Source organism: Pseudophryne corroboree, chromosome 2 (genome assembly GCF_028390025.1).
Source record: "Pseudophryne corroboree isolate aPseCor3 chromosome 2, aPseCor3.hap2, whole genome shotgun sequence".
NCBI lineage: Eukaryota > Metazoa > Chordata > Amphibia > Anura > Myobatrachidae > Pseudophryne > Pseudophryne corroboree.
In genome coordinates, this window is record NC_086445.1 from 691,885,543 (window position 1) to 691,957,631 (window position 72,089).

The 72,089-nt window shown below is 47.7% G+C and overlaps 1 protein-coding gene across 1 annotated transcript; it reads left to right on the forward strand.

The window, feature by feature from the left end:
- The first annotated feature begins 22,413 nt into the window (after window positions 1-22,413).
- Window positions 22,414-56,929, forward strand: LOC135051094 (protein IWS1 homolog). The gene is made up of 9 exons (XM_063957267.1): window positions 22,414-22,512; window positions 40,135-40,285; window positions 40,618-40,700; window positions 40,971-41,100; window positions 43,479-43,596; window positions 44,924-45,035; window positions 45,533-45,601; window positions 54,924-55,035; window positions 56,603-56,929. Coding segments are annotated over exons 1-9 (864 nt in total). The 5' UTR covers window positions 22,414-22,510; the 3' UTR covers window positions 56,690-56,929.
- The last annotated feature ends 15,160 nt before the right edge of the window (window positions 56,930-72,089 follow it).

Genomic DNA, 72,089 nt, shown 5'->3' on the forward strand with positions numbered 1-72,089 from the left:
TTCAGGGAACATTTAAAGGTTTGGAGACTAGAGGCGAGTCTTACTGTGCATGGGAGGGCATTCCACAGAGTGGGTGAAGCCCGGATGAAGTCCTGTAATTTTGAGTGTGAACAAGTAATGCGTGTGGATGAGAGACGTAGATCTTGTGCAGAGCGGAGAGGTCAGGTAGGGAGATATTTTGAGATGAGTGAAGAGATGTATGTTGGTGCAGTTTGGTTAATAGCCTTGTATGTGAGTAAAAGTATTTTATATTTAATACGGTAGAATACCGGTAACCAATGGAGGGACTGACAGAGCGGGTGGTTGTCCAGGATTGTCTTTGCCATTTCACCGGAGTGATGGCAGTATGATGGTTTTCTTTCAATAGTAAGAGCCATTGTTATTCTGTACTGAGACGCTCTCCTGATTAAGGCGAGGTCGAGAAACAAGTGGGGAAAATCGTTGTTCTCTCTGACTGTTCTTCAACACAGGGCAGGGCTGTTCCCAACGACGCAGATGTCGGAGGTGGGTATCAGAGTAGATACTCACCAGTTGAGGTTCTGTGTTTTTCCTGTGGAAGGAGGCCTGAGGATCCAGAGTTGGATCAGATTAGCTGTGACAATCCATCAATATGTTCCGTTAATGAAGCAAATGGGTGCGGCCTAAGTGGCTTTTTCAATGAGCAGGTCATATGCCAGAGTGGTTTTCGAGGGACCAGTTGGAAACATGGTCCGGGTCTCGCATGCACATGCACCGGAATATAATCCCAATGGCCAGGACATCGCTCCTGTGGTGTCTGCTCGGTTCTCACCTTCTAGATGAACGAAGGTTCGGGATCCAGGATTAGATCCTGGTGTCCATGCATGCAGATCTCCGAGACAAGGGACGTATTTCCAGAGGAAAAGGTCAAGCTGGGAAGCTTGTCTGCAATAAGCTTTCTTGAATTAAGAGCTGTTTTCGACGAACATATTCTACCTGATCTGCCCGTGTTAGTTCTGTCGGACGACTTGACAGCAGTGGCGTAAGTAAGCCGCTAGGGCGGAACAAGGCGCAAAGTGGCAATGGCAGAAGATGCAAAAGCTTGCCGCTAGGTGGAAAGGCTGGTAAACGCTATATTAGCAGTCTTCGTTCCGGAGGTAAACGACGGAGAAATAGATTTCCTCTGCAGACGCAATCTCCATCCGGGAGAAATACAGTCGTCATCGAGAAGTTTTCACAGAAGTGAAAAGTTTTGGAGGAGTGCCTCAATTGGACATATTGGCGTCTTGCCTCAACAAGAGTCCTCCAGGATATTGTTCAGGTCAAGGGACACTTAAGCTATAGAAGTGGCCGCCCTCGTGACACCGTGGGTGTTTTCAGTCGGTCTATGTGTTCCCTACGCTTTCACTCTTTCTGAGGGTGATAAACGTAAGAAGAACAAAGGTTCAGGCGATTCTCATTGCTCCGGTCTAGCCAAGGAGGGCTTGGTATCCAGTTTTGCATGATTTACTCAAAGAAAATCCCTGGCCTCTTCCTCTATGTGAGGAACTGTTGCACCAAGATCCGGGCGTGTATCAGGACTTACCGCGGCTGCGTTGGTCGGCGTGGCGGTTGAATGCCATATCCTAGTCCGAAAGGGTATTCCCAGTGAAGTCATTTCCACGCTTCTTCAGACTAGAAAAGAAGTAACGGCAAAGCTTTATCAACGTAGTTGGCATAAATATGGGGCTTGGTGGGAATCCAAGAAGGCTCCTACAGAAGACTTTCAGCTGGGTCGTTCTTCTCCATTCTTTGCAAGCAGGTGTGGATGCAGGCCTAAGGTTAGGCTCCATTTCAGTGCGGTTTTGGCGTTATAAGTTTTCTTTCAAAAAAAGAAAACAGAATTGGCCACCTTTCCGGAAGTTCAGACTTTCGTGAAAGGCGTACTGCACATCCAACCTCCGTTTGTGCCCCCATTGGCACCGTGGGACCTTGATGTGGTGTTGCGTTTTCTTGCATCACACTGATTGGAACCTTTATGAAAGGTTGTGTTAAAATTTCTCTCTTGAAGAGTGGTCATGTTATTGGCTTTGGCGTCTGCAAGGCGGGTGTCGGAAGTTACGGCTTTGTCTCACAAAAGCCCCTGTTGGATCTTCCATGTGGATAGAGCGGAATTGAGAACTCGGATAATAGTTCTGCCAAAAGTGGTTTCTGGGTTTCGCAGAAACCAGCCTATTTTGATGCCTGTGGTTACTTAAGCATTGGCTGATTCAAAGTCTCTCGATGTCGTCGGGGCTTTGAATTTTTATGTCGCCAATTTGGCTCAGATTGGGGAAACAGAGGCTCTGTTTGTCCGGTATGCTCCCAACATGATTGGGGCGCCTGCGTCTATGCAGTCAGTTACTCGCTGGATCTGTGATACGATTCGGTGTGCTAGTTCTACGGCTGGATGGCCGTTACCGAAGTTGGTGGAGACCCATTCTACTAACTAGAGGGGCTCTTCTTGGGCGGATGCCCGAGGAGTCTCGGCGGTTCAACTTTGCCGAGCGGCTACTTGGTCGGGTTCAAACACTTTTGCTAAGCTCTACAAGTTTGATACCCTGGCTGATGGGAACCTCCTGTTTGCTCAATCGGTGCTGCAGAGTCGTCCGCACTCTCCCGCCCGGTCTGGAGCTTTGGTATAAACCCCATGGTCCTTACAGAGTCTCCAGCATCCTCTAGGACGTATGAGAAAATAGGATTTTAATACCTACCGGTAAATCCTTTTCTCTTAGTCCGTAGAGGATGCTGGGCGCCCGTCCCAGTGCGAACTGTGTCTGCAGTAATTGGTTATGGTTACACTCTGGTGGTGTTTTCTTTCTGTCAGGCTGTTGCTGACGTTATTCATGACATGGCATGCGGTGTCTTCTTATTGGTTGTGTTGACACACAGGTTGTGTTACATATTCTCTCAGCATGTGGCTGTGTATTTTTTCATGCCGTTGGCTGGTAGTCTATTGATTGCCACGTTTTGCGGTATGTTCGTGGTGTGAGCTGGTATGACACTCACCGTGTTTAAACAATAAATTCTTTCCACGAAATGTCCGTCTCTCCTGGGCACAGCTTCTATAACTGAGGTCTGGGGGAGGGGCATAGTGGGAGGAGCCATTTCACACCCAGTCAAAGTCTTTTAGTGTGCCCAAGTTCCTGCGGATCCCGTCTATACCCCATGGTCCTTACGGAGTCCCCAGCATCCTCTACGGACTAAGAGAAAAGGATTTACCGGTAGGTATTAAAATCCTATTTTATTTTTCCGTCATATGGGAGAATGCGATAAGCCTTTGTTGGACATGCTCAATCATTCTGTATCTCATGCAGTAAAAAGAGCCAGATCCTGTCAGATGGGGATGACTCTGACAGTGATGTGACCTCCATGAAAACTCCAAAGAGGAAGACTGTGTCTTCTGACAGTGAAGGAGAAGATGGGGCGAAAACGAAGGAAGAACCAAAGAGACAGTGAATCTGGAAATGAGGAGGAGTAAGTTGCTATAGGCCATCTGCGTTGTTGCTTCACTAATCTTTTGCGGGATAGATGGAGGGTTCTAATGGATTACTGGCTACTGATTCGCTAGTTGTAATATCTCTGCTTGTTTTTTACCTGCTCATCATAAAATATTTTGCTAATGCAAATACATAATTCAATTTTTTAGGGAAACTTGTGATTTTTGCCACTGCACATGCTGTACCAATCTGAGCATGCGCATCCACAGCAATTCTGTTCCATACGCACCTCAGCCGCATCTTCACTTGTAACTTGGTGGCACACGGCACGTAGAATAAGTGCTCTAACGGTGTGCCGGTGGAATTGCTGGCTATGATCTCTTGCACCAGTTCTAGAGCTGGTGCAAATATTAGCTGAAAGTGGTGACTGTTACTTCACAAGTGGATGTGCAGGTCTGGCACAGCCGCATAGATGCTGTCAAATCTGAACAGAGGAGAAGATCTACACTTATTTCCTAATAAAGTATAAGGGTGCATGCAGTCTGCATCAGGCCCAGTATGAATGCAAATTAGAAAAAGATCTATTTGAAACTCATATGGTTTAGTTTTTACAGATCATTTTCTAAAGACACATTATTTTTACTTGACATTAATATAAAATAAAAACTTAACATTAGTAAGCTGAATAATATACATGTAATGACCAGAGGCGTAACTAAAGGGAATCGAGCAGGCCACGTGCCCTGGGCATCATGGCAGGCCCAGCAAAAGGGAGCGCCACCAGCCAGGGCATCGTAACTGCCGAGCTAGACCCGTGGAGGTGGTGCATGGTGACGTTTGAGCACATGTGCGCACCCACCGTGGGGGGTGCAGTTCCTCTCAGGCTGCTGCTGCGGTCACTACTAGCTGCGGGGAGTGAGAGCCCTGTGTCATGTGCTGCTCAGCTCATGTGCCGGGGCTCAGCTCCTGCTGCGGCTATATTGTGCAGTAGTGCTGCTTCTGCCCGGGGGCTCTGTCCCTGTGCTGTGTATGCTACTGCTGCTGCTTTTGGATAGACTCCTTGGGCCAGACTCTCCTCCTCCAGTGTCCCCTGTAGCGTATGATGGAGGCCACACCCTGGCTGAGACCTGGGCTCGGTGCTGGGGAGATTCCTGCACTCTGTACTCTTAATAAGTTTGACCCGGAGGAATGATGGTGCCCATGTGCTGTCCGTCTATGCAGGGGGAGGGGGGAAGGCTGGGGTTTAATGGTGCTGTCTGTCTATGGGGAGGAGTAGAATGTTGGTACTGTGTCTGCCTATAGAGGAGAGGGGGTTGCTAGGGGGAAAAGATGGTGCTACTCTGTCTAAGGAGGGGGGGGGTGATGGTGTTGACCTGTCTGTCTATGAAGGGGGAGGGGTTTACTGGGGGAATATTGGTGCTGTGTCTGTCTTTCTATGGGGGGGGGGGGGGGTAGCTGAGGGGAATGTCTACGCTGTGTCTGTCTATGGAGGGAAGGGGAGATTGCTGGGGTGCATGATGTGCCCATGCTGTCTGTCAGTGCGGGACCTCGCACGCAGTGCCCAACTGCTCACTGTTCCTTGCTCCTGTCTCCCAGATGGTAAGGGGATGAGGAATGGGAATTGTGCCACAGTAATAGGATTACAAGGAGGGAGGTGACACAAAAGAAGGGGTTAGAAGTGTGTGTGGGACACACACACACACAGAGGCACAGAGTGCGATGGCGTGCTGAATGACGACGCAGGCGGAGGTGATGGTGTGCTGAGTAATCACTCTGGGGCAGGTGATCGTGTGCTCAGTGACGATGCAGGGTGGGAGATGATGTGCTGAGAGACAATGCGTGGGGGAAGGTGATGGTGTGCTGAATAACGACGCAGGCTGAGGTGATGGTGCACTGAGTGACATCAAAGGGGGAGATGATGACGTCAATCACCTGCAGGAGGAATCGACTACGCTGGACAAAGGTGACGTTGATTTATTTTTACGTAATATTCAGGATTCTGCAGGGTTCCTGGTGGATTCCACGAAGGACCTGGGTTCCATGACTGCGGGGATCTCCTCCATGTCCGTCTCGGCTCGCAGAGGTCTCTGGCTGCGCAACTGGTCTGCGGATGCGGAATCCAGGAAGTGTGTGGAAGGCCTACCATACAAGGGTCAGGCTCTTTTTGGGGAGGCGCTGGATGCGTGGATTGCCGCGGGTAAGTCTCCTTTTCTCCCCTCAGCTGCACCGGCTACGAAGAAGCCCTTTTCGTCTACCACGTCACAGTCCTTTCGGCCCGCGAGGCCTAGAAAGAATAAGCCTTCGAACACCTTTTTCAGAGGTGGTCGTGCCAAAGAAAAGAAACCTGCTCCCGCAGGTTCCCAGACCCAGAATCTCGCTTCTGATACCCCTAAGTCCTCCACATGACGGTCAGGTGGGGGCAAGAGGACGGTCAGGTGGGGGCAAGACTCTGGCAGTTCAGCCACGTCTGGATGTCGTCGGGTCTGGACTCCTGGGTTCTGGATATAGTGTCCAGAGGGTACAGACTGGAGTTTCAAGATCCCCCGCCTCACCGTTTCTTCAAGTTAGGCTTGCCAGCACAGCTGGCAGACAGGACAATTCTTCTGGAGGCCATCAGAAAATTGGTGGTTTCAGAGGTCATTGTTCCGGTCCCACTTCAGCAGTGGAACAAGGGTTATTATTCGAACCTTTTTGTGGTACCGAAACCGGATGGTTCGGTACGGCCTATTCTAAACTTAAAATCTTTGAACCCTTATCTCAGGGAGTTCAAATTCAAGATGGAATCTCTGAGAGCTGTCATCGCAGGACTGTCGGAAGGGGAGTTCCTACTGTCCCTGGACATCAAGGATGCTTACCTCCACATTCCCATTTGGCCGCCGCATCAGGCATATCTCAGGTTTGCGCTGATGGACGATCACTATCAGTTCCAGCCGCTGCCGTTTGGCCTCTCCACAGCACCAAGGATCTTCACCAAGGTGATGGCGGAGATGATGGTTCTCCTCCGCAAACAGGGTGTAAACAGAGTTCCATATCTGGACGATCTCCTGATCAAGAAGTTGTCCAGGGAGAGGTTGTTGCGTTCCATCGCACTCACGACACGGCTGCTCAGGAGGCACGGTTGGCTCCTGAACCTTCCAAAGTCTCATCTGGAACCGACAAGGCGGATGTCTTTCCTGGGAATGATCCTCGACACGGAAAGTGCAGAGGGTATTTCTCCCGGTGGAGAAAGCGTTGGTGATTCAAGCAATGGTCCGGGAGGTCCTAAAGCCTGCCCGGGTATCGGTTTATCAATGCATACGCCTTCTGGGGAAGATGGTTGCTGCCTACGAGGCTCTGCAGTGCGGCAGGTTACATGCTCGACCCTTTCAACTGTACCTATTGGACCACTGGTCGGGCTCTCACCTACACATGCACAAGAGGATATGCCTGTCTCCGAAAGCCAGGATTTCACTCCTCTGGTGGCTGCAACTTCCACACCTTCTGGAAGGGAGAAGGTTCGGAATTCAAGACTGGATCCTTCTAACCACAGATGCAAGTCTAAGAAGTTGGGGGGCAGTCGCTCTGCGGGAAACCTTTCAGTGACGATGGTTGGATCAAGAGTCACTTCTCCCAATAAACATCCTGGAACGCCCTTCTGCAAGCAGCACAACTTCTACAGGATCGGGCTGTTCAGGTGCAGTCGGAAAATGTGACCACAGTGGCCTACGTAAACCGACAAAGCGGAACGAAGAGCAGGGATGCCATGTCAGAGGTGTCAAAAATCCTCATCTGGGCAATCTTCATTCCGGGCGTAGACAACTGGGAAGCAGACTTCCTCAGCAGACACGATCTCCATCCAGGGGAGTGGGGCCTCCATCCGTAGGTGGTCGAGGAGGTAACCGGTTGGTGGGGGGTTCCCCACATAGACATGATGGCCTCACGCCTCAACAAGAAGCTATGGAGGTACTGTTCCAGGTCAAGAGACCCACAGGCAGTGGCGGTGGACGCACTGGTAACACCGTGGGTGTTCAAGTCAGTGTATGTGTTCCCTCCACTTCCTCTGATACCAAAGGTTTTTCAGCTCGTAAGAAGAACAAAGGTTCTGGCAATCCTCATTGCTCCGGACTGGCCAAGGAGGGCTTGGTACGCGGATCTGCTGGATCTTCTGCTGGAAGATCCACGGCCTTTACCTCTTCAGGAGGATCTGCTTCTGCAGGGGCCGTTCGCTTATCAAGACTTACCGCGTCTACGTTTGACGGCATGGCAGTTGAACGCCAGACCTTAGCTCGGAAAGGTATCCCGAGTGAGGTCATTCCTACCCTGATACAGGCCAGGAAGGGGGTAACGTCTAAACACTACCATCGCATTTGGAAGAAATATGTTTCTTGGTGTGAGGCCAAGAAGTTTCAGACAGTGGAGTTTCAACTTGGACGTTTTCTCCTTTTCCTGCAAGCAGGGGTGGATATGGGACTGAGACTGGGCTCCATCAAGGTCCAGATCTCTGCTTTGTCCATCTTCTTCCAAAAACAATTGGCTGTTCTTCCTGAGGTTCAGACCTTTTTGAAAGGGGTTCTGCACATCCAGCCTCCCTTTGTGGCGCCTACGGCTCCATGGGATCTTGATGTGGTGTTGCAGTTCCTGCAATCTGCTTGGTTTGAGCCTCTACAGGAGGCTGACCTCAAGTTTCTCATGTGGAAGGCGGTCACCTTGTTGGCCTTGGCTTCTGCACGACGCGTGTCGGAATTGGGGGCTTTATCTTTTAAAAGCCCCTATCTGATCTTCCATGAAGACAGGGCGGAACTTAGGACTCGTCCACAGTTCCTACCTAAGGTTGTGTCGGCTTTCCACATCAACCAACCTATTGTGGTGTCAGTGGCTACTGACTCCTCAATTACTTCAAAGGCCTTGGATGTAGTGAGGACTTTGAAGATTTACGTGAACAGGACGGCTCGTCATAGGAAAAGTGACTCTCTGTTTGTCCTCTATGATCCAAAGAAAATTGGATGTCCTGCTTCTGAGCAGTCGATTTCCCGCTGGATCAGGTTCACTATCCAGCATGCTTATTCCACGGCAGGATTGGCGTGTCTGAAATCTGTAAAGGCCCACTCTACTCGTACAGTGGGCTCTTCCTGGGCGGCTGCCCGGGGTGTCTCGGCGGTACAACTCTGCCGAGCAGCTACTTGGTCTGGGTCAAACACGTTTGCCAAGTTTTACAAGTTCGATACTTTGGCCTCTGATGACCTCAAGTTTGGTCAAGCAGTGTTGCAGGAGCCTCCGCGCTCTCCCTCCCATACTGGGAGCTTTGGTACATCCCCATGGTACTAATATGGACCCCAGCATCCTCTAGGACGTAAGAGAAAATAGGATTTTGGTTACCTACTGGTAAATCCTTTTCTCGTAGTCCGTAGAGGATTCTGGGTGCCCGCCCAGCGCTTCTTTTTCCTGCATTGGTTTTATGGTTCAGTGTTACCTGGTTCCTAGGTAAGTTCTGCGTTATTTACTGTTTCAGCTGTTGCTGCAGTTGTTCCGGCATGTTGGCCGGATTCTCATGTTTGTGTGAGCTGGTATGAATCTCGCCACTATCTGTATAATTCCTTCTCTCAAAGTATGTTGTCTCCTTGGGCACAGTTTCTAGACTGAGTCTGGTAGGAGGGGCATAGAGGGAGGAGCCAGCCCACACTATTAAACTCTTAAAGTGCCAATGGCTCCTGGTGGACCCGTCTATACCCCATGGTACTAATATGGACCCCAGCATCCTCTACGGATTACGAGAAAAGGATTTACCGGTAGGTAACCAAAATCCTATTTTTTCTTCTCTGCTGCAGGTTGCTGCATTAAGATGCGTATTCTTCTTTAACTGAGGAGAGACTGCCTGCTTGACACTTCTTCTCATGACTATTTATTCTGTAATACCCTTTTTACATCGCAATTGCCGGGTTGCACCCAGGAACTAGCAAGAGAACAAAACACCAGTTCTGCTAAAACTTGTTACATTATACTAACAGCTCAGTATTATCCCTTTCACATCGCAATGCCAGGTCGCACCTAGGAATTGGAAACGGGTCCTTCCCGGGTGCAACCCGACATTAGACCCTGACACACTGGCTTCGGGGGCGGGGACCACAGCGGCATCGGGGATGGGTGTAGAGGTGGCGCTGGAAGATGAGATCATCTTCACGCTGCCTCTACCTATACTGTGAACGGGTCCCGGGTCACATCGACTCAGCAACCTGTTCACACCTGACGCTGTATTAAACCCGGGAATAACCCTTCTTTATACCCAGGTTGAAATACCGGGTCAGACGACCTGGGGATTTTGGGGGTGACCCATTTCACACTGCACAGCCACCTGTGTCAACCCGGCAATATGCCTGGTCAATACCGGGATATACAGTATGTGTGTGTATATATATATATATATATATATATATATATATATATATATTTCCAAATTAAGGGAGCACTCACCAGTCTTCAAATAGATCAAGGCAATTTATTCAGACCATCAGCATATAGTTTATGTCGACGTTTCGGTCACAATTCTGACCTTTGTCAAGATACCAGTGCAATGAACTAGTGTTACCTATATACCCATATAGGTCCCTCCCTCCAATTAATCAAAGCAACTCCCCCACACCCCACATAACAAACACTTACATACAATAGACACATATTAAAACCAAGAGGTCACTATATTTTATTCTACCCCTTTCTTAGCAATCATTCACTTACCCATGTCAGTATATGCACCACCAATGAGGGTTATGGTTTCAGATTGTATAGAAAGCCGACTGACAGGAACACTATACTGTCATTTGACAGTCATCACCCTGGCCCATTAAAGCAAAATCTACCCATATCACAATTTCTGAGGGTTCTTAGAAATAATTCAGATGAAGAAGTGGCTGGTATACAATTGGAGGAGATGAAAGAGAGATTTGAGGTAAGGGGATATGACAAACAGACCATCAGTAGATGCCTGAGTAAGGCTAAGAACATTCATGAGGGAGCCTCACATAGAAAATGTAAGGAGGACAATCCTTTTGTTATCTCCACCACCTTCAATACGGCTGGTCCGGTTATTCGGAAAGCAGTCAAAAGACTATGGCCAGTAGTGAGAACGGATCCGGTTCTTATAAAAAAAACTACCTGATAAACCACTATTAAGCTTCAGACGTGCTCACAATCTGAAGGATATCCTAATGCAGCCTGACAGACCAGTACCACAGGCTACTGATATGTGGCTGATGCCTAAGAAACTAGGATGCTTCAGGTGTATAAATTGCACCACCTGCCGAAGTATGACTACTGGTCAATTTTTCCACCATCCGCATACAGGAGCGAAGATATCTATACGTCATAGATTGAGTTGCACCTCTGATTATGTGGTGTATACCCTGACATGCCCATGCTCCTTGGTATATGTTGGAAAGACTATTCGTCTATTCCGTGAGAGAATGGACAATCACCGACTCTCTATCAGGAATGCCATAACAAGTGGCAACTCAGACAAACCGGTGGCCAGGCACTTCTGTGAAGCACGACACTCCCTGGCGTCCCTGAGGAGTATGTTGATAGATAGAGTGGAGATGCCTAGGAGAGGTGGGGATCGGGCAAAACTACTACTGAAACGCGAAGCAGCGTGGATCCATAGACTGGATACAATACGACCTCGTGGCCTCAATGATGCAATACATTACAGTATTTTCCTGGAATGACAGCCCTGCCATGGCTCCATGGCTGTTTTTGTATAATATTTTTTCTATTTTTCTATCTTTTTTCTTCTTTTTTCTTTTTGAGGTTCCTGTCGTCGGTTCTCATTTTTTCTATACGATGCTCTGAAACTGAAATCTTGTAATGTGTAATAGGATCCTACTGTACATACGGGGGTTCCCTGGCGAATCATGTTTTTTAGTGATTTGCATTGGACCCATTATGTATGCAGGTGGGATCGAATATGGTTAAAAGCTGCTACATGATGGAATTTATAATGATACCCACTATAGGTTATTCCCCCCTTTAATACACTTACTCCCTTTGCAGCCCTAGTTGGAGATGTACATATACTCGTGTTTCTTCCAAATACTTATAACTTGATCAGGCTGATCTATATTGTGTTGCCAATAATATATTAGTAATATAATATGAATATATGCACCTTTAAGATGCATCTTTTGTATGGCTAGTGGCTATATGCGTCCCATGGACCAGTCACTTGGTCTATGGTTGAACGCATTTAGACTTGATGTACTTGTTGCTAGGCAGCACTATGTGGTGCCGATCACGTGACCCGCGGCTGGAGTGGTGATGTCCTGTGTGTTAATGCGGAAGTTGCGTTCCACGGTACCGAAAGTGCGGCCGGTGGTGGAGCGCACGCCATATATACTGATCTTCACTGCATAATATGTGGCCGGCCCCCCCTTGTGTGTAGCGCCGATCACGTGACCCGCGGCTAGAATGGTAATATCCTGTATGTTAATGCGGAGGTTGCGTTCCACGGACCGGAAGTACGGCCGGCGATGGAACGCACGCCGCATATACTGATCTTTACTGCATAAATGTTTGTTGGCTGCAAGGGTGGGTAAGTGAATGATTGCTAAGAAAGGGGTAGAATAAAATATAGTGACCTCTTGGTTTTAATATGTGTCTATTGTATGTAAGTGTTTGTTATGTGGGGTGTGGGGGAGTTGCTTTGATTAATTGGAGGGAGGGACCTATATGGGTATATAGGTAACACTAGTTCATTGCACTGGTATCTTGACAAAGGTCAGAATTGTGACCGAAACGTCGACATAAACTATATGCTGATGGTCTGAATAAATTGCCTTGATCTATTTGAAGACTGGTGAGTGCTCCCTTAATTTGGAAATATATTGGAGTGAGATTTCTCCCTCATTGGAAGTCACCCCAGCACTTTCTTCATAAACTATATATATATATATATATATATATTTTTTTTTTTTTTTACAGGTTGAGTATCCCATATCCAAATATTTAGAAATACGGAATATTCCGAAATACTGAATTTTTTGAGTGAGATAGTGAAACCTTTGATTTCTGATGGCTCAATGTACACAAATGTTGTTTAATGCAGAAAGTTATTAAAAATATTGTATTAAATGACCTTCAGGTTGTGTGTATAAGGTGTATATGAAACATAAATGATTTGTGTGAATGTACACAAACTTATTAAAAATATTGGCTAAAATGACCTTCAGGCTGTGTGTATAAGGTGTGTATGAAACATAAATGCATTCTGTGCATATACTTAGGTCGCATCACCATGATATCTCATTATGGTATGCAATTATTCCAAAATACGGAAAAATCCGATATCCAAAATACTTCTGGTCCCAAGAATTTTGGATATGGGATACTCAACCTGTATGTGTATATGTGTGTGTGTGTGTGTGTGTGTGTGTGTATGTGTGTGTGTGTGTGTGTATATATTACTAGATGCAGTCTCGTGTGCTATATATACCCCGTCCTCAGGGCCATTTGTCTGGCCCTGATGACGGAGTATGTCCCGAAACATGTCGGCCCAATGGCTTAATAAACGGACACAGTTTTAAGGAACTTTGTACAAGTCTGGTGAGTGCCGCCGTTACTGCTGCTACATTGTGACCCACAGTCACCTGGAGAGTACCCCAGTGTCTCGTCTATTGGCCCCAGGAGTGCCGGGACTCTGCTTGGTATATATATATATATATATATATATATATTAATGTGGCAATTCCCATGTTCTTAGAAATTGAAGCTACAACACTACATACTATAGCCATTAACAACTTCTGGATCCGTCATTGATGGGAGTAGCTTATTTGACACACAGAAAAGTGTCCCTGTCTCAAAAATAAATCCATTAGTTAAAGTCAGATGGATTCTATGGAGCCCAAGATGTCTCCATTATAATTAAATTTAGGAAGAGTCGTCTGATGATAGAGATCCTGACAAGACAGAATCATAACCTCTTTTACCACTTTCAGTGTATGTTTGATAAAGTAATTTCCAATTTGTTCTTCAGAAATCTAATTGCGGATATTTTATGAGAATCTGGTGATGAAGAGCAGGAAGAATTTACAGTAGGAAACGTTTGATTCCTGTACCTAAGTGAGGGTTCTATCTGAAATTCAGTGTAAACTGGTGTGAATAAATTTTAATATAATTTAATTTTAACAAATTAACGTTGACCATATGCTAAATTCTTTCTGTGATACTCAGCTGGCTTGGAAAGTCCACAGCCTACATGTATATACTGTATATAGTATAGCAAGTCAGCCACACTTTCCTTAACACATTGAAACTGATCTTCAACTTTACATTATTATCGTCTCAGGGCCTGATTCATTATAGATCGCTATAGAGGCTGAGATAGCGATGTTCACAAATCAGCTATTGCTAAAATTTGCATGTGAAGAGCCGCCCAGAAAGGATAAAAGACGCCCATCGATGCATTTGCAAATCTGCATAAGCATTAGCAGATTCACAATGCATATGCAAAAAAAGGACACTATTGTCATTTGTGGCTGACCCCAGTATACTCAAATCAATGAGAATTCAGTCGCACTGGGCGCCATGTTTTTGAACCCAGCATTTGCAGTTGATGTCGGATACATGCCCCGAAAACGCCCATGACACGCCTTCGTTTTCCCAACCACTCCTCACAAACGCCATGTTACCACACACAAATGGTCACTCCCTGTCAATCAAAATGCGTTCACTTTACAATTAGGCTGCATACGCAAGGTGATTGTATTTTTCCCTTCACATGCAATGCAATCGTAGCACATGCGCAGTCTGACGATAATCGCTCACTGCGTGCACTCTCACATTTGCAATTGGCAATGAATCAAGCCCTCAGACAACAGTACTGTTACATTACATTCAGTGCACTGTTCACGAGGAACTTCTTTTGACATCATTAACTTGTTCAGTTATTTGTAGGAATGATCTAAATTGTGCATTGAGGCATTTGGTTGTAAATTGCTCATTGTGTTTCTATAATGGGTGCAATGTGTGCAGTACACACGGGACTCCGGGTCCAGGGTGGGCACCGTACACATTGCACCCATATTTTAATACTTACAGGTAGACTACTACTTGCAGCTAGAATCTATTTAGCTGTTACCATATAGTATATGTTCAATGTGTCATTACAGTGTCACATATATAGAGCACAATTGCCGTTGTTAGAAATCCCTCTGCCAGGTTATTATTAATTAGCAGTAGCTTTCAGCAGCCTTACCCTCTTTCATATGCTCAGCCTGTATAGAAGTGGAATTACAGATGTAGCCATGCTCATCTTGCTGCAATGCGGTATGCTGCATCACGGCAAGGTGCGCCGGGCTGTGACTATTCGCAGCCCGCAATCGCTCCATTAATCCCATTATTAATTAGTGGTGTGATTGCCAGCTGCAAATAGTCTCAGACCAGCATGCCACCATGCAGCATTCCGCATCGCAACAAAGTTGAGTATGGCTACATCTGTATCTTAAGTTTCCTAGCTGGGTTATTTTGAGCCCCTTTGGGTTATATTGGGTAAGTCCCCATCCGATAACCGGACCAGTAATACTTTGTGGACAAAGATGTATCTATTGTCCAGCGTTGTTTGGACATCTCCTGCGAGGACTTCTTGCTAATTAAGGCCCTACAAATCGCCTTTACTATCAACAGGGTAATGTTTATCCACCGACTTGTAGATATACAGGTACAGTTTACCTTGTTGCACCTCGTCATATTTACTGGTGCTCACTAACTGTGCTTTACACTAACTACCAACATTATTTATATCCTGGATAATTATTCGGACATGTTAAGCAACTGCTTACCTCAGAGTCCATGTGCATTACTGAGGAATGAGATTGGTTTTATTACACCCTAAGTGCATGACTGGTCTAACTTGCTTATTTCTATTTCTACAAATAAATAGTATTACTAAAATATTGCATTATATCTACTAATCCACATTGCAAATTTGTTTTTTTTGTTGTTGTTTTTTTTTAAATTAGAGATTATTTATGCATTGATACTCATACCCGCCAGTGCTGTTCTCCTTTTGTTTGTATTTCACTAGTTGGGTTAGGCAGCTTTACTCCCTACAGCAAGGCATTGCATGAATAATAAGATTACTGGCAGGTTTCAGTTAGCTAGTGGTACGTGGCAGAGGTGCCCGCTTTCACCTGCTTATTGCTTTGGCTATACAACCATTAGGGATAAGAAAATAAATTAGATGGGAAAAGGAAAAAAAATATGGATATAAAAGATAGGATAAGAAGAAAAATATGAAAAAAGGAAGATGATAGCAGGACAAAGTGAAGAGATGAGAAAAAGAAGAAGGGGGAGAAGAATGTATAATTAGGAGAGAAATCCCTTTCATTAATCCATATCACCATAACACACTCACTGCAGTGTCACTTATTCACCAATACAACAATGGGATATCGTTCTTTATCTACGGCAATACTTTTTCACCATTATCACTTTCTTTTATACATATTAAATGTAATTCTTTTTTCTTTCTATCTTATCATTTATTGACACTATTCCTCTCTCACGTATTTGACCATTGACTCATTCAATATTTTCTTTTTAGCAACATTTATTTAATTGACCAATGTCCCTAAGTGTCACTTACTGCAATTTCTGTCGGCCCCTAACACTTTGTGATGTCATAATGCAGCTATGGTGTCACCCCATTCTTGTCACTACTGACAGATCATTTAGTACTCAGACTTGTCTGATACAGGACCTTGTCCATTGATTGTTCTTAGTTATCATTATTTTGTGATAATATACCTTATTTTTGGTATATCCTCACCATATATCCTTTGGGATACTGCATTCTCCTTACAGAGACTTGGATAAAAATAAGGCAGAGAAGAGAGGTAAGATGAAATTAGTTTTCGGTGTCTTGTTTGTCCTTTTCTAGGTGTCTTAGGTCTTTGTATTTATGTCACAGCAGCCTAGATATGCTCCTTGTGGTGCTATATGTATAGCATATTATTTATCCTGATTTACCATACTGTTTTATATGCTAGGAGGCAATTTTAAATATGTTCATTTGAAAGGGAAGAGGTTAGCTAGATTATTATTATTATTATTATCCTTTATTTCTCTAACGTCCTAAGTGGATGCTGGGGACTCCGTAAGGACCATGGGGAATAGCGGCTCCGCAGGAGACTGGGCACATCTAAAGAAAGCTTTAGGACTAACTGGTGTGCACTGGCTCCTCCCCCTATGACCCTCCTCCAAGCCTCAGTTAGATTTCTGTGCCCGACGAGAAGGGTGCACACTAGGGGCTCTCCTGAGCTTCTTAGTGAAAGTTTTAGTTTAGGTTTGTTATTTTCAGTGAGACCTGCTGGCAACAGGCTCACTGCATCGAGGGACTAAGGGGAGAAGAAGCGAACTCACCTGCGTGCAGAGTGGATTGGGCTTCTTGGCTACTGGACATTAGCTCCAGAGGGACGATCACAGGCCCAGCCTGGATGGGTCCCGGAGCCGCGCCGCCGGCCCCCTTACAGAGCCAGAAGAGCGAAGAGGTCCGGAAAAATCGGCGGCAGAAGACGTTCCTGTCTTCAATAAGGTAGCGCACAGCACTGCAGCTGTGCGCCATTGCTCTCAGCACACTTCATACTCCGGTCACTGAGGGTGCAGGGTGCTGGGGGGGGCGCCCTGAGACGCAATAAAACATGATAAAAATACCTTACATGGCAAAAAATACATCACATATAGCTCCTGGGCTATATGGATGCATTTAACCCCTGCCAGAATATACAGAAAAACGGGAGATAAGGCCGCCGAAAAGGGGGCGGAGCCTATCTCCTCAGCACACTGGCGCCATTTTCCCTCACAGCTCAGTTGGAGGGAAGCTCCCTGGCTCTTCCCTGCAGTCAAGAAAGGGTTAAAAAAAAGAGAGGGGGGCACTAATTAGGCGCAGTATTAAAACATACAGCAGCTATAAGGGGAAAAACACTTATATAAGGTTATCCCTGTATATATATATATATAGCGCTCTGGTGTGTGCTGACATACTCTCCCTCTGTCTCCCCAAAGGGCTAGTGGGGTCCTGTCCTCTATCAGAGCATTCCCTGTGTGTGTGCTGTGTGTCGGTACGTTTGTGTCGACATGTATGAGGAGAAAAATGATGTGGAGACGGAGCAGAGTGTCTGTAACAGTGATGTCACCACCTAGGGGGTCGACACCTGAGTGGATGTACTGTTGAAAATTACGTGACAGTGTCAGCTCTGTATAAAAAAACAGTGGTTGACATGAGACAGCCGGCTACTCAGCTTGTGCCTGTCCAGACGTCTCATAGGCCGTCAGGGGCTCTAAAGCGCCCGTTACCTCAGATGGCAGATACAGACGCCGACACGGATACTGACTCCTGTGTCGACGGTGAAGAGACAACCGTGATTTCCAGTAGGGCCACACGTTACATGATTGAGACAATGGAAAATGTTTTATACATTTCTGATAATACGAGTACCACCAAAAAGGGGTATTATGTTCGGTGAGGGAAAAACTACCTGTAGTTTTCCTGAATCTGAGAAATAAAATGAGGTGTGTGATGATGCGTGGGTTTCCCCCCGATAACAATTGATAATTTCTTAAAAAGTATTGGCTGTATACCCTTTCCCGCCAGAGGTTAGGGTGCGTTGGGAAACACCCCCTAGGGGGGCTAAGGCGCTCACACGCTTGTAAGAACAAGGGCTCTACCCTCTCATGAGATGGCCGCCCTTAAGGATCCTGCTGATAGAAAGCAGGAGGGTATCCAAAAATGTATTCACACACATACTGGTGTTATACTGCGACCAGCAATCGCCTCAGCCTGGAGGTGCAGTGCTGGGTTGGCATGGTCGGATTCCCTGACTGGAAATATTGATATCCTAGATAAGGATAGTATATTATTGCCTATAGAGCATTTAAAAGATGCATTTCTATATATGCATGATGCACAGCGGAATATTTGCCGACTGGCATCAAGTATAAGTGCGTTGTCCAATTCTACCAGTAAAATGGTCAGGTGATGCGGATTCCAAACGGCATTTGGAAGTATTGCCTTTGAAAGGGGACATGTGGGGTCGGTCTTTTAGACCTGGTGGCCACGGTAACAACTGGGAAATCCACGTTTGTACCCCAGGTCGCCTCTCAAAATAAGACGCCGTATTATCAGGCGCAGTCCTTTGTTGGCAAGCGGACAAAAGGTTCCTCTTTTCTGCTCGTGACAGAGGGAGAGGAAAAAGGCTGAAGAGATTACCCAGTTCCCAGGAACAGAAACCCTTTCCCGCCTCTGCCAAGCCCTCAGTATGACGCTAGGGCCTTACAAGCTCAGGCACGGTGGGGGCCCGTTCTCAATGAATTTCAGTGCGCAGTGGGCTCACTCGCAAGTAGACCCCTGGATCCTTCAGGTAATATCTCAAGGGTACATATTGGAATTCGAGACGTCTCCCCCTCGCCGTTTCCAAAAGTCGGCTTTACCGACGTCTCCCTCTGACAGGGAGGCAGTTTTGGAAGCCATTCACAAGCTGTATTCCCAGCAGGTGATAATCAAGGTACCCCTCCTGCAACAGGGAACGGGGTATTATTCCACACTATTGTGGTACCGAAGCCAGACGGCTCGGTGAGACCGATTCTAAATCTAAAATCTAAAATCTTTGAACACTTACATACAGAGGTTCAAATTCAAGATTGAGTCACTCAGAGCAGTGATTGCGAACCTGGAAGAAGGGGACTACATGATGTCTCGGGACATCAAGGATGCTTACCTTCATGTCAAAATTTACCCTTCTCACCAAGGGTACCTCAGGTTATGGTACAGAACTGTCACTATCAGTTCAGACGCTGCCGTAGGGATGGTCCACGGCACCCCGGGTCTTTACCAAGGTAATGGCCGAAATGATATCCCTTCGAAGGAAGGGAATTTTAGTTATCCCTTACTTGGACGATTCCCTGATAAGGGTAAGATCCAGGGAACAGTTGGAAGTCGGTGTAGCACTATCTCAGGTAGTGTTGCGGCAGCACGATTGGATTCTCAATATTCCAAAATCGCAGCTGGTTCCGACGACTTGTCTTCTGTTTCCTAGGGATGTTCCTGGACACAGTCCAGAAAAAAGGTGTTTCTCCCGGAAGAGAAAGCCAGGGAGTTATCCGAGCTAGTCAGGAACCTCCTAAAACCGAACCAAGTCTCAGTGCATCAATGCACAAGGGTTCTGGGTAAAAATGGTGGCTTCCTACGAAGCAATCCCATTCGTTAGATTCCACGCAAGAACTTTCCAGTGGAACCTACTGGACAAATGGTCCGGGTCGCATTTTCAGATGCATCAGCGGATAACCCTGTCACCAAGGACAAGGGTATCCATCCTGTGGTGGTTGCAGAGTGCTCATCTTCTAGAGGGCCGCAGATTCGGCATTCAGGACTGGGTCCTGGTGACCACGGATGCCAGCCTGCGAGGCTGGGGAGCAGTCACACAGGGAAGGAATATCCAGGGCTTAGGGTCAAGCCTGGATACATCACTTCACATAAATATCCTGAAGCTAAGGGCCATTTACAATGCTCTAAGCTTAGCAAGACCTCTGCTTCAAGGTCAGCCGGTGTTGATCCAGTCGGACAACATCATGGCAGTCACCCACGTAAACAGACAGGGTGGCACAAGAAGCAGGAGGGCAATGGCAGAAGCTGCAGGGATTCTTCGCTGGGCGGAAAATCATGTGATAGCACTGTCAACAGTATTCATTCCGGGAGTGGACAACTGGGAAGCAGACTTCCTCAGCACGACCTCCACCCGGGAGAGTGGGGACTTCACCCAGAAGTCGTCCACATGATTAAAAAACTCGACAGGTATTGCGCCAGGTCAAGAGACCCTCAGGCAATAGTTGTAGACGCTCTGGTAACACCGTGGGTGTACCAGTCAGTGTATGTGTTCCCTCCTCTGCCTCTCATACCCAAGGTACTGAGATTGATAAGATGGAGAGGAGAAAGCACTATATTCGTGGCTCCGGATTGGCCAAGAAGGACTTGGTAACCAGAACTTCAAGAGATGCTCACGGAGGATCCGTGGCCTCTACCTCTAAGAAGGGACCTGCTCCAGCAAGGACCCTGTCTGTTCCAAGACTTACCGCGGCTGCGTTTGACGGCATGCCGGTTGAACACCGGATCCTGAAGGAAAAAAGGCATTCCGGATGAAGTCATCCATATCCTGATCTAAAGCCAGGAAGGATGTAACCGCAAAAACATTATCACCGCAATTGGCGAAAATATGTTGCGTAGTGCGAGGCCAGTAAGGCCCGACGGAGGAAATTCAACTGGGTCGATTCCTACATTTCCTGCAAACAGGAGTGTCTATGGGCCTGACATTGGGGTCCATTAAGGTTCAGATTTCGGCCCTGTCAATTTTCTTCCAAAAAAGAACTAGCTTCAGTCCCTGAAGTTTAGACGTTTGTAAAAGGGGTACTGCATATACAGCCTCCTTTTGTGCCTCCAGTGGCAATTTGGGATCTCAATGTAGTTTGGGTTCCAAAAGTCACATTGGTTTGAACCACTTAAATCTGTGGAGTTAAAATATCTCACATGGAAAGTGGTCATGCTGTTGGCCCTGGCCTGGGCCAGGCGCGTGTCAGAATTGGCGGCTTTATCCTGTAAAAGCCCTTATCTGATTTTCCATTCGGACAGGGCGGAATTGAGGACTCGTCCTCAGCTTCTCCCTAAGGTGGTTCCAGCGTTTTCACCTGAACCAACCTATTGTGGTGCCTGCGGCTACTAGGGACTTGGAGGAATCCAAGTTGCTGGATGTTGTCAGGGCCCTGAAAATATGTTCCAGGACGGCTGGAGTCAGGAAATCTGACTCGCTGTTTATCCTGTATGCACCCAACAAGCTGGGTGCTCCTGCTTCTAAGCAGACTATTGCTCGTTGGATTTGTAGTACAATTCAGCTTGCACATTCTGTGGCAGGCCTGCCACAGCTAAAATCTGTAAAAGCCCGTTCCACAAGGAAAGTGGGCTCATCTTGGGCGGCTGCCCGAGGGGTCTCGGCTTTACAACTTTGCCGAGCAGCTACTTGGTCAGGGGCAAACTCGTTTGCTAAATTCTATAAATTTGATACCCTGGCTGAGGAGGACCTGGAGTTCTCTCATTCGGTGCTGCAGAGTCATCCGCACTCTCCCGCCCGTTTGGGAGCTTTGGTGTAATCCCCATGGTCCTTACGGAGTCCCCAGCATCCACTTAGGACGTTAGAGAAAATAAGAATTTACTTACCGATAATTCTATTTCTCATAGTCCGTAGTGGATGCTGGGCGCCCATCCCAAGTGCGGATTGTCTGCAATACTTGTACATAGTTATTGTTACAAAAATCGGGTTATTATTGTTGGGAGCCATCTTTTCAGAGGCTCCTCTGTTATCATACTGTTAACTGGGTTCAGATCACAAGTTATACGGTGTGATTGGTGTGGCTGGTATGAGTCTTACCCGGGATTCAAAATCCTTCCTTATTGTGTACGCTCGTCCGGGCACAGTATCCTAACTGAGGCTTGGAGGAGGGTCATAGGGGGAGGAGCCAGTGCACACCAGTTAGTCCTAAAGCTTTTTTTAGATGTGCCCAGTCTCCTGCGGAGCCGCTATTCCCCATGGTCCTTACGGAGTCCCCAGCATCCACTACGGACTATGAGAAATAGAATTATCGGTAAGTAAATTCTTATTTTATATGACGCCACAAGGGTTCCGCAGCGCCCAATTACAGAGTACATATGCACATAATCAAAACCGGAAAACAGTGACTTACAGTTGAAGACAATATAGGACAAGTACAGGGTAAATAAGTATAACTACACCAGTAAACGACATAGAGATAAGTTCCAAGGTGGCCAACAAACTGCTGGATTTGGGCAGTTGAGGATTAATAAAGTAAGAAAAGGATAAGCACATGAGGGAAGAGGGCCCTACTCGTGAGAGCTTACATTCTAAGGGATTCTAGATGAGGGGGCACATGAGTATACAGGGCTTTATGTACTTTGTTTTGCAGGGTTTTAACCAAGAAGATCTGGAAGGGGAAAAGACAACGGCCTTAGAACAGCAGCGGCTGCTGCAGAGTAGGGCTCTGATGTAAATGTGAATTCTGGTAAAATGTAAGTAAAAGTCTAATTACTGTAAAGTAACATTATATTAATTCATTAACAACCATGCAGCTAAAATAGTATACAAAGGGGTCTATTTACTAAGCCTTGAACAGAGGTAAAGTACCAGGCGACCAGCTCCTATCTGTCATTTTTCAAACCCAGCCTGTGACATGACAGGAGCTGATTGGTTGGTACTTTATCTCCGTCCACCTTATCTTAGACCCCATAATATTTTCTGTAACGGAAAAGTCCACCTTTGTACAATTAGGTATTTGTGGATTGGCATTAAGGGTAATTTTTTTTCTCTGACGTCCTAAGTGGATGCTGGGACTCCGTAAGGACCATGGGGAATAGCGGCTCCGCAGGAGACTGGGCACAACTAAAGAAAGCTTTAGGACTACCTGGTGTGCACTGGCTCCTCCCACTATGACCCTCCTCCAGACCTCAGTTAGAATCTTGTGCCCGGCAAAGCTGGATGCACACTAGGGGCTCTCCTGAGCTCCTAGAGAGAAAATAAGAATTTACTTACCGATAATTCTATTTCTCATAGTCCGTAGTGGATGCTGGGGACTCCGAAAGGACCATGGGGAATAGCGGCTCCGCAGGAGACTGGGCACAAAAGTAAAAAGCTTTCTCTAACGTCCTAGTGGATGCTGGGAACTCCGTAAGGACCATGGGGAATAGCGGGCTCTGAAGGAGGCTGGGCACTCTAGAAAGATCTTAGACTACCTGGTGTGCACTGGCTCCTCCCACTATGACCCTCCTCCAAGCCTCAGTTAGATTTCGTGCCCGGCCGAGGTTGGATGCACACTAGGGGCTCTCCTGAGCTCTTAGAAAGTTATAGTCTTAGAATTTGTTTTTTTCAGTGAGACCTGCTGGCAACAGGCTCACTGCAGCGAGGGACTAAGGGGAGAAGAAGCGAACTCGCCTGCTTGCAGCCGGATTGGGCTTCTTAGGCTACTGGACACCATTAGCTCCAGAGGGATCGACCGCAGGCCCAGCCTTGATGTTCGGTCCCGGAGCCGCGCCGCCGTCCCCCTTACAGAGCCAGAAGCAGGAAGATGGTCCGGAAAATCGGCGGCATGAAGACGTCCTGTCTTCACCAAGGTAGCGCACAGCACTGCAGCTGTGCGCCATTGCTCCTCATACACACTTCACACTCCGGTCACTGAGGGTGCAGAGCGCTGGGGGGGGGGGCGCTCTGAGGCAGCAATAAAAACACCTTGGCTGGCTAAAATACCTCAATATATAGCCCCTGGGGCTATATATGAGGTAAATACCCCTGCCAGAATCCCATAATAAGCGTGAGAATAGGCCGCGAAAAAGGGGCGGAGCCTATCTCCTCAGCACACTGGCGCCATTTTTCCCTCACAGCTCGGCTGGAAGGAAGCTCCCTGGCTCTTCCCTGCATTTCTACAATACAGTAAGAGGGAAAAAGAGAGGGGGGGCACTAAATTGGCACTGTATACAGTATAAGCAGCTATTAGGGACATAACTCAGTTAGTCCCTGTATATATATAGCGCTCTGGTGTGTGCTGGCATACTCTTACTCTGTCCCCCCAAAGGGCTTTTGTGGGTCCTGTCCTCTATTTGAGCATTCCCTGTGTGTGTGGAGTGTGTCGGTACGGCTGTGTCGACATGTTTGAGGAGGATAATGATGTGGAGGGGGAGCAGATGCCTTTAGCAGAGATGTCACCCCCTGCGGGGCAGACACCTGAGTGGATGGTATTATGGCAAGAAATGAGTGCACGTATAGACTCCTTACATAAAAAATTTGACGACATGCCGACTGTGGGACAGCCGAGTCTTCAGCTCGTGCCGGTCCAAGGGTCTCAAAAGTCATCAGGGGCTCTAAAACGCCCGTTATCTCAGGTGGCACAAGTAGATGTCGACACGGATACTGACGCCAGTGTCGACGACGATGAGTCAAATTTAATGCCCGTTAAGGCCATTCGCTGCATGATTGAGGCAATGAAAGAGGTGTTAAATATTTCTGATTTACATCCAGGTACCACAAAAAAGGGTATTATGTTTGGGGAGAAAAAACTACCTGTAGTTTTTCCCCCGTCAGATGAATTAAATGAAGTGTGTGAAGAAGCGTGGGCTTCCCCTGATAAGAAATTGGTGATTCCTAAGAAATTACTAATGGCGTTCCCTTTCCCGCCAGAGGATAGGTTACGTTGGGAAACACCCCCGAGGGTGGATAAAGCGCTCACACGTTTGTCAAAAAAGGTGGCACTACCGTCCCAGGATACGGCCGCCCTTAAGGAACCTGCTGATAGAAGGCAGGAGGCGATCCTGAAGTCTGTATATACACACTCAGGCATTATACTCAGACCAGCAATTGCGTCAGCTTGGATGTGCAGTGCTGCCGCTGCATGGTCAGATAACCTGTCAGAAAATATTGACACACTAGACAGAGACACGATCCTGTTAACAATTGACCATATTAAAGACTCAGTCTTATACATGAGAGATGCACAGAGGGAAATCTGCCGGCTGGCATCTAAAGTAAGTGCACTATCTATCTCTGCTAGGAGATGCTTATGGACTCGCCAGTGGACTGGAGATGCAGATTCCAAAAGGCACATGGAAGTTTTGCCTTATAAAGGGGAGGAATTATTTGGGGATGGTCTCTCCGACCTAGTTTCCACAGCAACGTCTGGGAAGTCAGCATTTTTACCCCATGTCCCCTCACAGCCTAAGAAGGCGCCATTTTATCAGATTCAGTCCTTTCGATCCCAGAAAAATAAGCGGGGAAAAGGAGGGTCTTTTCTGTCAAGAGGCAGAGGCAGGGGAAAAAGGCTGCAGCAAGCAGCAGGTTCCCAGGAACAAAAGTCCTCCCCCGCTTCCTCTTCCAAGTCCGCCGCATGACGGTGGGGCTTCACAAGCGGAGCCAGGTACGGTGGGGGCCCGCCTCAGGAATTTCAGCGATCAGTGGGTTCGCTCACAGGTGGATCCCTGGATCCTTCAAATAGTATCTCAGGGATACAGGCTGGAATTCGAGGCGATTCCACCCCGCCGTTTCCTAAAATCCGCCTTGCCGATTGCTCCCTCAGACAGGGAGGCAGTGCTAGCGGCAATTCACAAGCTGTATTCCCAGCAGGTGATAATCAAGGTACCCCTACTTCAACAAGGCCGGGGTTACTATTCCACACTATTTGTGGTACCGAAACCGGACGGTTCGGTGAGACCCATTCTAAATTTGAAGTCCTTGAACACATACATAAAAAAATTCAAGTTCAAGATGGAATCGCTCAGGGCGGTTATTGCAAGCCTGGACGAGGGGGATTACATGGTATCCCTGGACATCAAGGATGCTTACCTGCATGTCCCCATTTACAATTCTCACCAGGAGTACCTCAGATTTGTGGTACAGGATTGCCATTACCAATTCCAGACGCTGCCGTTTGGACTCTCCACGGCACCGAGGGTATTTACCAAGGTTATGGCGGAAATGATGATACTCCTTCGAAAAAAGGGAGTTTTAATTATCCCATACTTGGACGATCTCCTAATAAAGGCACGATCCAAGGAACAGTTGTTAGTGGGAGTAGCACTATCTCAGGAAGTGCTGAGCCAGCACGGTTGGATTCTGAATATCCCAAAGTCACAGCTGGTCCCCACGACACGTCTAATGTTCCTGGGAATGATTCTGGACACGGCCCAGAAAAAAGTGTTTCTCCCGGAGGAGAAAGCCAGGGAGTTGTCTTCTCTAGTCAGAGACCTCCTAAAACCAAAACAGGTATCGGTGCATCACTGCACGCGGGTCCTGGGAAAGATGGTAGCTTCTTACGAAGCAATTCCATTCGGCAGGTTCCATGCCAGAATCTTTCAGTGGAACCTGTTGGACAAGTGGTCCGGATCGCATCTTCAGATGCATCGTTTAATAACCCTGTCTCCACGAACCAGGGTGTCTCTTCTGTGGTGGCTGAACAGTGCTCATCTTCTGGAGGGCCGCAGATTCGGCATACAGGACTGGGTCCTGGTGACCACGGATGCCAGCCTACGGGGCTGGGGGGCAGTCACAAAGGGAAGAAATTTCCAGGGACTATGGTCAAGTCAGGAGACTGCCCTTCACATAAATATTCTGGAACTAAGGGCCATTTACAATGCCCTAAGTCAAGCAAAATCCCTGCTCCTACACCAGCCGGTGCTGATCCAGTCAGACAACATCACGGCAGTCGCCCATGTGAATCGACAAGGCGGCACAAGAAGCAGGACAGCGATGGCAGAAGCCACAAAAATTCTCCGATGGGCGGAGAATCATGTACTACTAGCACTGTCAGCAGTGTTCATCCCGGGAGTGGACAACTGGGAAGCAGACTTTCTCAGCAGGCACGACCTCCACCCGGGAGAGTGGGGACTTCATCCAGAAGTCTTCCAAATGATTGTAAATCAATGGGGTCGTCCACAGGTGGACATGATGGCGTCCCGCATAAACAAAAAACTAGAGAAGTATTGCGCCAGGTCAAGAGACCCTCAGGCGATAGCGGTGGACGCCCTAGTGACACCGTGGGTGTACCGGTCAGTGTATGTGTTCCCTCCTCTACCTCTCATACCAAAGGTACTGAGAATAATAAGAAAGCGAGGAGTAAACACAATTCTCGTGGTTCCGGATTGGCCAAGAAGAGCGTGGTACCCGGAACTTCAAGAGATGATCTCAGAGGACCCTTGGTCCCTGCCGCTCAGACAGGACCTGCTACAGCAGGGCCCCTGCCTGTTCCAAGACTTACCGCGGCTGCGTTTGACGGCATGGCGGTTGAACGCCGGATCCTGAAGGAAAAGGGCATTCCGGAGGAAGTCATTCCTACGCTTATTAAAGCCAGGAAAGATGTTACGGCAAAACATTATCACCGCATATGGCGGAAATATGTTGCATGGTGCGAGGCCAAAAAGGCCCCAACAGAGGAATTTCAACTGGGTCGATTTCTGCATTTCCTGCAAGCAGGAGTGAATATGGGCCTAAAACTAGGCTCCATTAAAGTACAGATCTCGGCTCTGTCGATTTTCTTTCAAAAGGAACTAGCTTCAGTACCTGAAGTTCAGACATTTGTGAAAGGAGTGCTGCATATTCAGCCCCCATTTGTGCCTCCTGTGGCACCGTGGGATCTCAACGTGATGTTGAATTTCTTGAAATCACATTGGTTTGAGCCACTAAAAACCGTGGATCTGAAATATCTCACGTGGAAAGTGGTCATGTTATTGGCCCTGGCATCAGCCAGGCGAGTGTCAGAATTGGCGGCTTTATCATGTAAAAGCCCTTATCTGATTTTTCATATGGATAGGGCAGAATTGAGGACTCGTCCCCAGTTTCTCCCTAAGGTGGTGTCAGCGTTTCACCTGAACCAGCCTATTGTGGTGCCTGCGGCTACTAAGGATTTGGAGGACTCCAAGTTGCTAGACGTTGTCAGGGCCCTGAAAATATATGTTTCCAGGACGGCTGGAGTCAGAAAATCTGACTCGCTGTTTATCCTATATGCACCCAACAAGCTGGGTGCTCCTGCTTCTAAGCAGACTATTGCTCGTTGGATTTGTAGTACAATTCAGCTTGCACATACTGTGGCAGGCCTGCCACAGCCTAAATCTGTCAATGCCCATTCCACAAGGAAGGTGGGCTCATCTTGGGCGGCTGCCCGAGGGGTCTCGGCTTTACAACTTTGCCGAGCAGCTACTTGGTCAAGGGCAAACACGTTTGCAAAATTCTATAAATTTGATACCCTGGCTGAGGAGGACCTGGAGTTCTCTCATTCGGTGCTGCAGAGTCATCCGCACTCTCCCGCCCGTTTGGGAGCTTTGGTATAATTCCCATGGTCCTTACGGAGTTCCCAGCATCCACTAGGACGTTAGAGAAAATAAGAATTTACTCACCGGTAATTCTGTTTCTCGTAGTCCGTAGTGGATGCTGGGCGCCCATCCCAAGTGCGGTCTATCTGCAATACTTGTACATAGTTATTGTTAACTAAATCGGGTTATTGTTGAGCCATCTGTTGAGAGGCTCTATCGTTTCATACTGTTAACTGGGTTTCATATCACGAGTTGTTCGGTGTGATTGGTGTGGCTGGTATGAGTCTTACCCGGGATTCAAAATCCTTCCTTATTGTGTACGCTCGTCCGGGCACAGTACCTAACTGAGGCTTGGAGGAGGGTCATAGTGGGAGGAGCCAGTGCACACCAGGTAGTCTAAGATCTTTCTAGAGTGCCCAGCCTCCTTCGGAGCCCGCTATTCCCCATGGTCCTTACGGAGTTCCCAGCATCCACTACGGACTACGAGAAACAGAATTACCGGTGAGTAAATTCTTATTTTAGGACTACCTGGTGTGCACTGGCTCCTCCCCCTATGACCCTCCTCCAAGCCTCAGGTAAGATACTGTGCCCGGACGAGCGTACACAATAAGGAAGGATCTTGAATCCCGGGTAAGACTCATACCAGCCACACCAATCACACCGTACAACTTGTGATCTGAACCCAGTTAACAGTATGATAACAGAAGGAGCCTCTGAAAAGATGGCTCACAACAACAAAAACCCGATTTTTGTAACAATAACTATGTACAAGTAATGCAGACAATCCGCACTTGGGATGGGCGCCCAGCATCCACTACGGACTATGAGAAATAGAATTATCGGTAAGTAAATTCTTATTTTCTCTAACGTCCTAGTGGATGCTGGGGACTCCGAAAGGACCATGGGGATTATACCAAAGCTCCCAAACGGGCGGGAGAGTGCGGATGACTCTGCAGCACCGAATGAGAGAACTCCAGGTCCTCCTCAGCCAGGGTATCAAATTTGTAGAATTTAGCAAACGTGTTTGCCCCTGACCAAGTAGCTGCTCGGCAAAGTTGTAAAGCCGAGACCCCTCGGGCAGCCGCCCAAGATGAGCCCACTTTCCTTGTGGAATGGGCTTTTACAGATTTTGGCTGTGGCAGGCCTGCCACAGAATGTGCAAGCTGAATTGTACTACAAATCCAACGAGCAATCGTCTGCTTAGAAGCAGGAGCACCCAGCTTGTTGGGTGCATACAGGATAAACAGCGAGTCAGATTTTCTGACTCCAGCCGTCCTGGAAACATATATTTTCAGGGCCCTGACTACGTCCAGCAACTTGGAATCCTCCAAGTCCCTAGTAGCCGCAGGCACCACAATAGGCTGGTTTAAGTGAAATGCTGAAACCACCTTAGGGAGAAATTGAGGACGAGTCCTCAATTCTGCCCTGTCCGTATGAAAAATTAGGTAAGGGCTTTTATAGGATAAAGCCGCCAATTCTGATACACGCCTGGCTGAAGCCAGGGCTAACAGCATCACCACTTTCCATGTGAGATATTTCAAGTCCACAGTGGTGAGTGGTTCAAACCAATGTGATTTTAGGAATCCCAAAACTACATTGAGATCCCAAGGTGCCACTGGAGGCACAAAAGGAGGCTGTATATGCAGTACTCCCTTGACAAACGTCTGAACTTCAGGAACAGAAGCTAGTTCTTTTTTGGAAGAATATCGACAGGGCCGAAATTTGAACCTTAATGGACCCTAATTTGAGGCCCATAGACAGTCCTGTTTGCAGGAAATGCAGGAATCGACCCAGTTGAAATTCCTCTGTAGGGGCCTTCCTTGCCTCACACCACGCAACATATTTACGCCAAATACGGTGATAATGTTGTACGGTTACATCCTTCCTGGCTTTGATCAGGGTAGGGATGACTTCATCCGGAATGCCTTTTTCCTTCAGGATCCGGCGTTCAACCGCCATGCCGTCAAACGCAGCCGCGGTAAGTCTTGGAACAGACATGGTCCCTGCTGGAGCAGGTCCTGTCTTAGAGGTAGAGGCCACGGTTCTTCCGTGAGCATCTCTTGAATTTCCGGGTACCAAGTCCTTCTTGGCCAATCCGGAGCCACGAGTATAGTCTTTACTCCTCTCCTTCTTATGATTCTCAGTACTTTTGGTATGAGAGGAAGAGGAGGGAACACATACACTGACCGGTACACCCACGGTGTTACCAGAGCGTCCACAGCTATTGCCTGAGGGTCCCTTGACCTGGAGCAATATCTGTCCAGTTTTTTGTTGAGGCGAGACGCCATCATGTCCACCTTTGGTTTTTCCCAATGGTTTACAATCATGTGGAAGACTTCTGGGTGAAGTCCCCACTCCCCCGGGTGGAGATCGTGTCTGCTGAGGAAGTCTGCTTCCCAGTTGTCCACTCCCGGAATGAACACTGCTGACAGTGCTATCACATGATTTTCCGCCCAGCGAAGAATCCTTGCCACTTCCGTCATTGCCCTCCTGCTTCTTGTGCCGCCCTGTCTGTTTACGTGGGCGACTGCCGTGATGTTGTCTGACTGGATCAATACTGGCTGACCCTGAAGCAGAGGCCTTGCCTGACTTAGGGCATTGTAAATGGCCCTTAGTTCCAGGATATTTATGTGAAGTGACGTTTCCATGCTTGACCACAAGCCCTGGAAATTTTTTCCCTGTGTGACTGCTCCCCAGCCTCTCAGGCTGGCATCCGTGGTCACCAGGACCCAATCCTGAATGCCGAATCTGCGGCCCTCTAGGAGATGAGCACTCTGTAACCACCACAGGAGAGACACCCTTGTCCTTGGAGACAGGGTTATCCGCTGATGCATTTGAAGATGCGATCCGGACCATTTGTCTAGCAGATCCAACTGAAAAGTTCTTGCGTGGAATCTGCCGAATGGAATTGCTTCGTAAGAAGCCACCATCTTTCCCAGGACCCTTGTGCACTGATGCACTGACACCTGGCCTGGTCTTAGGAGCTTCCTGACTAGGTCGGATAACTCCTTGGCTTTCTCTTCCGGGAGAAACACCTTTTTCTGTACTGTGTCCAGAATCATCCCTAGGAACAGCAGACGTGTCGTCGGAATCAGCTGCGATTTTGGAATATTTAGAATCCATCCGTGCTGTCGTAGTACTATTTGAGATAGTGCTACTCCGACCTCTAACTGTTCTCTGGACCTTGCCCTTATCAGGAGATCGTCCAAGTAAGGGATAATTAAGACGCCTTTTCTTCGAAGAAGAATCATCATTTCGGCCATTACCTTGGTAAAGACCCGGGGTGCCGTGGACAATCCAAACGGCAGCGTCTGAAACTGATAGTGACAGTTCTGTACCACAAACCTGAGGTACCCTTGGTGAGAAGGGCAAATTGGGACATGGAGGTAAGCATCCTTGATGTCCAGAGACACCATGTAGTCCCCTTCTTCCAGGTTCGCTATCACTGCTCTGAGTGACTCCATCTTGAACTTGAACCTTTTTATGTAAGTGTTCAAGGCTTTCAGATTTAAAATGGGTCTCACCGAGCCGTCTGGCTTCGGTACCACAAACAGCGTGGAGTAATACCCCTTTCCCTGTTGTAGGAGGGGTACCTTGATTATCACTTGCTGGGAATACAGCTTGTGAATGGCTTCCAATACCGCCTCCCTGTCGGGGGTAGACGTTGGTAAAGCAGACTTCAGGAACCGGCGAGGGGGAGACGTCTCGAATTCCAATTTGTACCCCTGAGATACTACCTGTAGGATCCAGGGGTCCACTTGCGAGTGAGCCCACTGCGCGCTGAAAATCTTGAGACGGGCCCCCACCGTGCCTGAGTCCGCTTGTAAGGCCCCAGCGTCATGCTGAGGACTTGGCAGAAGCGGGGGAGGGCTTCTGTTCGTGGTAAGATGCTGTCTGTTGCAGTCTTTTTCCCCTTCCTCTGCCCCGGGGCAGATATGAGTGGCCTTTTGCCCGCTTGCCCTTATGGGGACGAAAGGACTGAGCCTGAAAAGACGGTATCTTTTTCTGCTGCGAGGTGACTTGGGGTAAAAAGGTGGATTTCCCAGCCGTTGCCGTGGCCACCAGGTCCGATAGACCGCCCCCAAATAACTCCTCCCGTTTATACGGCAATACTTCCATATGCCGTTTGGAATCCGCATCCCCTGACCACTGTCGCGTCCATAACCCTCTTCTGGCAGAAATGGACATCGCACTTACTCTTGATGCCAGAGTGCAAATGTCTCTCTGTGCATCTCGCATATATAGGAATGCATCCTTTAAATGCTCTATAGTCAATAATATATTGTCCCTGTCCAGGGTATCAATATTTTCAGTCAGGGAATCCGACCAAGCCACCCCAGCACTGCACATCCAGGCTGAGGCGATTGCTGGTCGTAGCATAATACCAGTATGTGTGTATATACTCTTAAGGATATTTTTCAGCTTTCTATCAGCTGGTTCCTTTAGGGCGGCCGTATCAGGAGACGGTAACGCCACTTGTTTTGATAAGCGTGTGAGCGCCTTATCCACTCTAGGGGGTGTTTCCCAACGCGCCCTAACCTCTGGCGGGAAAGGGTATAATGCCAATAATTTTTTAGAAATTAGCAGTTTCTTATCGGGGGAAACCCACGCTTCATCACACACCTCATTCAATTCATCTGATTCGGGAAAAACTACGGGTAGTTTTTTCACACCCCACATAATACCCTTTTTTGTGGTACTTGTAGTATCAGAAATGTTCAAAACCTCCTTCATTGCCGTGATCATGTAACGTGTGGCCCTACTGGAAAATACGTTTGTTTCCTCACCGTCGACACTGGAGTCAGTGTCCGTGTCTGTGTCTGTATCGATCTGAGGTAACGGGCGCTTTATAGCCCCTGACGGTGTTTGAGACGCCTGTACAGGTATTAACTGATTTGCCGGCTGTCTCATGTCGTCAACAGTCTTTTGTAAAGTGCTGACACTATCACGTAAATCTTTCCATAAGACCATCCAGTCAGGTGTCGACTCCCTAGGGGGTGACATCACTAACACAGGCAATTGCTCCGCCTCCACACCATTTTCCTCCTCATACATGTCGACACAACGTACCGACACACAGCACACACACAGGGAATGCTCTGATAGAGGACAGGACCCCACTAGCCCTTTGGGGAGACAGAGGGAGAGTTTGCCAGCACACACCAGAGCGCTATATATATACATGGTTAACCTTATATAAGTGTTTTTCCCTAATATAGCTGCTGTATATATTTCTATGCCAATTTAGTGCCCCCCTCTCTTTGTTTTACCCTGTTTCTGTAGTGCAGGACTGCAGGGGAGAGTCAGGGAGCCTTCCTCCAACGGAGCTGTGAGGAAAAATGGCGCCAGTGTGCTGAGGAGATAGGCTCCGCCCCCTTCTCGGCGGCCTTTCTCCCGCTTTTCTATGGAAATTTGGCAGGGGTTAAATGCATCCATATAGCCCAGGAGCTATATGTGATGCATTTTTTGCCAACAAAAAGGTGTTTTATTGCGTCTCAGGGCGCCCCCCCCCAGCGCCCTGCACCCTCAGTGACCGGAGTGTGAAGTGTGCATGAGAGCAATGGCGCACAGCTGCGGTGCTGTGCGCTACCTTATTGAAGACAGGACGTCTTCTGCCGCCGATTTTCCGGACCTCTTCAGTCTTCTGGCTCTGTAAGGGGGCCGGCGGCGCGGCTCCGGGACCCATCCATGGCTGGGCCTGTGATCGTCCCTCTGGAGCTAATGTCCAGTAGCCTAAGAAGCCCAATCCACTCTGCACGCAGGTGAGTTCGCTTCTCTCCCCTTAGTCCCTCGATGCAGTGAGCCTGTTGCCAGCAGGTCTCACTGAAAATAAAAAACCTACTTTAAACTTTTCCACTAAGCAGCTCAGGAGAGCCCCTTAGCCTGCACCCGTCTCGTTCGGGCACAAAAATCTAACTGAGGCTTGGAGGAGTGTCATAGGGGGAGGAGCCAGTGCACACCAGGTAGTCCTAAAGCTCTTTACTTTTGTGCCCAGTCTCCTGCGGAGCCGCTATTCCCCATGGTCCTTTCGGAGTCCCCAGCATCCACTAGGACGTTAGAGAAAGTATATTTTAGGTTTTTTATTTTACAGTGAGATCTGCTGGCAACAGACTCACTGCAGCGAGGGACTAAGGGGAGAAGAAGCGAACCTACCTAACTGGTGGTAGCTTGGGCTTCTCAGGCTACTGGACACCATTAGCTCCAGAGGGATCGACCGCATGGAACCGGCCATTGATGTTCGGTCCCGGAGCCGCGCCGCCGGCCCCCTTACAGAGCCAGAAGCAAGAAGAGTCCGGAAAATCGGCGGCAGAAGACATCAGTCTTCACCAAGGTAGCGCACAGCACTGCAGCTGTGCGCCATTGCTCCTCATACACACTTCACACTCCGGTCACTGAGGGTGCAGGGCGCTGGGGGGGGGGGGCGCCCTGAGCAGCAATAAAAACACCTTGGCTGGCAAATATATCACAATATATAGCCCCAGAGGCTATATATGTGATAAATACCCCTGCCAGAATCCATAAAAAAGCGGGAGAAAAGTCAGCTAAAAAGGGGCGGAGCTATCTCCCTCAGCACACTGGCGCCATTTTCTCTTCACAGTGCAGCTGGAAGACAGCTCCCCAGGCTCTCCCCTGTAGTTTTCAGGCTCAAAGGGTTAAAAAGAGAGGGGGGGCACTAAATTTAGGCGCAATATTGTTTATACAAGCAGCTATTGGGGAAAAAATAACTCAGTTATAGTGTTAATCCCTGCATTATATAGCGCTCTGGTGTGTGCTGGCATACTCTCTCTCTGTCTCCCCAAAGAACTTTGTGGGGTCCTGTCCTCAGTCAGAGCATTCTGTGTGTGTGTGCTGTGTGTCGGTACGGCTGTGTCGACATGTGGGATGAGGAAGGTTACGTGGAGGTGGAGCAGAGGCCGATAAATGGGATGTCGCCCCCTGTGGGGCCGACACCAGAGTGGATGGATAGGTGGAATGTATTAACCGACAATGTCAACTCCTTACATAGAAGGCTGGATGACGTAAAACAGATGTGGGACAGCCGGCTTCTCAGCCCGCGCCTGCCCAGGCGTCTCAAAGGCCATCAGGGGCTCAAAAAAGCGCCCGTTACCTCAGATGGCAGACACAGATGTCGACACGGAGTCTGACTCCAGTGTCGACGGGGTTGAGACATATACACAATCCACTAGGAACATCCGTTACATGATCTCGGCAATGAAAAATGTGTTACGCATTTCTGATATGAACCCAAGTACCACATAAAAGGGGTTTTATTTTTGGGGAGAAAAAGCAGCCAGTGTTTTGTTCCCCCATCAGATGAATGAATGAAGTGTGTAAAGTAGCGTGGGTTCCCCCGATAAGAAACTGGTAATTTCTAAAAAGTTACTGATGGCGTACCCTTTCCCGCCAGAGGATAGGTCACGTTGGGAGATATCCCTTAGGGTGGATAAGGCGCTCACACGTTTGTCAAAAAAGGTGGCACTGCCGTCTTAGGATACGGCCACCTTGAAGGAGCCTGCTGATAAAAAGCAGGAGGCTATCCTGAAGTCTGTATATACACACTCAGGTTATATACTGAGACCTGCAATTGCCTCAGCATAAATAGTGCTGCTGCAGTGTGGTCTGATACCCAGTCAGATAATATTAATACTCTAAGACAGGGATAATAGTTTGCTAACATAGAGCATATTAAAGACGTCGTCTTAGATATAAAGGATGCACAGAGGGATATTTGCCGGCTGGCATCCAGAATTAATGCAATGTCCATTCTGCCAGGAGGGTATTAGAAACCCGGCAGTGGACAGGTGATGCTGCCTATAAAAGGCACATGGAGATTCTGCCTTGTAAGGGTGAGGAATTGTTTGGGGATGGTCTCTGGGACCTCGTATCCACAGCAACAGCTGGGAATAAAATTTTTTACCTCAGGTTTCCTCACAGCCTAAGAAAGCACTGTATTTTCAGGTACAGTCCTTTCGGCTTCAGAAAAGCAAGCGAGTCAAAGGCGCTTCCTTTCTGCACAGAGACAAGGGAAGAAGGAAAAAGCTGCACCAGCAGCCAGTTTCCAGGATCAAAAATCTTCCCCCGTTTCCTCTGAGTCCACCGCATGAAGTTGGGGCTCCACAGGTGGAGACAGGTGCGGTAGGGGCGCATCTCGGGAACTTCAGGGACCAGTGGGCTTGCCCACAGGTGGATCCCTAGGTTCTGAAAATAGTATCACAGGGATACAGGCTGGAGTTCGAGGCGACTCCCCCTCGCCGTTACCTCACATCAGCCTTGCCTGCTGCCCTCGGAGAAAGGTAGTACTGGCGGCAATTCACAAGCTGTACTTCCAGCAGGTGAAATCAAGGTACCCCTCCTTCAACAAGGCCGGGGTTACTATTCCAAAATGTTGTGGTACCGAAACCAGACGGTTCGGTGAGACCCATTCTAAAATTGAAAGCCTTGAACACTTATATACGAAGGTTCAAGTTCAAAATGGAATCGCTCAGGGCGATTATTGCAAGCCTGGATAATTTCATGGTATCACTGGACATCAAGGATGCTTACCTGCGCGTCCCTATTTACCCTCTTCACCAGGAGTACCTCAAAAGTGTGGTACAGGATTGTCATTACCAATTCCAGACGTTGCCGTTGGTCTGTCCCCGGCACCGAGGTATTTACCAAGGTAATGGCTGATATAATTATCCCGTACTTGGACGATCTCCTTATAAAGGCGAGGTCCAGGGAGCAGTTGTTCGGCGGAGTAGCACTATCTCGGGAAGTGCTACAACAGCACGGCTGGATTCTGAATATTCCAAAGTCGCAGCTGGTTCCTACGACGCATCTACTGTTCCTGGTTATGGTTCTGGATACAGAACAGGATAAAAAGGGTTTCTCCTGGAGGAGAAGTCCAAGGAGTTGTCGTCTCTAGACAGAGACCTCCTAATACGTATACAGGTGTCGGTGCATCAATGCACGCGAGCCCTGGGAAGGATGTTAGCTTCTTACGAAGAAATTCCATTCGCCAGGTCCCATGCAAGGATTTTCCAGTGGGATCTGTTGGACAAGTGGTCCGGGTCGCATCTTCAGATGCATCGGCGGATAACCCTGTCTCCAAGGGCCAGGGTGTCGCTGTTGTGGTGGCTGCAGAGTGCTCATCTTCTAGGGGGCCGCAGATTCGGCTTACAGGACTGGGTCCTGGTGACCACGGATGCCAGCCTTCGAGGCTGGGGGGCAGTCACACAGGGAAGAAACTTCCAAGGCTATGGAAAAGTCAGGAGACTTCCCTACACATAAATATTCTGGAACTAAGGGCCATTTACAATGCCCTAAGTCAGGCTAGACCCCTGCTTCAACACCGGCCGGTGCTGATCCAGTCAGACAACATCACGGCGGTCGCTCATGTAAACCGACAGGGCGGCACAAGAAGCAGGATGGCGATGGCAGAAGCCACAAGGATTCTCCGATGGGCGGAAAATCATGTGTTAGCACTGTCAGCAGTGTTCATTCCCGGAGTGGACAACTGGGAAGCAGACTTTCTCAGAAGACACGACCTCCACCCGGGAGAGTGGGACTTCATCCAGAAGTTTTCCAAATGATTGTACACCGTTGGGAAAGGCCACAGGTGGACATGATGGCGTCCCGCCTCAACAAAAAGCTACAAAGATATTGCGCCAGGTCAAGGGACCCTCAGGCGATAGCTGTGGACGCTCTGGTAACACCGTGGGTGTACCAGTCGGTGTATGTGTTCCCTTCTCTGCCTCTCTTACCCAGGGTAATGAGAATAATAAGAAGGAGAGGAGTAAGAACTATACTCATTGTTCCGGGTTGGCCAAGAAGAGCTTGGTAACCAGAACTCCAAGAAATGATCTCAGAGGACCCATGGCCTCTGCCGCTCAGACAGGACCTGCTGCAGCAGGGGGCCTGTCTGTTCCAAGACGTACCGCGGCTGCGTTTGATGGCATGGCGGTTGAACGCCGGATCCTGAAGGAAAAGGGCATTCTGGAGGAAGTTATCCCTACGCTATTTAAAGCTAGGAAAGAAGTGAACGCAAACCATTATCACCGCATATGGTGGAAATATGTTGCGTGCTGTGAGGCCAGGAAGGCCCCAAAGGAGAAATTTCAGCTAGGTCGGTTTCTGCACTTCCTACAGTCAGAGGTGACTATGGGCCTAAAATTGGGTTCCATGAAGGTCCAGATTTCGGCTCTATCGATTTTCTTCCAAAATAGAACTGGCTTCACTGCCTGAAGTTCGGACTTTTGTTACGGGAGTGCTGCATAGTCAGCCCCCGTTTGTGCCTCAAGTGGCACCGTGGGATCTCAACGTGGTGTTGGATTTCCTGAAGTCGCATTGGGTTGAGCCACTTAAATCCGTGGAGCTACAATACCTCACGTGGAAAGTGGTCATGCTGTGGGCCGTGGCGTCAGCCAGGCGTGTATCAGAATTGGCGGCTTTGTCATACAAAAGCCCTTATCTGTATTTTATATGGATAAGGCGGAATTGAGGACTCGTTCCCAATTCCTTCCTAAGGTGGTATCAGTTTTTCATGTGAACCAACCTATTGTGGTGCCTGCGGCTACTTGGGACTTGGAGGATTCCAAGTTACTGGACGTAGTCAGGGCCCTGAAAAGTATATGTTTCCAGGACGGCTGGAGTCAGGAAAACTGACTCGCTATTTATCCTGTATGCACCCTACAAGCTGGGTGCTCCTGCTTCTAAGCAGACTATTGCTCGCTGGATCTGTAGCACGATTCAACTTGCACATGCTGCGGCTGGACTGCCGCACCCTAAATCTGTAAAAGCCCATTCCACGAGGAAAGTGGGCTCTTCTTGGGCGGCTGCCCGAGGGGTCTCGGCTTTACAACTTTGCCGAGCTGTTACTTGGTCGGGTTCAAACATTTTTGCAACAGTCTACAAGTTTGATACCCTGGCTGAGGAGGACCTAGAGTTTGCTCATTCGGTGCTGCAGAGTCATCCGCACTCTCCCGCCCGTTTGGGAGCTTTGGTATAATCCCCATGGTCCTTACGGAGTCCCAGCATCCACTTAGGACGTCAGAGAAAATAAGATTTTACTCACCGGTGAATCTATTTCTCGTAGTCCGTACTGGATGCTGGGCGCCCATCCCAAGTGCGGATTGTCTGCAATACTTGTTTATAGTTATTGCCTAACTAAAGGGTTATTGTTGAGCCATCTGTTGAGAGGCTCAGTTATATTTCATACTGTTAACTGGGTATAGTATCACGAGTTATACAGTGTGATTGGTGTGGCTGGTATGAGTCTTACCCGGGATTCAAAATCCTTCCTTATTGTGTCAGCTTTTCCGGGCACAGTATCCTAACTGAGGTCTGGAGGAGGGTCATAGTGGGAGGAGCCAGTGCACACCAGGTAGTCCTAAAGCTTTCTTTAGTTGTGCCCAGTCTCCTGCGGAGCCGCTATTCCCCATGGTCCTTACGGAGTCCCAGCATCCACTACGGGCTACGAGAAATAGATTTACCGGTGAGTAAAATCTTATTATAACCTCTTAATGAGCTGAGTATTATGTACTAGGTACAAATACATGTTACATGTATCTAGGTACATATACCTGTCTGTAGTATTCACACTACTAGACAATCTGTAAGCTTATGGCTGACCGCTACTGTGAAGTCATCAGCTGTGCATCATAGGTCAATTCACTATACAACTGCTTACTAGTCTGAGATTGGGTAGGCACCTATGTTTCTCAATAAACAGGATTTAACTAAAAGCTCAAACTTGGTTTTACACCCTGAAGTTCATTAGTATACATAATTAAACAGGTTTATTGAAATAAGAGTATTGTTACTCATTGCGTGTTACATGTTCCATCCCCTCCTGTCTTTCAGGACTGATTTCAAATCTGACTATGAAATAATGTTAGAGATGAAGAAGAAAATGAATGGTAAAAGGCAGAGGAACCGGGATGGGGGCACTTTCTTAAGCGACGCAGATGATGCAGTAAATGCTATGATTGTGAAGATGAATGAGGCAGCAGAGGTGAGCTGATTATTTGAAATCTCTATCTGAACAATGTATGTGAGATTATTCTTTAACATAATATATTTTTTTATAACCTTTTATTTTAAAAAGATAATCTCTTTTTATTGTGCAAAAAAAGAATCACATATTCTACCAGGACTATAGTTCCAGTGCTCTGATCTGACCTACTGTAGGAGAAGAGGATAGAAGTATTCTAGACTGGAGTTTAAATGATATGAAATGCTGCAAGATTTGCCCTGATTATCAGTAGCCCGAATAGCATTTGTTTTGGATAATAAGCGTTAATTTTAATTCCACCTACATAGGTTAACTAATTTATTTTGTTATAGGAGGATAGGAATCTCAACTACAGCAAGAAACCAGCACTGAATAAGATAACCCTCCTCCCCACTGTAATAATGCATCTGAAAAAGTAAGAATCTCCACATTCAAGGTTGCATAGTGGTGGAACATATGGGTTTCCATATAGGACAGTCACCTTGTCAGCTCTAGGGAGCAAAGATAAAGATAAATAGTGGGTTATGTATGAGACCAGATCAGACGGATCATCTGCTTTAGCTTTTAACTTACTGTAGCATTTCTCGCTGAATGGTATGTATATTTATAGATTTTATAAATTTATTTGGTTATATTATGTACATACGCCTAAAACCTTTCTCACTATTTTTAATCTGTCCATCAGACAAGATTTGAAAGAAACCTTCATTGACAGTGGTGTTATGTCTGCTATTAAAGAGTGGCTCACTCCTCTCCCTGATCGAAGCTTGCCAGCTCTAAAAATCCGGGAGGAACTACTGAAGATACTACAAGAGGTAAGAATGAAAGCCTGAGCATACTCTGCAGAGCAAAAGGAGGGTTATCGCCAGGCCTGCGTGCTAACCGCCCAGCAAGGGCTGCAAAGCAGGGAGGCGCCATGTCGGGTAGGTGCTCTTCCTGCTCTGCTACCTTCAGCTGATGTGCGCTGTCAGCCCCTGTCACACTGTAGGACAGGTAGCAGCAGCACCATCAGCATAAAGAGCAGCGCCCATCTTCCCCTCTTTGGCTCCCTGCCTTCAAGTTCTTTCTGATTGTGCCCATAAGCAAAACTAAGGGGTGGTCCAGGTGTGTACCATAAATGCGCCGCCTGCCCAGTGAAACCAAGAAGACTAAGTTATCAGCTCCTAGTCCTGTCCCGAGCTCCTCCTCCACTGTGGGCTCTTTAAATCAAAGAAATAGCCACGGTGGGCAATCACTGAAAGACTCAGCGATAGAGACTAGAGACCCACGTATAACAGGATGCTGCCTCTCCCTGAAGAAGAGATTAGGCACTGCTTATACTGCAATTATCTGGTGACTGTCGCGGAGGGCTCTCTTCATAACATATAGTCTGTATATGAAGGTTTAATTATCAGGAACCCTACCCTTGTATTTAGATTAGAACATTTTTTTTAATTCTAATAAAGCTATTTTTATAGGCCCCTGCCGTTTAACTGACCTCTCAGTGCTGCTGCCTTCACCCTCCCAGTAACTCCCCCCTCACCATCCCTACCCTCACCCTCCTTGTAACTCCCTGTCAGTACCCCTACCCTCACCATCCCTGTAACTCCAAAGTAGCGGGAGTAAGAAGGGGAAAGAGGGGATGAGGAAAGGGGGTGCCAAAAGACAGGAGGAAAAAGAAGATAAAAATAGCCTCAGCCAGTGCTAGGGATAATAGCTCCAAAAAAAATAAAAAAACATCAACAACGCCGAACGTTACATCTAATTACATCTAGTGTGTGTATATGTGTGTGTGTACATATATATATATATATATATATATATATATATATAATGTGTTTCACTTAAGCTGGCTACATACCTGGCCGACAGTTCAGGTGGTTTGATGGTTGGTCTAATCTGCCGACCAATTTGGTGACTGGTAAGTGCATACACACTTACAAATCGTCCGCACAATGTGTCGTGTCTAACATCACAATGGGGCGGGCATTTCAATGTACCCGCCAAGTTGAGATGTCAGTTGCACGCGGTCTCTGCAGCAAGTGTATTTTTGTAAATATATCAGCCATCGGCTGTGCTGCACAGCCGACTCGTTATGTCTGACAGACGTCATTCACACATGGGTATAACACTTTTAAGTTCTATATAACTCTGATTTGCCAGATATATGGTCCACAGTGGAACGTAGCACCCGTATATAGGTATAATGGAACACTTAGTTATGCATTGTGCTCCATGACGGAACACAGCATCCGCATATAGGTATATAGGGAACTCACAGTTCAGCACAGCACTCCACGGTGGAATGCAGAGTTTATGCGCATGCCCTGTGGAGTGGTGTGGAAGTGTTCCAGTACCTCTATTAATGTAATATGTCATTGCCTAGCAGCACATACGCACTTGTGCAAGTGCATTAATGCAGCATAGTAACGATTGATACCCTTTAGTTTTGATGTTGATTAGTCTTTTATAGACAGAGAAGTGTGACTGCTTGTTTTTGTTTACATGACACTTTATTAACATAAGGCTCATTCAGATTGATCCGTTATTTCAGCCCACAGCAGGTATTTAGCCTCTTCTGGTTGGCGTCTCATGGTGGAATGCAGTATGTTTTGGTGCCATTCTTGAATGTTCTCAAGTATATACTGTATAATAGAAGTTTGCAGGAGGGCGCCAAACACCCTGGCACCAGCCCTGCTTGGTGCTCCCTAATTTTAACCTTTTTTATGCATTGCAGCAGACTCACCGTAAACTGGGTGGGTGGATCCGTGGGACAAGACTTGCAGGCTCAGGTCATACTCCAGTGCAGGCTTTTCTGGGGAAGGGGATACACTGCAACCCTCAATACGCAGACACTGGGCCAAATGTAATAGAGTGAGAGTTTCAAAAAGTGAGAGATTTGGTAAGGTTTTGCAGTTTTTTTTAAAGTGGCAATCATTTACAAAGCAAGATTAACCTGGTTTTGCAGTGTAAATGATTGCCGCTTTAAAAAAACTGAAAAACTTTACCAAATCTCTCTCTTTCTGAAACTCTCACTCTATTACATTTGGCCCTATATGTGTTTATTACTCAGTAAATTGTGTCAGCATTTACATTGCTCCATTATGGCTTAATGCTAAATTATTGGCATTAACTTTTGAGAGGGGAAATTGTTAACAGAATATTTGTTTGCTGAAATTGATAATTTTAAGGGGTTTTTTTTCTTTACCTTCAGCTGCCAGGTGTGAGCCAGGAGACTTTAAAACACAGTGACATTGGCAGAGCGGTTATGTATTTATACAAACACCCCAAAGAGTCCCGACCAAACAAGGATATTGCTGGCAAGCTAATTAGTAAGTCTCTTTTTAAGTATATTCTGTTGCGTATCATCATATGTATTGTTGTTTTTCCTCTGTTTTGAGCTAGCTGGGGGCCACAGGCTAATATTGTTACATGAAAGAGGGCATTTTTTTTTTAAATAAAATAAAAAAATATATATATATCTTTCTTAAGGTGCATATACACGGTGAGATCCTTGCTATGCCCAATTTTGACTATGCGATTTATTTTGAACTCCCCCAGAGAGCACAGACTTTGACTATCTGTTCTTTCAATTTTGTCTATGTGCAATTTTGACTAAGTGCCAATTTTGACTATACTTTGTATACACTATATGGTCAAGATTGACTTGACTGCACAGTCTATCTAGCCTTGCGATACCGACCCTGTGGGAGTGCGCATCAGGATCCAATCGGTATCGCAAGCTGCCTAACACCTTGTGATTTCCACTAACTTTCCTTGTGAGTTTGACTATATAGTCAAAATCAAAAGAGAAATCTCACCGTGTGTACACACCTTTACAACATTTATCTCCACATTGAAGTTTTTTAATGGGAGGGTCATCCTCATATTCTTGTTACAGGAGCGGAGAAGATTTTGCGGATTTATAGCAATGTTTTTGGTCATGTCCACTTATTAGGAGTTTTTGGCTCCAGGTCCAAAAAATCTGCTTAACTATGTACCCACCTAAAAGCAGAGTGGGCTATCTTTGGGTTTATGTCATCAGAACTAAGAATCGTTCCCATGGTAGGCGCTTGCTATTAGCAATAAGTGCAGCAGCCCGTAAAACAATCTTTCATGAGTGGATATCCCCACACTCTGTCATTGTCACTGTGTAAATCTAATTTTTTTTCATCTGTTCCGTATGGATTGGATTGAAATAATACTAGATAGGGAATCCAAAGTAGAATTTTTTTTCATTGAGTGGGAAAGTTACATTTGGGTTGGCGCTGATATGCCGGCGTTTGGGAAGTCGACATTCAGAATACAGACTGTGGCATCCCAATGGAGCGATTGCCAGCTGCAAATAGTCTTTTTATTTCAGTATGAGACTTCTTGTCAGGATAATATTCACTTTTGAGGCTGTTCAGTCTTCAAGATTGCACTCTCAGGACTTTCAGATCAACTTTTTTTAAACTTTAGAACAAATCTTATCTCCGTCTGTCTCAACGCATTTGCAGAGGTGTTACAATTCCTAGTGGATCCATTTATATTCCTGATGCCATCTCCTACTAAAGCACTTTTAGTGACGTTTGAGCCCAAATTAGCGCATGCGTATAGTGTCAATGTGTATAGTATCAATTTAGCTGTAACTGCATCTTTTAAATCTATTACCTTCAGATGAATGGTCACGACCTATTTTTGGATTGAGCTCCAACTTCAAGGGGATGACCAGAGAGGAGAGACAGCACAGGGGTCTGGAGCACATCTCAAAGCGCAGAAGACTGAGCAGGTAAAAATGGCCCACTAACACAATTCTAAGTAGCATATTTTGGTTTGGGAGGTTGTTTGGCAGCGTACAGGTCATTAAAACAGAGATATTAAGTGGAAACCACAAACTTGTCAAAGGATACATTAATTCCTTATAAAATTTTATGAATATAATTCTATTGGTTGTTTGCTTTAAGAATTAAATAAGTAAACTGTGTTAAAAAATAATAATTAGTACATAAAAAACAATTTTATATTGTAAATGTTGAGAGCACATAGCACAGTATTTAATGCTGAACATAGCAATTTTAATGTAGAAAATAACATGTTACTATTGAGTACAGAATATCTATGAAATGTTTTTAAGTTGGACTATTAGCCACACACTTAAATACGTGAGGTTTTTTTTTTTTTATAGACTGACTACTGTAGCAAATACGTTTGTGAATACTTTAATAGAGGAAACATTGTGACATTACTCTTTTGAGTGTTTTGATGATTATTGATCCTATTTTGTAGCATCAGCTCTAGTTCTGGAGGTCAGACACTATGCTGGGACATGGAGAAAGTGCTGACAGGAGGAGAGAAGTATGTACCACTGCATCCTTCTACTGATCTTTCTGATGTGCTTGTTTTCCGCAGAATATATAAGAGTTTCCAAAAGTGCTACTGTAGGAAGCTGCAATAGTGAAAATATTTGATATTCCTTATTTCTGCTGCGGGGTACACTGGGCTCCGGGGGGGGGGGGGGTTGTAGAGTAGGTTCTTGATCCGAGGCACCAACAGGCTCAAAAGCTTTAACTGTTCCCAGAATGCATAGCGCCGCCTCCTCTATAACCCCGCCACCCAGCACAGGAGCTCAGTTTTGTAGTTGGTGCCGCAGATAGCAGGTCTGGGCAGCCCTAAGAAGAGCTTTTTTGAGAAGAAAAGTGAAGACTTGAAGGGCTGTAGCAGTGTGTACATGTCTAGTGACATTCACTGCTGCAGCTCCATCTCTCCCCAGCGGCGCTCTACACTCCCGAGCCCTGGTTGCCGGGTAACTACAGCAGGAGGCTCCGGTTTTCTTCTGGTCAGGCATACACGACGGGGGCTCTCCGGGATCGCGTGGCCGCACTTCGGGAGGTGGTGAGTGGGTCCCGCTCGCAGGACCCGTACTTTATCGCGATCCGGCGTGGTCGGTGGGAGGCGGGCCGCGCGCGCTGGTGGTGGACACTGTAGCAGTACCAGCAATCCCACTAGATCACCAGGACATGGGTGCAGGTCAGGTTTTCCCTTAAAACCTTTTATGTGTAGCCCGCAGTACCTGGTGGTTTTGCCAGCAGAGGGGATAAGGCTTAGACCTGGAGCCCCTCCCCCAGCCCCAGGGCGCCATTTCCAGCAAATTTTCCCGCCCTGGAGCTGCATATCTGTCTGTCCCTCACTCCCTGTCAGTGTTTGGACGCCATTTCTCTCAGCTACACTGTTCCTGGGACTGCTTGGGCAAATCCTCCTGTGTAAAGCCGCCTGGTTGTCAGCGCTGTGACTTTACATGACACTTAAGTATTCTACATGTCAATTAGACAGTGTTAGTTAAGAAAGAGTGCATTTAGTCAGGGTTCTCTGGTACAAGTACCCTGTGATATACATCCAGTTCTTACTGTGCAGTGTTATATCTATTGACTACATAGCTATATATAAGCTGGTCCAGTGCAGTATCATTGTTAGTAATAACCTCTGCATTGTTTAATTGTGACTATATGTGTGTGCATTAGCTTGCTGAGTGGTTTCCATTTCATGTCTCTCACTCAACTTGCTATCCCTATATTCTATAACCTGAGGGGGCTTGGTGCGTCAGGTTTTATATTTATATAGGATTTTCACAAGATATACTTTAATACGTATTTTTCTGTGATTTTAGTCACTATATCTCTCCTGTATCGCTGCTTGTGCTGACTACAGTGCGCAGGGGTTTGGATAAGAGGTATTGTGCTGCTGACAATTGTACTGTTACCTGATACTGCAAGTTATATCATGTCTGCTTCTGAGGGTAACGGTTCTGGGGTTGAACACACTGCCGGTGTTGCTGAAGCCACAGATCCCTATGAGGAGACTATAGCAGCTGTGGGCTCTGGTTCTGGGGGCTCCTTGCCCCCCAGTGGGACTGTGGCAACGGGGGTACATAATGACCCACCGTGGGCTACTTTCTCCACGCTTCTACATACGCTAGTTACTAAACTAACACCCCCTATGGGACCTCCTATGCCGGTGCAACCGTATGTGGTCCTCGCAGCTAACCCGCCGTGGGCGGATAATTTGTCTGCTCAATTGAAGAAGTTGAACCAGTCCTTGACTACTAAAAAGTCTGACCCTCGCCCGCCTAAGACCAAGGAGTCCTCTAAGTGAGCTCTTATCTCCTCACAATCCACTGCTGTCACTGACACCTCGTCTGATAAAGATGGCGCTTACACTGACCCTACAGATTCTGACACAGATACTGCTGATGGGGAGGGTAGTTCACATGTGGATGTTCCTGATCTTTTGGAGGCTATTAAGTTAATTTTACAGATTACGGATGATCCCGAGCCATCCGCCCCTCCTAAGAAACCAGATAGGTTCAAGCATCAGAAGGTGGTTAAACAAGTTTTACCTCACTCTTACCACCTTGTGGATATACGTCAGGAACCCTGGGGAAACCCGGGTAAGAAGTTTGTGCCTCAAAAGAAGATGCTGGCTCGCTATCCCCTCGCGCCAGAGCTGTCTAAAAATTGGGAAACGCCTCCTCCAGTGGACTCACATGTGGCTAGGATGGTGGTTTCCTCAGCTCTACCTGTCACTACCGTCACGTCTCTAAAAGAGCCTACGGATAAACGTGTGGAGGGTTGTCTGAAAGCAATTTACACCCTCACGGGTGCTGCACAAAGGCCCACTATTGCAGCAACATGGGCTGCAGAGGCTATTGAAGCATGGGCCCTAGAGTTAGAAGCTGAAATCTTTTCTGACCATGCTAGACCAGTGGTTCTCAAACTCGGTCCTCAGGACCCCACACAGTGCATGTTTTGCAGGTAACCCAGCAAGTGCACAGGTGTATTAATTACTCACTGACACATTTTAAAAGATCCACAGGTGGAGCTAATTATTTCACTTGGGATCTGTGAGGAGACCTGCAAAACATGCACTGTGTGGGGTCCTGAGGACCGAGTTTGAGAACCTGTGTGCTAGACAATGCTTGTCATATATTGTCACAGCTTCTCACTATATTAAAGAGATGGCTTCTGATGCCGGTATCCTAGCAGCCAAGGCCTCTACTACATCCGTCCTGGCTCGCCGGATATTGTGGCTGAGATCCTGGTCTGTGGATCTGGACTCTAGAAAAACCCTGGAGGTACTCCCTTTCAAGGGAGATATTCTGTTTGGGGAGGACTTAAATAAGATAGTGGCTGACTTGGCTACTGCCAAGTACCGCTCCTTCTGTGTCGAAGGCTAAAGGTACTTCCTTTTGCCCCTTTCGGCCTTCAGGTAAAGCAAAAGGTCAGGCGTAGAACAAGCAGGCCCGCACTTCCAAACCTGGTAAGCCGAAGCCTAAAAGAGCCTGGCCTGCCCGTTAGCCAGCTTCCAAGACCGATAAGCCTGCTGCATGACGGGGCGGGCCTCCCCCTGGGGGATCCCATTGTGGGGGGCCGGCTTCTAAGGTATACCCAGGAATGGTTGAAGACCACTTCAGATGCCTGGGTACGGGAAGTCGTCACTCGAGGTTACGCCATAGGCTTCAAAAACCGACCCCCTCATCGATTTTGCCGGACAGACGTCCCGTTGGACCAGACAAAGGCAAACACTCTACATTTGGTGGTACAGACCCTCCTGGATACAGGAGTTGTAGTACAGGTGCTTCTTGCTCAGAGGGGCCGGGGGTACTATTCTCCGCTGTTTCTGGTCCCGAAACCGAATGGGTCCTCCCGGCCCATTCTCAACCTCAAGGCATTGAACAGGTTTGTGAAAGTTTCCAAGTTCCGTATGGAAACCCTTTGCTCGATAGTTCTGGCCTTGGAAGCTGGGGACTACATGGTCTCCCTGCACATACAGGATGCTTACCTGCATATTCCTATAGCAGTGTCACATCAGCAATACCTGCGGTTTGCGATTGGCAACCTCTATTACCAGTTTCGGGCATTACCTTTTGGTTTAACTACGGCTCCGCGAGTCTACACCAAAGTTATGGCGGTGATGACGGTGGTCCTCTGCCGTCAAGGGGTCAGGATACTGCCGTATCTGGAAGACTTGTTAATCCTGGCAAATTCCCCAGAACTTCTCCTACGTCATCTGGATATGACTGTCCGGTTTCTACAAGCCCACGGGTGGCTCATCAACTGGAAGAAATCCTCCCTGGTCTCTGCTCAGAGCATGGTGCACCTGGGAGCGCTATTGGACACTCACAACCAGCGGTTGTTCTTGTCTCAGGAGAAAGTCCTGAAGCTTCAGGACAGGATTCGTTGCTTCCTTTCTCGTCCGCAAGTGTCGATACATTCGGCGATGCAGGTGCTGGGCCTCATGGTGTCAGCATTTGACATGGTGGAGTATGCTCAATTCCATTCTCGCCCCCTCCAGAGGCTGATTCTAGCCAAGTGGGACGGCCTGCCTCACCGGATCAGGTCTCACATGATCTCATTGACTCCGGAGGTCCGTCTGTCGCTGCACTGGTGGCTCCAGGACCAACGATTGTGCAGGGGCCGTCCCTTCTGGATATCCGACTGGGTCCTGTTGACGACAGATGCCAGTCTAAGAGGTTGGGGCGCGGTGCTGGAGCAACACTCCTTTCAGGGTCGGTGGACCACGGAGGAATCTCTCCTCTCGATCAACATTCTGGAATTGCGGGCGGTCTTCAATGCGTTAAACCTGGCCCAGCATTTAATTCAGAACTGTCCTGTTCAAGTACAATCGGACAACGCCACCACAGTGGCCATAGGCGTGCGCAGAACATTTTATTAGGGGGTGCACCATCGGAGGGGTGTGTTTAGCATCGCCTATTGGGCGTGTTTAGCACCGCCTATTGGCACTCAATGCAATAAATATCACATACCACAAGGGACATGGCCACTACAAATGGGGGGTGTCAACATGACACGCCATCTGTTTCTAATCACTCTGGGAGCATTACTTTCCCTTCCATATGCACCTTGCCTATATGGTGGTTTCGTACAACTGGGAACCTCTAAAGAAATGTCCTCCCTGGTAAGACTGCGTCTTCAGTCGATAATCACTATTCATGTGTGAAATTACATGGTCCACAAGATGCCTGTTTGTGCAGGAATATAACTAAGATCATCATCATGCAACAGAGGTTCAACCAGACTCGTGTCACCTCCTGCCCCCTTTGTCTCTCAGCCACACCATCTCCTCTCTGCGTCATCCTTTAACACCCACCATCATCCCCTCCCTGTGCCGCCTGTCATCCACACCATCATTTCATGCCTGTGTCTCCTTGCCACTCTCACAATCCACCTCAATTTGTGTCTCTCAGCCTGCCTCTTCACTCTGTAGTGCCCCTTACACAATGCCGATACTTGCAGTGCCCCTTACACAATGCCCATAGTAGTAGTGCCTCTTATACAGGGGCAGATCCAGAAAAAAAATTACAAGGGGGCACCAAAATGGGGAAGGGGGAGGTTCTTTTGCACGTGCTCCTTGAAAAGTGGGTGTGGCCTTACAACAAGGGGCGGTAGGCAGTAAGGTCTGGTAGGTGATGGTGAGTGTCTGTGGAATGATGTTGTGGGCAGTGGTGCAAGTAGAGAAAATGTCTTAGTGGTACTTTCAGCAAAAAAAAAAAAAACTTGGCTACTGGAAACAGGGACATATCAGCATGACACGCCACCCGTTTTCGGCACTACGGGAGCATTCCTTTTCATTCTATTCCAAATACACCTTACCTACATATTGGTTTCACAGCAACGGGGAACCTTTGAAGAAACAGATCCTCTCAGGGAAGACAGTGTCTTCAGTCGGTATTCATTATTCATGTAGGAGATAAGCTGGTCCAGAAGATGCCTGTTTGTGTAGGAATATAACCAATGCAGCATCAAACAAAGGTTCAACCAGACTCATGCCTCCTGTGTTACTCCATGCCCCCCGTACCCACTCCAGCCCCACACTCTGCGTCCCTCAGCCTGCCCCACACTCAGCCTGCCCCACACTCTGCGTCCCTCAGCCTGCCCCACACTCTGCGTCCCTCAGCCTGCCCCACACTCTGCGTCCCTCAGCCTGCCCCACACTCTGCGTCCCTCAGCCTGCCCCACACTCTGCGTCCCTCAGCCTGCCTCACACTCTGCGTCCCCCAGCCTGCCCCACACTCTGCGTCCCCCAGCCTGCCCCATACTCTGCGTTCCCCACATTCTTCCTCCCTCAGCCTGCCCAACACTCTGCGTCCCTCAGCCTGCCCCACACTTTGCGTCCCTCAGCCTGCTCCACACCCTGCGTCCCTCAGCCTGCCCCACACTCTGCGTCCCCCACATTCTTCCTCCTTCAGCCTGCCCCACACTCTGCGTCCCCCACATTCTTCCTCCTTCCGCCTGTCCCACACTCTGCGTCCCCCACACGCTGCGTCCCCCACACTCTACCTCTCTCAGCCTGCCCCACACTCTGCAGCCGCCACTTTCTTCCTCCCTCAGTCTGCCCCACACTCTACATCCCTCAGCCCCCCCTCATGTGCCTTTCATCCTCCCTCTCTGTCAGCTCTCCTGTCTCTCATCATCCCCCTCTTTGTCTCCCAGCAGTCTTCTGTGTCAGCTTCCCTCTGTTTTATCCACCTCCCATTACTGCCTCTCCCCCCATCCCCCTTCACACACACACACACACACACACACACACACACACACACACACACACACACATATGAAGTGGCCCGTCAGCCCAGACCACTGAAGATGCACACAAGCGCTGGGTCAGAGGCTTGGTGCAGAGACGCAGAACAATTCAACTGAACGACGGGGGCAGAGGACTTTTGAATATGACACTGCCTGTACACATGGCCACCCACCACCACTGCACAGTACTTACTAGAGCCCCGCTCCAACCCCGTCTGCTGCCCGAAGCTCCTCAGTCCTCGCGCTTAGTATAGGAGAGACGTCATGACGTTATGACGTCTCTCCCTTCACACACCACAGGAGCCGGAAGGCGGAACACGGGGGTGAGCTTGAGCCTACGGCTTCAGTGCGGGCAGGGGGGAGAGGAGGAATCAATACACGTGAGCTGCAGGCGGGGGGTGCCTGTGTGCACCAGGCACCCCCCGTGCGCACGCCTATGACAGTGGCTTACATAAATCATCAAGGCGGCACTCAAAGCCATTTGGCAATGAAGGAAGTCTCACGGATTCTACACTGGGCGGAACGCCATCTACCAGCCATATCGGCAATATTCATTCCGGGAGTCCTGAATTGGGAAGCAGACTTTCTCAGTTGTCAGGATGTACACGCCGGAGAGTGGGGCCTCCATCCAGAAGTGTTTCAACTCCTAGTAGAAAAGTGGGGCCATCCAGACGTAGATCTGATGGCGTCTCGACACAATCACAAGGTTCCGGTCTTCGAAGCAAGGACAAGGGATCCTCAAGCAGCATTCGTGGATGCGCTGGCGGTGCCGTGGAGGTTTCGGCTGCCGTACGTGTTCCCTCCGGTGTCACTCCTGCCCAGGGTAATTCGGAAGTTCTAGCAAGAAAGAGGAATTCTGCTTCTCATAGCTCCAGCGTGGCCCAGACGGCACTGGTTCTCAGACCTGCACGGCCTATCGTCAGAGTGTACAATTCTACTTCCACAATGCCCAGACCTCCTCGTTCAGGGCCCCTGTGTCTACCAGGACCTAGCCCAGCTGTCTTTGACGGCGTGGCTCTTGAAGCTTCCATCTTGAGGGCTAAAGGGTTTTCTGAGGCGGTCGTTCAAACTATGTTGCGGGCCCGGAAACCGGCTTCTGCTCTGATTTACTATAGAGTCTGGCATTCTTACTTTGTTTGGTGCGCATCTAACCGTTCTGATGCATCCAAGTTTAGTATAGCCAAGCTGTTGGCCTTTCTTCAGCAGGGCCTGGACTTAGGCCTGCGTCTGGCCTCCCTCAAGGTTCAAATATCTGCCTTGTCGGTGTGGTTTCAGAGAAAGATTGCAACCTTACCTGATGTGCATACCTTTACTTAGGGCATGTTGTGTATCCAACCTCTCTATGTCCCGCCTGTGGCGCCTTGGGACTTGTCGGTGGTTTTGGAGGCGTTACAAGAGTCTCCGTTTGAACCTCTTGATTCAGCTGATCTTAAGTGGCTTTCCCTTAAGGTGGTGTTTCTGCTGGCTATTGCTTCAGCTAGAAGAGTGTCGGATTTGGGTGCCTTGTCTTGTAGTTCCTCATATCTGGTATTTCACCGTGACCGGGCGGTTCTTAGGACTAGTCCCGGATATTTACCTAAGGTGGATTCTTCGTTCCACCTTAACCAGGAGATTGTGGTTCCGGCACTTGTTTCTCCTGATCTGTCTCCCAAAGAGCGGTCTTTGGATGTGGTACGGGCTTTCCGTATCTATGTGAAGAGAACTACTTCTATTAGGAAATCTGATTCTCTCTTTGTGCTGTTTGAATTTCACAAACGGGGCTGGTCTGCTCACAAGCAAACTTTGGCCAGATGGATTAGAATGGTGATTGCACATGCTTATGTGAGGGCTGGTCTATCAGCTCCTGCTCACATTACGGCCCATTCTACTCGGCCTGTTGGACCTTCTTGGGCGGCCCGCCGTGGTGCGACCCTTGAACAATTGTGCAAGGCGGCTACGTGGTCCTCTGTGAACACGTTCATAAGGTTCTATGCCTTCAATACTGCCGCTTCCCAGGATGCTTCCTTTGGACACCGGGTTCTTGTGCCCGCTACAGTGCGTCCCCTCCCATAAGGAACTGCTTTAGGACACCCCCTATGTCTTTCCTTGTGGAGCCCAGTGTACCCCGCAGCAGAAAACGAGTTTTATGGTAAGAACTTACCTTTGTTAAAACTCTTTCTGCGAGGTACACTGGGCTCCACAAGGCGCCCACCCTGACGCACTTAGCTTCTTTGGGTTGGTATGGCATTAGCCGCTGACACTTCTCCTGTTGTGAGAGTGTGGTGTATGTGGCTACTAACCGTTGTCGTCTCTTTTCCTGCTACTGCATTGGGCTGGTTAACTAAAAACTGAGCTCCTGTGCAGGGAGGCGGGGTTATAGAGGAGGCGACGCTATGCATTCTGGGAACAGTCAAAGCTTATGAGCCTTTTGGTGCCTCGGATCAAGATCCTACTCTACCCCCCCCCCCCCCCCACCCCCCTATGTCTTTCCTTGTGGAGCCCAGTGTACCTCGCAGAAAGAGTTTTAACAAAGGTAAGTACTTACCATAAAACTTGTTATTATACTATGGAATTTCAGCACTTTTTTTTTTTCTGCTCCTCTTTTCCATAGTATCACTACCTCATAATATGTACTAATACAGTCTCAGAAATACTATGTCTGCAGAAACGCACATGTGGTCCTCTGCACTTAGCTATGGGTGGAACATACTGAATGGTCTCCGTCTGCTTGTGTGTGTGTGTGTGTGTGTGTGTGTGTGTGTGTGTGTGTGTGTGTATATATATATATATATATGTTTCTTTATATTTTTGCAGGGTTAAAGAAATGTTTGTTGGGTTACTTTATAGTTCCTTAACATAATCTATACATGTATACAGATATTAGTTTATAGAACTTACTCCATTTGCATGAACTATACATGTATACAGATATTAGTTTGTAGAACTTACAAACAGCTTATTCCATTTACATGAACTATACATGTATACAGATATTAGTGAATAGAACTTACTAACAGCTTATTTATTTTTGTGTACTTCTCGAAGTTAAGTTAACTTTGGCTTCAGTTTGACTTTAGTTGGGGTTATCTTCTGTTTAGGGCATTACGACCAGGTGACCCAGGTTTTTGTGCCCGCGCTCATGCTCCCCTGCCTTCCAACAAAGATTATGTGGTCCGTCCACAGTGGAATGTGGAAATGGAATCCCCACGGGTAAGATCAATGATTATGTTATACTGTTGATTAGATACAATGACCACATCTCACAGTTGTAATTTTCTTCCCTTTCTTGTAACTCAGGGATGGAGAACCTTTGGCCCTCCAGCTGTTGCTGAACTGCACATACCAGCATGCCCTGCAACAGTTTTGCAATTTGGCCATGCTAAAACTGTTACAGGGCACGCTGGGATGTGTAGTTTAACAATAGCTGGAGGGCTAAAGATTCCCCATCCCTGTTATAACTGTTCTGCTTAATTATCTGTGGATTCAGTGGTCTAGTTTTAGTTTGAGTTGGGCTCATATCTCTGTTTTGAGGAAATTTCTTTCTACTCTATTTCTTTTTCCTTAATACCTTTCTGTGCCCTTTTTTTCCTTCCTCCTTTACACTTTCCTTTTACCTAATATGGTGGAATCCTGATTAATTTGGAGGTCCCCGGAAAGGTATAATCCGCCTGGAGAAGCACAAGAGACAATTTGCTCAACAGAAAAGACTCAGCATTGAGGGAAACAGGATTCCCCTGTGATGTAGAGCTCTCCATGAGACATATCCTCACATAACCCCTCTCCCAGTGTCAGCAGGCAATGGGTGTGCTCTGCATCCACCTGATTTTTCTTCTCAAGTCACTAACAGTACTAGGTCAGACTCTTCCTTTTTAATTCTTGAGGCAAATTAACACATTCTGATTAACACCCATATTAACAAATAGATAAATTACACCCAACTGTAAGTAAACCACAGCAACTAGTTACTTACAAATGTGCCCTCATATGTCTATCCTCAATACACCATGCAGCGGGAGATGCCCGGTTGCCAGTGAGCTGACAGGTCCCATGCAACTCCGCTAGCATCAGGCATCTTTTTTTGCCGAAAATGTGTCTTGGACGCAACATGATGCAGCCTTGACACACCAGTGGACTGTGCTGATTAATGTGATGTGCGACACTTGTATATCTGTGTGCAAGTGTGTCTGTAATTGAAGCACAACAGAAATTGGTAAGGTAAAAAACCGGTCAATGCATAGTAGCACTTCATATGTGGATTCAGAGACTCTGATATACAAGTGTTGCATATCAAATTAATCAGCACAGTCTCATGATGCATACTAGCCATGTCGTGTTGCGTCTAACGCCTGGCGCTAGCAGATTATCACGGGACCTAGAATGCCAAGAGTGGCTGCTTGGAGCGACTGAAGTGAAGATGTATGAGGACGCAACTGTACTACTAACTTTCACCTTCCTGTTACTGAAGTCCTGTTTGGCAATCAGCTAAAATGTCACTGATTGTTAATGATGGACTTTATGTACACCTTTGGGAGTAATGTAGACCTCATCTGTCATCTTCCTATGTGATTATAATTCTAGAGGCACTATTGGTGCCAGATATTAAGGTGTATGTATAGTTGGCTGTCCTAATAAAAATGCATGCACTACCAGCTGCAATAAGGAGATGCTGACTTGCATGTGTCCTTGATCTCTGAAAAAGCAATTATGCTCTAGTCATTGTTACATTTTGGCTGCAAATGGTAAAAACCCACTTACAAGTTCTCCTCCTTTTTATCAGTACCAGAGAGGCGCAAAGAAAGGTGTGAGCCAATTGGACAAACTGATGAGGAAGTTCGCAGACAAACCGTTCTTCCCATGCTGTTAAGCATCCAGCTAGTGATTGGGCTCTTAATGAACTTGCTGGAATTGAATTAGATTCTTATGAGCCTTTTGCTATAATACTAACAAAAAAAACAAAAAAATCTTTCCTCTGTAAATGTGTTGCAGGAGACCTTGGCCTCTCCTGCTTACTGACTCTAATTCCTCTCACTAGCCCTTTTGGGGTTTTATTCAATGCTGATGTTTGTACAGGTCAATTTCTCTTTGTACCTCAGTGTCTGGATTTTGGACAATAAAATTCTGTCTTGGTTTTTCTAAACCGGTTTAAGACTGTTCAAATCATATTGTTAGGTTTAATATACAGATAAAAGGCTTGAAAAGATGTGTGGTATAGAAGTCTGAAGGGGATCTTGCAACGCACAACTCTTCATCCTAACATATTCAAGGTATTATTGTGTCAGTTAAGTGATGTTAAAAAATTATGGGGCAGATGTATTAACCTGGAGGAGGCATAAGGAAGTGATAAATCAGTGATATGTGCAAAGTGTTAAAGGCACCAGCCAATCAGTTCCGATATGTAAATTAACAGTTAGGATCTGATTGGCTGGTGCCTTTAGCACCTTGCACATATCACTGGTTTATCACTTCCTTATGCCTTCTCCAGGTTAATACATCTGCCCCAATATTTGAGTACCATAGATCTAATGGTGATCAAGGAAAAAGGTGTACTGTTCTCTTCTGTGCCATTAGCTCTTCTGACTCACGTATGGTTCTTAGTATTTTGGAATGCCATTGGAATCAGGGAGCTCTGCTTGTTCAGAATCCCGGCAATCCTCTCCAGAGGTAAGTACAGTGGTTAGGGTTAGGCATTTGGGGGATTGTTAGGGCTAGGCTTCAAGGGTAGGGGAGGTTAGGGCTAGGCTGCAGTAGGGGGGACCTACAGTTAGGCTGCCAGAGGGGTGGGCTAGGGTAGGGTTAGGGTGAAAATACTTACATGGTTGTGTCGGAATCAGCCAGTATTTTATACAAAGCCTAGATGCCAGAGCCCTTCTCTAACATCAAATCCTCAATGTGATATTTTGCTTACAATAGATTTAGCATAAATATTACAGGAATGGAAGTACGAGAGTGAAATTACAAATCACCCTTTACCTTCTCCACTCCCTACATCTCTTTTTCCACATTTGACTCATACTTGACACACTGGCATATGGTATTAACTATGCCAAGCCAAAAGCCCATCCTCTTACATATGTTTGACAACGATAGATGAGTATTAGTGTAAAATGTAACATTTCCAATATGTACCGCCATGCAAAGAGAGTCTTCCGATTTTGTTTAATTTTATCATAAAGAGTATGTGCACACATGGGGGGCTTTCATATTTCAATTATGCCACGCTCCCCCTGTTGGGTGTCTACGAATTGGTGTCTATCAGAGCTATTCAATTATTGTCCCGATCAGATGCCTATTAGCCATTGCAGTCACTTTTTTTTTTTAGTCTCCGGAAGTGGGAGAAAAAAATGTGTGATAGCCTTCGTAGTTTTTGCGCCCAAATTGCCAAACCTGGGCTGTAGACTCTCAATCAAGATCTTTAGAGGGGTTTTGCTGCCTTGCCTGGCTAAACACGAAGCTGCCAGGCGCGTTAACTACTAATAGGGAACAACTGAATAGCTCAGATTCCCATTTGTATAGATGTCCAGGAGGGGGCGCTCAGCACAATTGAATTGCACCCATGATGTGCCGTATACTATTTCAGGGAGAAGACAAGTTGCAGCAATAAAAATTTATCTTTTCAGTTTCAGAAATACATTATACAATATGTTTAGATAGCTTTCCTATCTAAGGTTAAAGATCTCCACCATAGTTAGAACTACATATAGTGGGGCATAGGGCTTCCCGAATAGTATTGCGCTACCCATTTAAGCCAACTTGCGGCCTGCTTTGACAATCCCTTTACGCCTAGCTGAATCCAAATTGAAACAACTACTTATGATGTTTGAATGAAGTTCGTATTGGGCTAAGGTCATACAGCACTATGGTTGGTCCATAACAGCAGATAGGCAAATTCTGTAGTCTTCCGTAGACATAATTAAAAAAGATAATTAAATTGACAATATTACTATTTCCCTAACACCAATATAAGAAGGACTTCATGGGTTTTTTCCCCTGCGTGATTCATCCTCAAATAGTCACCAACAGTAAAAAATTACGGTGTCAGGAATCTGCATTCTCCATCGTATCACTTACTGTGGAACTACAGGTTCCAGCAGTTCAGTTCCAGTTCCAGTTTTCAGTCTACTGCAGCCTGTGTTAGGCGCCGGGGTCCGCTCGTCGGTGCGGCCCGGCGCCTAGCAACCAGGGACGCCGTGCGCGTACAGCCGCCGGCTCCCTGGCAACGCTAGACGCCGGGCGCACGGAGCCGCTCTGACCTTAGCAACGGGGACGCCACGTTCGGCCGCGTTCCCCGTTGCTGGGTCTGTTCTAATTATATTTTGGTGTGCTGGCCGTGCAGCATGCAAGCTGCACGGCATTACCTGAGATTACCTTGTCTGGATCCTGATTGGAGGGTTCCTGAATAAAGGCACTCTCAGGACTTCTTACAGACGCCGGTGATAGCTTCCTGTTTGCCTGTGTCAGCTACAGAGAGTTTCCAGTCCTGCTCTATCCGGTTGTTCCTGTCCTCAGTGATCCTGTACTCGGAAGTTTGTCATCTATTCCTGGAGTCTGACCGAGCCCCTTTAACATCCTGTGGTGTTCGTGAGTCGCGGCGCAGCCGTGTGTTGCGGCTTGTCCGCTTACTGTTTATTATTTAGTTTATTTGTGTTCTGGAGCTTTTGCGGAGGATTCCGCTCCCACAGATCCACTCTGGTATCCAGCGGTGCTGGATAGGAGTAACGGATCAGTGGATCTTTGGTTGTCCTTTTCCCTGGCGGCTAGTCCGCACATACCTTTGGTTTAAATTAGTTAGCTTGTAACCCCTGGCCTGGTTGCTTAGTCAGAGGGCCCCTTGTTATCACCCTGTCTCGGATTTCCCTTTGTCTCCCATTAAGACCTGCGGGGGCATCGGGGTTGGGCAGACATAATCCGCCCTTCGAACGCGGCTGCCATGGGCTCAAGCAACCATAGTCTCGCAGGGGATTTCTGATAACACGGGCGAGACAACGGAGTTAGGGCGCCAGGGGTTACTAGGCTCTCCTGCTCCCACAACCTGCATATCTTCCCAGTACTCAGACCTCTGCCATAAGATCACCTCTGGTCTGGAGTACGGGAATCATAACATTATCACCGGCCAGACAAAAGAAAAAATTTAAATTAACAGGAGTTAATCTTTTTTTTCACTTATTCAGTTGGGAGATTTTGTCGGCCTCATGAATCCCGCCGGTGTTGGGCCAAATCCTGGCCAGCTTCTAGTTAGTCAGATTCAAGAACTTACTCAGATGGTTCAGGATCTGTCCCTCCGGGTGAGGTCACAGGAAGATCTGTTACGGACTTCCCCGAGGGTCATCCCTGAACCAAAAATGCATCTGCCTGACCGTTTTTCTGGGGATAGAAAACAGTTTTTTAATTTTAAAGAGTCTTGTAAACTTTATTTTCGTTTAAGACCAGTCTCCTCAGGTATGGAGGCTCAGCGGGTTGGAATTATTATTTCTCTGCTTCAGGGGGATCCTCAGACCTGGGCTTTTGGTTTAAAGACAGACGATCCGGCCTTATCGTCTGTAGACGCCTTTTTAAAATCTTTAGGGCTATTGTATGACGACCCTGATAGAGAGGCGTCCGCTGAGAGTCAGTTGCGTGCTCTTAGACAGGGTAGGAATCCCGCAGAGAGTTATTGTACGGAGTTTCGCCGTTGGTCGAACGACTGTGGATGGAATGACCCAGCCCTACGCAGTCAGTTTCGCCTCGGCTTATCTGAATCTATAAAAGACAGTCTCCTTCAGTATCCCGCTCCTGAGACTCTCGATAAACTCATGGAGCTCTCTATTAAGATAGATCGTCGGCTCAGAGAGCGGAGGGCTGAAAAAGGGGCATCTGTCGGGTCTACTCCGTGTGTTCTTTCCATTCCTGTAGACATGGAGGAGCCTATGCAGATAGGTCTTTCCAAATTGTCTCCTGAAGAAAGAACCAGGAGGCAAAATTCTGGTCTTTGTTTATACTGTGGAGGTAAGGGACATTTTGCCCGTAGTTGTCCGAACAAGTCGGGAAACTTCCTGACCAAGTGAGTTGTGAGGGGGTTCACTTTGGTCTGCAGCTTATCTCCTCAAATAATTCACTGTTAGTTCCTGCTAAAGTTTCCTTTGGCAGCCTCTGTTCCTCGGTCTCTGCTTTTGTGGACAGTGGAGCTGCAGGGAACTTTATGGATTTAACATGGGCCAAGGCCTTAGGTATTCCTCAGTTAACCTTGGGTAGGTGTGTCACCATGCATGGTTTAGATGGGAGTCCCTTGTCCAATGGGGTTATTTCTCTATGCACACCTCCTGTTTTACTCTCGGTAGGAGCTCTGCATTCTGAAAAGATTGAGTTTTTCCTTACCCATTGTCCAGCAGTTCCTGTGGTTCTGGGTCACCCTTGGCTGGCCTTTCATAATCCCATCATTGATTGGCAGTCGGGGGAGATCTTACAATGGGGTACCATCTGTAATAAAGAATGTATTACGCTTCCTATCCGAGTAGCTGCCGCCGTTCCCGCACCCATTCCTGGGGAATACCAGGATTTTGTTGATGTATTTTCCAAGGGCAATGCGGATATTCTGCCTCCCCATAGGCCTTATGATTGTGCCATTGAGCTAATTCCTGGTGCCACGTTGCCTAAAGGAAGGTTATATGCATTGTCTGGTCCTGAAACTGTGGCCATGAATGAGTATGTGAAAGAAAGCCTTGGGAAAGGATTTATCAGGCCATCTAAATCCCCTTTAAGTGCAGGTTTCTTCTTCGTAGAGAAGAAGGATGGTTCACTCAGACCCTGCATTGACTTTAGAGCTTTGAATAAAATCTCAGTAAAGAATACTTACCCTCTGCCGCTGATCTCTGTCCTCTTTGATCAGCTACGTTCGGCTGTGATTTTTTCTAAGATTGACCTGAGAGGAGCATATAACCTCATCAGAATCAAGTCAGGGGATGAGTGGAAAACGGCATTCAGTACTCAGTCAGGCCACTATGAGTATCTGGTTATGCCATTTGGCCTGTCTAACGCTCCGGCAGTTTTCCAGGATCTCATTAACGATGTGCTCCGTGAATTTCTTGGAAGATTCGTTGTAGTCTACTTAGACGATATTTTGATATATTCTGACTCTGTAGAACAACATGTTACCCAGGTGCGTCAGGTTCTAAAGAAATTACGTGAAAATCACCTATATGCCAAGCTGGAGAAGTGTGAATTTCATGTCACGGAGGTATCCTTTTTAGGGTACATTATTTCCCCTCGGGGATTCCGTATGGAACCAAAGAAGCTCCAAGCCATCCTTAGTTGGGCGCAACCCACCAACTTAAAAGCAATTCAGCGCTTTTTAGGGTTTGCGAACTACTATAGAATATTTATTCACTCTTTCTCTGACCTAGTTGCTCCCATTGTGGCACTGACTAAGAAGGGAGCAGATCCTACCAATTGGTCACGTGAAGCTGAGTTATCTTTTCAGGCCTTGAAACAAGCCTTTGTCTCAGCCCCTGTCCTTAGACATCCCAACCCAGAATTGCCTTTCATTGTTGAGGTTGATGCCTCGGAGGTTGGAGTAGGGGCTATCCTTTCTCAGAAGGATCCGGATTCCCTTGAATTACATCCTTGTGCCTTTATGTCCAGGAAATTCTCATCTGCAGAATCCAACTACGATGTTGGTAACCGGGAATTGCTGGCTATTAAATGGGCTTTCGAGGAGTGGAGGCATTGGCTTGAAGGAGCGACTCATACCATTTCAGTTTTGACTGATCACAAAAATCTTCAATACATTGAATCAGCTAAACGACTGAATGCCCGGCAGGCTCGTTGGGCTTTATTTTTTACTCGTTTCAAATTCATTATCACCTTCAGGCCAGGTTCCAAGAATACTAAGGCAGATGCCCTGTCACGCAGTTTTCTTCCAGTTCAAGACAACAGTCCTGTTACTCCCATACTTCCGTCTTCAGTCATTCGGGCAGGCCTCACACAGGATGTATTTACCCAGTTAAAGCTGCTTCAACATCAAGCTCCTGGAAATACTCCTGCTGGTCGTCTTTTTGTCCCTGAGTTTTTGAGAGCAACTGTTTTGACGGAGTTTCATGATAGCAAAATTGCCGGGCATCCGGGAATCGCTAAGACTTTGGAATTAGTCTCCCGCTCAGTATGGTGGCCTGGTCTTTCCAAAGACATTAAAGAGTTTGTTTTTTCGTGTCAGGTCTGTGCACAGCATAAAGTTCCCCGTTCTTTGCCTATAGGTCAACTTATGCCCTTGAATGTTCCTCTTAGGCCATGGTCGCATATCTCCATGGATTTTGTGGTGGACCTCCCTCTGTCAGCCGGATGCCGAGTCATATGGGTGGTAGTGGACCGTTTTAGCAAAATGGCCCATTTCATTGCTCTTCCCCGATTGCCATCTGCCCAGGGATTGGCAGTCTTGTTCCTCCGCCATGTTTTCAGACTCCATGGCTTACCCACTGATATTGTTTCTGATCGGGGTCCACAAATCATTGCACAATTTTGGAAGTCTTTTTGTGCTTCGTTAAAGATGAAATTATCTTTAACGTCCGGCTATCATCCCCAATCCAATGGGCGAGTTAACCAATCTCTAAAACAATATTTGCGTTTGTACTCGGCCAAACTCCAAAATGACTGGTCTGAGTTTCTTCCATTGGCGGAGTTTGCTTATAATAATGCCTGTCATTCCTCCACCAATGTGTCTCCATTTTTTGCAGTTTTTGGTTTTCACCCCAGAGCTAATTCATTTTTTCAACATTCCTCTGTCTCCTCTCTGGCCCTGACCTCTCATCTTAAACTTATTTGGAGAAAAGTGCACCTGGCTCTCAGAAAAGCAGCATTCCGGGAAAAAAAAATTTCTGACAGGCTCCGGCGGCCGTGCACTTTTAAAGTAGGAGACAGGGTGTGGTTGTCGACTCGCAACATTAAACTTCGACAAACCTCAGCCAGATTGGGTCCTAGATTTATTGGACCATTTCACATTATCAAAAAAGTCAATCCAGTTGCTTTCCGGTTACGTTTACCAAAAACTTTGCGGCTCGGAAATACCTTCCATTGCTCATTGCTGAAACCATATGTTTCGTCTAGTAGATTTCCTCGTAAAATATCTCAGGGGAGATCACCAATAAATGTACAGGGTCAGCAGGAGTTCTTGGTGGAGAAGGTTCTCGATTCCAAGTTGTCCCGGGGTCGGCTTTATTTTTTGGTACATTGGAGAGGTTATGGGCCAGAGGAAAGGTCTTGGGTCCTGGATGAGGATCTTCATGCCCCGAGGCTCAAAAGGGCATTTTTTCGAGAATTTCCTCAGAAACCTGGCTTTAGGGGTTCCTTGACCCCTCCTCAAGGGGGGGGTACTGTTAGGCGCCGGGGTCCGCTCGTCGGTGCGGCCCGGCGCCTAGCAACCAGGGACGCCGTGCGCGTACAGCCGCCGGCTCCCTGGCAACGCTAGACGCCGGGCGCACGGAGCCGCTCTGACCTTAGCAACGGGGACGCCACGTTCGGCCGCGTTCCCCCTTGCTGGGTCTGTTCTAATTATATTTTGGTGTGCTGGCCGTGCAGCATGCAAGCTGCACGGCATTACCTGAGATTACCTTGTCTGGATCCTGATTGGAGGGTTCCTGAATAAAGGCACTCTCAGGACTTCTTACAGACGCCGGTGATAGCTTCCTGTTTGCCTGTGTCAGCTACAGAGAGTTTCCAGTCCTGCTCTATCCGGTTGTTCCTGTCCTCAGTGATCCTGTACTCGGAAGTTTGTCATCTATTCCTGGAGTCTGACCGAGCCCCTTTAACATCCTGTGGTGTTCGTGAGTCGCGGCGCAGCCGTGTGTTGCGGCTTGTCCGCTTACTGTTTATTATTTGGTTTATTTGTGTTCTGGAGCTTTTGCGGAGGATTCCGCTCCCACAGATCCACTCTGGTATCCAGCGGTGCTGGATAGGAGTAACGGATCAGTGGATCTTTGGTTGTCCTTTTCCCTGGCGGCTAGTCCGCACATACCTTTGGTTTAAATTAGTTAGCTTGTAACCCCTGGCCTGGTTGCTTAGTCAGAGGGCCCCTTGTTATCACCCTGTCTCGGATTTCCCTTTGTCTCCCATTAAGACCAGCGGGGGCATCGGGGTTGGGCAGACATAATCCGCCCTTCGAACGCGGCTGCCATGGGCTCAAGCAACCATAGTCTCGCAGGGGATTTCTGATAACACGGGCGAGACAACGGAGTTAGGGCGCCAGGGGTTACTAGGCTCTCCTGCTCCCACAACCTGCATATCTTCCCAGTACTCAGACCTCTGCCATAAGATCACCTCTGGTCTGGAGTACGGGAATCATAACAGCCTGGAGTACACAGTGCTTCTAGTTAACAGCATTTACTCCCGGTGCACTACTGAGCCCAGTCAGCAATCAGCAGAGCATTGCAGAATCACTCTCCTGATGAATCATTAGCTTCAGCTAACTCAAAGCTGATCTGAACACCCAATCCAGCGGGGTGTGTTCTCACAGAGATGCAACATCCAATCATCAAAGACCAAGGGGTATAAACTCCAGTTCCTGGCTCATTCTCATCGCCTTGGACAACGCCTCACATCCTTTGAACAGGCGTCTCCTGTCTTCAGTCCGCAGAGATTCCCCAGTGTATTGGACCTGTGGAACTACAGGTTCCAGCAGTTCCATTCCAGTTCCGTTTCCAGTTCCAGTCTGCAATCCCCTGTTTCCAGCGATCTGCTATTTCTGGCATTTCCAAGTTGTTTCCCTGTTCCAGTGTTCCTGTGGAACTACAAGTACCAGCATCCATTCCAGCTTTCCTACGAGTCACATTCGGTGTACAAGTTCTTCTGGTTCCTGTGTTCCTGTTTCCAGTGGTTTCCTTGTTGCCATTCTTCAGTCTTCAGTTTGCTATGAACTCCAGCCACAGTATCTCACTCACCACATCTTCAGCTCTGTAAGGGGTTGGCGGCATGCTGCTGTGGCGAGTGGTCCCCTGTGGCGGAGAACGATCCGACCCCTCTGGAGCTCAGTGTCCATTCAGTGGTGACAGCGGCTCAGACCCCGCAGGGCGAACACTGCTCCCCCCTTAGTCCCTTGCTGCAGGCAATAAACTCTAAAACTTTCCTAGAAAAGCTTTGTAGAGCTCCCCTAGCTGTGACCGGCTCCTCAGGGCACATTTTCTAAACTGAGTCTGGTAGGAGGGGCATAGAGGGAGGAGCCAGCCCACACTCTCAAACTCTTAAAATAGGATTTTGGTACCTACCGGTAAATCCTTTTCTCGTAGTCCGTAGAGGATGCTGGGGTCCACATTAGTACCATGGGTATAGATGGGTCCACCAGGAGCCATTGGCACTTTAAGAGTTTGAGAGTGTGGGCTCTATGCCTCTCCTACCATACTCAGTCTAGAAACTGTGCCCGAGGAGACAACATACTTCGAGAGAGGGATTATACACAGATAGTGGTGAGATTCATACCAGCTCACACATACAAGGCACATCAAGCCAAATACTAGCTTGAACTACTCAGCAACAGCTGAAACATTACTTACCAAGTAACAATGCAGTACTCAACTAAAACGAAGTTGTACTGAACCAAATAACATTTGCAGGAAAACGAAGCGCTGGGCGGGCGCCCAGCATCCTCTACGGACTACGAGAAAAGGATTTACCGGTAGGTACCAAAATCCTATTTTCTCTTACGTCCTAGAGGATGCTGGGGCCCACATTAGTACTGATACCAGGAATTCTCCCTCTTCCAGACCTGATATCACCGCCCTGAGAGACTCCATCTTGAACTTGAACTCCTTTAGAAAGGGGTTCAATGATTTTAGGTTCAGAATGGGCCTGACCGAACCCGTGGTACTAATGTGGACCCCAGCATCCTCTAGGACGTAAGAGAAATGACAACCTATGGGTTGGTTCCAAATGTGACTTTGGAAGGTTCAGAATCCAACCGTGACTCTGGAGCAGTCGTGTTGTGAGAACAATGGAGTGCAGCAGCTTCTCCTTGGACGATGCCTTTATTAGCAGATCGTCCAGATATGGAATGATGTTCACACCCTGCTTGCGGAGGAGAATCATCATTTCTTCCATCACCTTGGTAAACACCCTCGGTGCTGTGGAGAGGCCGAATGGCAGGGCCTGGAACTGGAAATGACAGTCCAGCAATGCGAAACGGAGATAAGCCTGATGCGGCAGCAGTATACCGGCGCTGGAATCCCGACAGCTGGCATACCGACAGTTTTTCTCCCTCGTGGGTGTCCACGAACCCCCTGGAGGGAGAATATATAGCGTGGCGCGCGTAGCGCTCCACCGTGCCTGCAGAATGGCAAGCGCAGCGAGCCCGCAAGGTGCTCATTTGCGCTCGCCACGCTGTCGGTATGCCGGCAGTCGGGCTTCCGGCGCCGGTATGCTGGTCGCCGGGAGCCCGGCCGCTGGCATACTATGCCACACCCCCTCCAACATAGTTGGCAAGCCTGACTTGAAAAAGCGATGAGGAGGGAGACTTTGAAATTCCAGCCTGTATCCCTGTGACACAATATCTACCACCCAGGGATCCAGGCCGGACGATACCCAGACATGACTGAAGTGTCTGAGTCTCGCTCCCACTCGCCCCACCTCCGGGGCGTGCAGTCCACCGTCGTGCAGAGGACTTTGGCGTACCCGAAGCAGGCTTTTGTTCCTGGGAACCTGCTGCGGCAGGTTTCTTGGACTTAACACGACCTCCCCTAAAGAAGGTGTTGGATGTTCTGGCCTTTCTAGGCTTGTTAGGCCGAAAGGACTGCGTTGCAGATGAAGAAAAAGATTTCTTCGGAGCAGGTGCTGCTGAGAGAAGAAACAGAGACTTACCCGCTGTAGCCGTAGATATACACGCATCTAGAGCTTCCCCAAAGAGAGCCTGACCTGTATAGGGTAGGTACTCCGCACTTCTGCTGGATTCCACGTCGGCCGACCACTGGCGCAGCCACAGTCCCCGACGAGCTGAAACAGACATGGAAGATATTCCCGCAGCCATGGAACCCAGGTCTTTCATGGATTCTACCATAAAACCTGCTGAATCATGTATGTTGCGTAAATACAATGCAACGTCATCCCTATCCATCGTATCCAAATCCTCAAGTAAGGTAACCGGCCACTTTACTATTGCCTTTGCAATCCATGCAGTAGCAATAGTGGGACGTAATATGGCCCCATTGATTTAAGCGTGTTATCAATTTTCCTGTCAGCCGGCTCCTTTAAGGCAGTAGATCCTGGAACAGGCAAAACCACCTTCTTTGAGAGTCTGGACACAGATGCGTCAACAATCGGCGGGTTTTCCCATTTTTTCCTATCCTCAGGGAAAGGAAATGCCACCTGGACCGTTTTAGGGACCTGAAATTTTTTCTCAGGGTTTTCCCATGCTTTTTCAAATATAGCATTCAATTCCTTTGACGCAGGGAAGGTTAGCGATGCTTTTTTATTTTCAGTGAAAAAAGCCTCCTCAACCTGCTCAGGTGTGGTATCATTAACATTTAACACATCCCTGGTAGGCTCTATCAACAATTGCACCCCCTTTGCAAGAGATACGGACCCCCGTAACACATCCCCATCACCGTCAGTAGTGTCAGAATCTGTCTCCGTGTCATCTTGTTTGACATGCACAAGCGCACGTTTGTGGGGGTATATAGCAGGGCGTCCTGAGGTACCAGAAACCGGCCATACTGCCATAGAGCTCTGTAATACCTGGGTTGCAGATTCATTACTTGCAATCCTGTAAGAAATCTGAGAAATCCAATATTTGATAGAGAAAAACCACTCAGGTTCCCTTGCTGGTATCTGTGCTAAACCAGTGCTATCCTGATTACATGGAATGGGATCAACCTGGGAGGATAAATCCTCTGCAGTATATGACAGTGTCCCTGGACATAGCTAAAGGAGACCACCAAACACTCCACAGACACACACACACACGTGGGGGCAGACAGAGTTTCCCCCTCAAGAATGGCAAGAGAAACACAGAGATTGGAGCCAACCCACACACAGCGCTTTTAACAAAGGGAGACCCCTTTTCAGCACTGACTGTGTACCTTAATAGGAGACACAGTCATTTTACAGCCTCCCCTCCCTTCTACAACCCCCTGGTACCGTGTACAGATAGCTGGAGTTGCTGTGGAGGGGACCTGTTCTTCCTCTCAGCGCTGTGCAGGCAGGAAAATGGCACTGGAACGCTGCTGGGTCCACTCTGAGAAGCTTCGCCCCCTTAATGGCGCTGTCTTCCTGCTCTTCAAGGATTATACTGGCCTGAGGAAATTGTGCTGGCTGAGATCTGCGGACCCCGACAGACTTCTGGACCAGTGTGGGTGTAAGCGCTGGCCCAGGGCGCCCCACACAGCGCCGCACCATGTGCCTCGGAGCCTTCCCAGGAGTCTCACTTACTACATCTTCAGCTCTGTAAGTGGTTGGCGGCATGTTGCTGGGGCAAACGGTCCCCTGTGGCGGAGAATAATCCGACCCCTCTGGAGCTCAGTGTCCAGTCAGCGGAGACAGTGGCTCAGACCCCGCAGGGCAGACACTGCTCCCCCCCTTAGTCCCTCACTGCAGGCAGGCTGTTGCCAGCAGCCTCCTGTAAAAGAATAAACTCTAAAAATAAACTTTCCTAGAAAAGCTCTGTAGAGCTCCCCTAGTTGTGACCGGCTCCTCTGGGCACATTTTCTAAACTGAGTCTGGTAGGAGTGGCATAGAGGGAGGAGCCAGCCCACACTCTCAAACTATTAAAATAGGATTTTGGTACCTACCAGTAAATCCCTTTCTCGTAGTCCGTAGAGGATGCTGGGGTCCACATAAGTACCATGGGTATAGACCAGGAGCCATTGGCACTTTAAGAGTTTGAGAGTGTGGGCTGGCTCCTCCCTCTATGCCCCTCCTACCAGACTCAGTCTAGAAACTGTGCCCGAGGAGATGACATACTTCGAGAGAAGGATTATACACATAGTGGTGAGAGTCATACTAGCTCACACATACAAGGCACATCAAGCCAACTAGCTTGAACTACTCAGCAACAGCTGAAACATTACTTACAGCACCAAGTAACAATGCAGTACTCAACTAAAACGAAGTTGTACTGAACCAAATAACATTTGCAGGAAAATGAAGTGCTGGGCAGGCGCCCAGCATCCTCTACGGACTACGAGAAAAGGATTTACCGGTAGGTACCAAAATCCTATTTTCTCTTACGTCCTAGAGGATGTTGGGGTCCACATTAGTACCATGGGGATGTTCCCAAGCTCCCAGAACGGGAGGGAGAGCGCAGAGGCTCCTGCAGAACTGATTGACTGAACTTCAGATCATCAAAGGCCAAAGTATCGAACTTGTAGAACTTTGCAAACGTGTTCAACCCTGACCAAGACACCCCGGGCAGCCACCCAGGAAGACCCCACTGTACGAGTAGAGTGGGCCTTAACAGATTTTGGACACGGCAGCCCTGCCGTAGAATAAGCGTGCTGGATAGTGAACCTGATCCAGCGAGAGATCGTCTGCTTAGAAGCAGGACACCCAATCTTCTTGGGATCATATAAGACAAACAGAGAGTCCGACTTTCTGTGACGAGAATTTCCCTTCACATATATCTTCAGAGCCCTTACGACATCCAAGGACTTTGATGTAATTGAGGAGTCAGTAGCCACTGGCACCACAATAGGTTGGTTGATATGAAAAACCGACACAACCTTCAGAAGAAACTGCTGACGTGTCCGAAGCTCAGCTCTATCTTCTTGGAAGATCAAGTAAGGGCTTTTACAGGATAAAGCCCCCAGCTCGGACACACGTCTAGCAGAAGCTAAGGCCAACAACGTGACCGCCTTCCATGTAAGAAATTTGACCTCAACCTCCTGTAGAGGTTCAAACCAATCCGACTGGAGGAACTGCAACACCAGGTCCCAAGGCGCCGTAGGCGGTACAAAGGGAGGTTGGATATGCAGAACTCCCTTCAAAAAAGTCTGATCCTCAGGGAGGGCAGCCAATTGTTTCTGAAAAAAAATGGATAGGGCTGAAATCTGGACCTTCACAGATCCCAACCTCAGGCCTATATCCACTCCTGCTTGCAGAAAGAGGAGGAAACGTCCCAGTTGAAACTCCACCGTAGGAAACTTACACCAAGAGACATATTTCTTCCAAATATGATGGTAATGTTTAGACGTTACCCCTTTCCTAGCCTGTATGAGTGTAGGAATAACCTTCTTCGGAATGCCCTTCCGAGCAAGAATCAGGCGCTCAACTTCCATGCTGTCAAACGTACCCATGGTAAGTCTTGATAGGCCAATGGCCCCTGCTGCAGAAGGTCCTCCGGAAGAGGAAGAGTCCTCAGCTCTTCTTGCTGTAGATTCAGAAGATCCGCATACCAAGCCCTTCTTGGCCAGTCTGGGGCAATGAGGATCACTTGAAACCTTATTCTCCTTATGAGCTTTAGGATTCTAGGGATGAGTGGGAGTGATGGAAACACGTACACTGACTGGAACACCCACGGAGACACCAGGGTGTCCACTGCCACTGCCTGTGGGTCCCTCGACCTGGAACAAAAGCGCCGAAGCTTCTTGTTGAGACGAGAGGCCATCATATCTATTTGGGGTAGTCCCCAAAGATCTATTATTTCCTTGAACACCTCCGGATGGGGACCCCACTCCTCTGAATGGAGATCGTGTCTGCTGAGGAAGTCTGCTTCCCAGTTGTCTACTCCCGGAATGAAGATGGCTGACAGTGCTAACGCGTGCTTTTCTGTTTAGAGGAGTATTCTTGACACCTCTTACATTGCCGCTCTGCTCTTCATTCCGCCTTGTCGGTTTATGTAAGCCACTGTTGTTACGTTGTCCGTATGCACTTGAATGGCTCGATTTCTTAGAAGAGGGGCCGCCTGAAGAATACCGTTGTAGACAGCTCTTAGTTTCAGGATGTTGATGGGCAGGCCGGTTTCCAGGCTTGACCACTGTCCTTGGAAGGTTACTCCCCGAGTGACTGCGCCCCAGCCCCGGAGGCTCGCATCAGTGGTTAGAAGTACCCAGTTCTGAATCCCGAACCTGCGGCCCTCCAGGAGGCGAGGCAATTGAAGCCACCAAAGGAGTGAAATCCTGGCCTTTGGCGACAGACAAATTCTCTGGTGCATGTGGAGTTGAGATCCCGATTACTTGTCAAGGAGATCCAGTTGGAAGGTCCGAGCGTGGAACCTCCCGTACTGGAGAGCCTCGGAAGAGGCCACCATCTTTCCCAGTAGGCGAATGCATTGATGAATCAACACCCGGGGTGGCTTCAGGACATCCCGGACCATAGCTTGT

Excerpts from the sequence above, each read along its gene's own strand:
- LOC135051094 (XM_063957267.1), top strand. Across the intron at positions 40,701-40,970 it reads GTAATAATGCATCTGAAAAA|ACAAGATTTGAAAGAAACCT; the intron begins GTAAGAATCTCC and ends TCTGTCCATCAG. Across the intron at positions 45,036-45,532 it reads AAGCGCAGAAGACTGAGCAG|CATCAGCTCTAGTTCTGGAG; the intron begins GTAAAAATGGCC and ends CCTATTTTGTAG.